The 60,948-nt window shown below is 47.9% G+C and overlaps 1 protein-coding gene and 1 non-coding gene across 6 annotated transcripts; one reads left to right on the plus strand and one right to left on the minus strand.

The window, feature by feature from the left end:
* Window positions 1-13,367: 13,367 nt before the first annotated feature.
* KCNS3 (potassium voltage-gated channel modifier subfamily S member 3) lies at window positions 13,368-44,144 on the minus strand. 5 transcript variants are annotated; one of them, XM_059660496.1, is made up of 4 exons: window positions 43,260-43,733; window positions 22,571-22,757; window positions 18,058-18,302; window positions 13,368-17,818 (listed from the first exon to the last, which is right to left on the minus strand). In XM_059660496.1, the coding sequence occupies exon 4, from the start codon at window positions 17,757-17,759 to the stop codon at window positions 16,284-16,286; it is 1,476 nt and encodes a 491-aa protein (XP_059516479.1). In that variant the 5' UTR covers window positions 17,760-17,818; window positions 18,058-18,302; window positions 22,571-22,757; window positions 43,260-43,733; the 3' UTR covers window positions 13,368-16,283. The 5 variants fall into 5 exon arrangements, with proteins under 5 accessions (XP_059516479.1, XP_059516478.1, XP_059516480.1 ...); XM_059660495.1 differs by having other exon boundaries at window positions 18,058-18,329; XM_059660494.1 differs by lacking the exons at window positions 18,058-18,302; window positions 43,260-43,733 and adding an exon at window positions 43,937-44,144 and having other exon boundaries at window positions 13,369-17,818.
* Window positions 40,336-40,442, plus strand: LOC132214144 (U6 spliceosomal RNA). The gene has a single exon (XR_009448221.1). It is a non-coding gene; the product is annotated as a U6 spliceosomal RNA (small nuclear RNA).
* Window positions 44,145-60,948: the final 16,804 nt, after the last annotated feature.

A 60,948-nucleotide genomic window follows, 5' to 3' on the forward strand; every position in this document is an offset into this window, starting at 1 on the left:
TACTATTGGAGCCTACCTACTAAGACTTTGTGAATTCCAATCCAGGCTCAGCCACCATCTCTCTGATCCTCAGTTTCCTCATCTATAAAATGGGATAATAATCTTGGTCATATCTATTCTTGAGGATTTTTTAGAGAATTACAGGAGATAACAAATATAAAAAATGCTTTGCAAGTTGTAAAGGGCTCCCCATATTTGCGTGTAGTTGCAACAAAAGGCAGAGCAAGGGATTGGGCAGGACACTCAGTTCAACCCCCCTTGGCCCTGACATGCTCCATCCCACCCTCCCCAGTACCACCGGTGGGTGGGCAGGGCTGGTGTTGCCCACTCCAGGATCTAGCTCAGCTGCAGGTCTCGGTGGGCTGGGATAACTCAGGGAGCAGCTGAAACATTTTCAAATGCACATCCAGCTCCAGATCCAATCTGAACCAGCCACCTAATTCTTGTTATCTTCCATTTGGAGCATGCTAGGAATGGCAATTACGAAATTTTAAAAGATTCACTGGCACCATTAGAATGAAATTCATCTTCAGAACAAAGAAGACTTGCTTGCTTTTGCATACAAATAAAACCCACACAAAAGCCTGGGATCCCTTCCATTTCCTCCCTGGCCCATTTTCTGTCCTCTAGAAATACAAGTAATTCTGAGAGGCAGCCTGCTTTGCAACTTCATTCTTCTGTGTTGATAATAGCCTGAGCACTGTGGAGGGAATTAATGAGGGAAATGCTATATTGAGAATTAGTAGGGCTTGTCAAAATAATAACATTTATTCAATGCCTGCTACGTACAAGTGCTTTTTCTGTTATGTCATTAAATGTGGACAATAATTCTGTAGAAAGTAATGGCATCCCCACTTCACAGAAAAGAAGACTGAGGTATGGAGAGGTGAGTTCATTTATCCAGGGAAACACAGTGCTGGGACAGAATGGACATGCTGGGTGACTGAGCCTGTGCTCTTTCCAAAACACAAATGGAACTTTCCCTCGGGGGGGGGGGGGGGGGAAGGGGGGGGCGGGCAGGAGGAAGTCCTCTGCATTTCACAGCAGGTGTGTCAGGGGCATGAGTCCTAAAGGTCAGAGGGGTGAGGCCAAGTTTGTCCTGAGACCTCCTGCCAAGACCAATTGTGGCAGAACCGGCAAACCAGGGTTCCATCCACATGACTTCTGTGCACAGGAAAACATTATGGAGCCTGAGTGAGAACAACAGAGAGACACTGAATTTTAGAACGGAGATGAAGGGCCCACACTAACACAAAGGCACCCCGTTATTTTTACGCATACGCTCCGGCACAGCCAGGCCTCGGCTCGGTGGCAGAGTTGGCCAAGTTGTCCCCTCTGCTGGATAGTGTGCTGAGTGAAAAAAGCTCTAGACTTGGGGTCAGACAGGCTGAAACCCCAGCTCCACTGTTTACTAGCGTTGTGACCTCCAGGAAAGTACTTAACCTCTCTGAGCCTTAGCAGGGTTACTGGGGTGAGTAGATGACATTTTAGCTTCCACATGGTATCAGGCGCATACAGGTGCTCAAGGTAGGAAGCCCTGTGGAGGTGCACCCGGCACAGAAAGGAGGGACGCCATGATGGGCTGGGGCTGGGCCCTCCCTACCTCTGGCAGCATCCTGAACACAAATTAGGCGACATTCCGCACACACACATCAGTTTACTCCATCTCCACAGGAGTGAGGGTTTAATACAGGGGTGGGCAAACTTTCTGACTCGAGGGCCACAATGGGTTCTTAAACTGGACCGGAGGGCCGGAACAAAAGCATGGATGGAGTGTTTGTGTGAACTGATACGTGTTAACACTGCTGCTGGTGAAGGAGCGGAGGGGAGAGCAAGAGAACCCTCCGCTCTTTCCGCTCCGTGGGCCGGATAGAACAGCTGAACAGGCCGGATAGAACAGCCGAACGGACCGTAGTTTGCCCACGGCCGGTTTAATATTTTGATGGGGTATCACTGAAGCCCTAAGCCAAGCTCTGGCAACATAATTCAAAGCAGCAAATAAAAAGCAACTAATCTCTATTTCACTATAAAGCATAAATTAGAAATGATTTAAGAAAAGATTAGGAGACACCCAAGTCATCTTAGGGATGCTGATTCATTTGTCACCTTTCCAATCTTTTAAAAGTAAAAGCGCTGCAATTTTGAGTAAGTCCTTCGGGAGAGAGAACTGAGTGCCCATCTTAAGCACTTCATAGCTTTTTTATTTGTAGCACTGAAAATGCCTCACAGGCAGAGAGTTGCATCTGCTCTTAATAGTTCCAGGTATTTGAATATACAATACAAATAACCAGATGCGGGGAAAGGACAGTAAGTCTCTCACACATATGAGAGGAGGCTTTAAAACAACGGAACTGTTCCCAAGAACATGCTCCACTCACTTCATTTGAACAGTAGACAGCAGCGGTCTGGGCAGGGGTGCTGTCCTCCGTTCTCCTTCCTCGGGACTGTAATTCTCCTCGCAGTCTGTTACTACTTCCAAGACACATGTTTTGGGAAAATTATTTCATCTGTCTGGGTCTTGGTTTTCTCATTTTTAATATGGGAATAAATGAAATCTATCTATTTCATGTGGATGTCACAAATATTAAATGAGTCAAAGAATACAAGGCTGTCCCCAATGGCCAACAAGTGAGGGGCCTTTGGTAAATGCTAGTTGTCCTGCTGATATAAATTGCTATGAATTATGACTAGTATTGCAGAAAAAGCTTTCATTTTGAATGAGCACTTACCTCAGTAGCTATCTGGAGGTAGAGCGTTGAGAAGTTTAAGCATCTGCCACACAGAGACCCCCAAAAGGAGAGCACCCAGTTTTTCCAAGCAGCTGTCCTTTGGCTGCCATGGAAGCTGCTGGGTGAACCAGAAGATACAACGGTGTGGGGTCAGGAAGACAGTTTTGAACATGGTTTAAAATTGAATACTTACTTGATTTGGGGAAAATTCCTCTAATCTCCCTGTACGTGAGTTTGTTCTCTTGAGAGATAAAAATCACCCTGTGCTAAAGGGATTCTGTGAGATTTAGTGTAACATGTCTACCACAATGCCTGGCACAGAAGCGTTCAAAAATTGAACTTAATATTATTGTTATTGTTGCTCGTGCTATTGATGTCACTGTTGTTTTGCAGCCAAGAAGCACGGCCTCTTGTGTCTAAATATTTTATTTAGCAGAAATCTGAGAATGCTTTGCCTGAGTATGTTTGCACAGCATCCTATTAGCAAATTGACAAGTCAGCCAGTGACTTACGGAAACCACCAGCTGTGCTTAAAGAAATCCAAGGCCTGAAACACAGTTAGGAGAAGCAGAAGGCCCCGAGGTCAGGCTCCACCCTGAAGGCAGCCAAGTGGGTGACACAGACGCTTAAGCAAATGAAACAACCAGACAAGGCAGTCAATCAATGTGGATGGGGGCCCCACAGTTAGTGTAGTGTGTCCATTTCTCCCAGACAGCACCTGTTCACATGGGGATCTGGATTCCCACAAACCCAAGATGGGGCAGCCAGGAGCAAAGTACTCAAGGGGTCCTGAGCCAAAGTCCTGTGAGATGCTTTGCTAAAGTCAAGCTGGAGGGACAGGGTCCGGTGCATATGCCTTGGGCAGAGACAGAGCTGCAAAGAGAAATCACTGTGCAGAGTCGGGGCAGGCGCAGAAGAGGAGCTGAGTAGAAGCAAAGCAGGGGAAGACAGAAGATTCCCGAAAGCCAGGCTCAAGGTCTCAAGTTTGCCCTTGTTGGCATTCATGCATGTGAGATAGAGTCCTGACAAATTCCGGGGCTACTCACTGGGCACAGAACCACACATTTCGCATCTCAACTCTATTCAATTTCCCTCCTGCTAACTCATTTTTGTTCTTTATTATTATTATTAACTTTATGGCATTTGTTTGTTTTAAATTTATCAGTTAAAGTCCTTTGGGGATGCAGTTAGAGCATGAATGCATATATTGCCATTAATTTTAATTCTGTCGTGTTGGGTAGATTTATCTTTGTAAACTCTAACACTGATCCAAGCTATACTAAAAATATATATTTTTAAGTGTATAGCTATGTATATTTTCCAATCTATTTTACATTTGCCACCGTTTTCTCATCTAATTATTCTTATCTTCCTGTTTCTCTTAGCTCTCATTCACAGAGTCCTGATCAAAGTTGTTAGCTGGGCTTGGAACATGTTGGTGAAATAACCCCTTTGAACTCTCGGAAAGCTACCCCAATTTTGGGGTGTGGATGAGGTGGCATGCTAGTAAGTAAATAAACAATTAAATAAATGCAGCCTATTTCTATAGTAACAATATAGTATGATTTACTGAGTAGCTGCTATTTGCTAAGTTCTGTGTCAAATGGTCTTCATATTTGTTTAATGTAACCCTCATGATAACCAAAATGGGTGGATTTTGTCATCCCCACTTTACGGTACTGATGGGGAAACTGAAGATGGAGGTAGTTGCACAGGTCACTCAGTTAGTATAAGATCTGAATCCAAGATAACCAAACCCCCCAATTCTGGTCTTTTCTGTAACATACGAACACATACACACAAATGTGCACATGGGCACACACAGACACCTCCCTAAGAACAGAAATAGTGCAAAGGCCTGGAATATGCAACAAGTTATCCTGACTTCTTCAGGGAAGTCCCCAAGGTCAGAGTCTCTCTCCTAGAACTCAGACACGGAGAAATAGCTTTCTGCTCCTCTGTCATCTATCTCAAGGTCATTCCCAACTCAGACCCACCAATTCACTGAATTGCATGTCTCTTGAGAACTCACAGACACGAGTGAGAAATGCCCATAGGGCCTTCATGTGCACAGCATACCTGAGAAAGGGGTGGTGGTCACACCTCACGTTCTCCCTGTCTTCAGATTTGTCAAAACTGGGCCCCAGAGTGCAACTAAGAATGAACTTATCAATAGCCTTCCCTGATGAGACTTGTTTTCTCAAAATTGGTGCTAGGCTTACATGTATGGATTCTTTTCCTTCATTGGAGCCCTAAAAAGCTAGGTGGCAATAAGAGACAGCAGAGGGCCACTTTCATTCCTGTGACCAGACCAGAAGGCGGGTGGAGCTACAATGTGAAGACACTATGTTCTTCTCTGGCCCACTGCCTGGAATTTAGCCTTCAGGGTTCTCTCAGGGGAGGAAGTCTAAAGGCTCTTGGTTCTTTATGAGGCCTCTGGCGGGGGGCGGGGGTGGGAGGGGATGCTCTTAGATAAAGAGACGTTTATATCCAATGAGGATTAGTTCCCCAAACTCCTTCTAATCCTGGTTTTTAGCTTTGACTAAGCCCCTATGAGAAACAGATAAGTGATCAGGATGGGAGGAGTAAGGGATGAGAAGTTAAGGAAGAGCTGGAGAAGATAGGTTGTGCCTGGAACCAGCCCTACCTTTCACCTTCCTATTCAAGTCTCTCTCTTACTATAAAAGCTATAAGGTCATGATTAACTGAACTCACCATGAAGGTGTGGACTTAGAGGTCTGTTTGTTGGTTCCAAAGCATTTATGCATTTGTTCACAAAATCATTCAATTGTTTTCATTTACTTGTTGGAAAAATATCCACTGAGGCCCTATTAGTCACTCTTTAAAATCCCACAATCTAAGAGACAGGTATACATACTTTACAGTGGGAGTAAATACAGCAAAATATAGAAAAGTAACAGATGATACATGGATGGATGAATGGGTGGATGGGTGGATGGGTAAGAAGGAGAGAAATAAAGAGGGAGAGAGAAAGGGAGGGAGAGAGGGAAAGAAATTAATATAGGATAATTATATATAGTTTTTTTTATTTTTAAGGGAGGATGAGATAATTCTAGAGCTGATTCATAAATATTGAATAGGAATGAACTAATGAGAAGTAGGTAAGATAGCTATCCAGAGAGAGGGAGCAGTCTGAGCAAAAGCATGAAAAATCAGGGGGCGGCGGGGAGGGAGAGGAGGTGGTATAGAAAACAACAGCACTTTCGGTATGGCTGGTTGGTAGGGTTTAAGGGGCAGATCTTGGCCAGGTCCGAGAGGCCATGTGAACAGTGTTATAGAGTCAGAACTGCACCCTTGGACAACGGATACAATTGATGGATTGAGAGCAATGGTGATATGATCAGAGAGAGAAAAGTCAGTGTGGGCTAGGGTAAGCAAAGAAAACTTCCTGAAGAAGGGATATTATGCACCTGTGTTTGATGGTAAAGATAGAAGGAATAAAAAATTATTCAAAGAATCTGGGTAAGTTGTCACCATATCACCAACTTTTCTCAATACAAAGAAAATCCAACTAATTTTCTCAACTCTCCATCAATGATGTAGACAAGCAAATGTGTTGCCATTCTTCCCTATGATATTGATGAAAATTCTGATCACTAAATCTTCAGCTAATAAATATTCATACCCTGTAGAAAAAGGAAATAAACCATTTAATAAACAACTAGAAGTTTCAAAGAGGTTGCCAGGGCATATAAGTAATAAACAACTGAACCACAATTGAAACCCAGGTCTGACTCCAAGTCCAGTGTTCTGTATGATTGAGTACCTGGCCTCCGCTGTGACACAACATACAATGTTCCTTTTATTCACTCTCCAGTTTCTTCTGACTTAGTAAACTATCTCCTCATCTAAGAAAATGTCTATACCCACCCTAGCTCGCAATGATGCATCCCTCAAGAGACCCTTTATATTTCAGTCTAAATGATGCAATCCCCATAAATTAGTATGATATTGTCTCATATCTGTTCTTCCTATCCACACACTTAATCTCTAGATTCTTGGGAGTACAGGGACCTCATGGGAGACAATTCATACTCTCAAGATGAGAAGAAATATAAGAGACCCTTAAACTGCCTTCCTTCTGATCAACTTTTTCAAGGATGTTTTTGGAATAAACAGCTTCAGAAGATCGAGTGTCTCCAGATAGTGTCTTCCAAAACAAAGGCAGCTTTGCTTACAGTCCAGTATAGTAATGTCCCCCTCTAGGGCAAAGGACAGACAGACTACCTCCCATTATGCAAGACTTGGGTTCCCTCAGCTCAGATGTGCTCTTCAAGTGCATTTTGCACCACCCTCTGGAAATGAGCGCAGGAAACAAGTGTAAATGCTGATACTCTAGTTACTGCCGTTGCTATGATTAATCAACTTTCCTTTGCCTCTGACCCAGGAATTGTATGTCCTCTGCCAGCATCCATGAATCTATGGCAAACTAAGTTGTTACCATGCAAGTACATTAAAATTTAAGATGCTTCTTAGCTCTCAATGGGGTAATATCTATCAATCCTCCAGTCTTCTCTACCCAAGAAAGTCCCTGTCTCAACAATTATAGCAGTGTCAAGAAATAAAGAGCAACCAATTCTCAGTGTTCAAATTTGGAAGCCCTGCTATTGGTAAATGCTAAAAACTCAGGCCCTTAAGACAATCAACGTATTTTCAATTAAATTTCTAAATAACCACTAGTTATATGACTTAAATTAGTATTAAAGAAGTATATTCATAATAGGCAAGAGCATGAATTCTGAAGTCAAACCAGGTACCTGGGTTCAAATCTTAGCTCGCTAATTACTGCTGTGTGACTTTGGGAAAGTTTTACAACCCCTCTGTTCTTTAGTTTTGTCAATGATAAAATGAGAATGATAGCAGTACTTCACTTCATGGGGCCATTCTAAGGATTGAGTGGATTTATATAAAGCACTAAAACCAATGCCAAGCACTGGTGTAATATTATTATTGTATAGCTGCCACTCCAAATTCAGCAGCACATTTCAAAGGCATCAAAACTACTTTTAAAAATCCACGTTTACTAGAAATGCTAATTGTAGACAATTTCCTGAAATATCTAACCATCGGGAATGAAGGATTCTTGTCCCAGGTGAACCCACGCAGCCCCATTATAGAAGTCTGGTGCTCAGGGAGGGATAGAAACCCTTGCCAACATTTTTATGGACCGTGGTGATGACTGTCAGCACCCATGTACCATGTTTGTGAGGCAGTTATTTTGGGCCCACGTTGTTTTGAGAATTCCTCATTATTTGATGAGGCAATATTGGATTCACAAACATCAGCAAGTCTGTAGCTACTCAAGGAAGCTCCCGAGGTACAGACAGGGGTCTCCTGCCTCACGATGCATATCATCATCAGGGGGAGAGGCAGAGGTCTGTGTCCGCAATCAGTCAAGGGTAGAGGAGGCTGCTCTTGACCTCAGAGCAACACTGGCATTTAATATCATGCAGATGAACCAACATGAGTTTATCAGGCAAAGGATGATGTAAACAGTAAGAAGATTATAAGTTTGAATCATCTTGTTTACTGTCCACACTATACAGATTCATTAAACAGATGTCAGAAATACACACGAGAAGGTGGGCATCTAAAATCTGACTATGAACCACGCCATAGCTTAGGTTTGACTCCAGGCTCCTAGTGTTACTTGATAACTCTTGCTATGAAATCTGGAGGAGTGATGTCTGATCAGGCCTACATCAGCCAGCTGAGGTCATGGACTCCAACAGCCTGACACGTCCAGGTCCTCCCTGCAAGGCTGACAGCAGGTGGGGCTGAACCCCAGCTGGTTAGTGCTTTCCTAAGAGGCTGGCTGGTTGGAATAGGCTCACATTGAAAATGGTGTGAAATGAGAAGACACATTGACTAAAGGTATGAGGGCACACTGTAGTGAGGAAAAGAGAAATCATTTGCCAAGCCCCCAGGGCAGATGGTGAACAAAAGTCAAAGCTGAGGGTCAGGAGCCAGATCACATCCAGATCTATCGAAAGTTGGAAGAGACCAATGAGGGGGGTCTATCGCTGCAGGCTTCCAGCTCACTTCCATGGGCTGGATGGGCAGTCAGGCTCAGCCAGAGGCAAAGGTCATAGCAAACATGTCCCACTCCCACCTCCTGCCCAACAAAGCAAACCAACTCCCTGAGGGCCAGGAAAGGTCTATGCAGAACCCTCTGCAGGTAGAGTGAGATGTCTCTCAGTGGCTCTCAAGGTTTTCTCTCTCTAGGCAGTAGGAGAGATGAAGATGAGGACTGGGAGTGTGTGACCTTCCATGAGTCATCTTCCCTAGGACACCATGCACTGTACACCGGGACTCTTCCCTTGCTTCTGGAATCTGTTGGAGTTGGCCCAGGGAAGGAAGGGCCCAGTGTCTGACCCCAGACCTTACAGTCCTCTATTCAGTCCATGATTAGAACTGCTAGAGTCATCATCATCCAGGGAGAGAATCCCTTGCAGCCACAGATCTGCTGACAAAATTTATGAATCCATCATTAGCTCTGCAGAGACAATGAGGCTATTCTTGCTGGCACTCAGGGATGGATGCATGTGCTGTGCATGCTGACAAACATCCTTTACAGTTTATAAATATCACAGCACGTGCTCCCTCCTCCAGTGGAATAAATCCGGTTTGCCTGCTGCAGACACGGCACAATTTCATCAGATAATTGCTACTGGAAAAAGAGCTCTGTGTGTGCTCATACATCTGGCCGTCGCCACTGTGGAACTTTTCCATAAAATGTATACTCACACTGGAGGCTGGCAGATTCACTTGGCTAGAAAGCTGAGTTCAAATAAAGCTACACAATGCTGCAGGGACCAATGTTCTGTTCATTGATTTTTTTTAATGCAATAAAGTCCCTCTGTACACACACACACATGCAGTTACTTCTTCCCTTTGTCTTCCTTATCAAGAAAGGAAGACCTCATGAAGTGTTTGTAGAATATAATTGAAGCATTTTTATATCCTCACAACCATGACCGTATTGTTTTCTCCTTTTTCAACCTCAAGACATTGAGGCTGAGAGAGGTGAAGTGGCTTCCCCACGTGTATTCAGAGAGAAACAACAGGTCTGGGATGCAAACAGAAGGTATTCTGACTCCAGGTCCACTACTTTTTCCCATCTTCAAATCCATTGCATCTCAGTGATGTTGTCTGTTTTCGCAAAACATTTATAATACACTTAAAAGTTGTTCCAACATTAAATGTGATTCGTCTATTCTAGATTTGTATATTTTGTCACATGATGATATCTCATCAATTACCTTTCTGCTGACACCTTTAAATGTCTTGATGGTCAAATTGTTTTTTTTATTTTATGCATATAGGACAATCAGACAGAAAAATACCTGGTCCTGCATGCTTACCACTGAGATAAGCCAAAAGGAAGTCTTGCATTGTAACACATGGAAGACCATCTGTGGAGTGCACACTATATTCCAGGCTCTGCACCAGATATGTAATATAGATTAGCCAATGTAATCCTTACACTATCCCTATATGAAGGTCAGTATCAACTCATATACAGATAAGAAGACTGAGGCTTAGAGAGTTTAAATGCAGACTTTATCCCAACCAATAAGATGCATTTATATTAACACACTGTTAAAATGAAGATTTCTTGGTAGCTGTGTAACTTTGGTGTAGTAGACTGAATATCAAGCCCCAATTCCTAGAACCTGGGAGTGTTACCTTTTATGACAAAAGGGTCTTTGCAGACGTAACCAAATCGGGGATCTTGATATGGGAAGATCACCCTGGGTTATCCAAGTGGCTCCTAAATATAATCACAAGGTCCTTATAAGAGTGAGGAAGAGAGAAGTGTGACACAGAAGAGAAGAAGGCACATTGGAATGATGCATCCACAAGCTAAGGAATGCAGACAGCCATCAGAACTGAAAGAGGCACCCAATCGATTTTCCCCTCTCTCATCCCACTAGCCTCTTAAAGGAACTAGCCCTGGAACATCTTATTGTTAGCCTCCGAGACTCCGTTCAAACTTCTATCCTCCAGAGCTGTGAGGGGATAAATTTCTGTTATTTTAAGCCACCATGTTTCGGATAACTTGTCACAACAGCCCTAGGAAACTAATACTTGTAGGACGGAACCCACCATCTCATCTAGTGAGAATGAAAATTGACCAGAAGATCCTGAGATGGCAGTGTAGGTAAATGTCTATGCTTGCCACCTCCCACAACCACATCAAAATTACAACTAAAATACAGAATAACCATCATCCAGCACTGCTAGAAAGCTGGCTGAATGGAAGTCCTACCACTAGAGAAGTAAAGAAGAAAGCACACAGAGGCTGGTAGGAGGTGCAGAGGCGCAGCAGAGTAGGCTGGTCCAGCACCCACGTGTGCTGCCTTTTTAATTGAGAGGGAGATCATCTCTGCGAAGGCCACCTGGAGGAGCAAGGGGTCCCAGCCTCACACCAGACCCCCCAGCCCAGGGCCCCAGAGCTGGTAAAAGATGTCCCTACAGGCAGTAAGAACGATGGGCTGTAAAAGCCAGTGCAGATTGGGGCTCAGTGACATGCAGGCTGCTGGGGACTCAGCTGTTCCTCTTAAAAGGCCGGCACCACAAACTGAACTTACAAAGTCCCGCTTCCTCTGAGCACCAGCACCAGGGTGAGACTCTGGGGAACACAGACACATATCCAGGAGGAACTGGATTATCTGGCAGCAGGGCAGGAACTGGGGGCAGCTTTCTCCTAGACAGAAGTGCTTACAGAAATCATTGTTCCTATGCTGGGACCTCCCCAGTCGGTTGCAGGGCTGACTGGCAATCATTTCTGTTTGCTGTGCCCCATTGATTCCCTAATACCCCACCTCATCCAATTTACAACCCCATCCAAGCTGTGTGCAGCAACTTTTGCATATGAATGTCCTGTCCTTGCTCAGGCTGCAGCTGGGTCAGGGAGCCCCAAACCTATCCATAAAAGGCTCAAGACCTGGCACCAGCACCAGCCTGCCTTGCTTCATAGTTGGGCCTCATCTGGGCACTTCCAAACCTGATACAAAGAGGAGGAATCTGCAGATCTCTCTGTAGCTCCTACTGGGTAGCCCAGGCAGTGGCTGACTTTGCACCTCCCTGAAGACCCAAGAGCCAGTGTACCCAGTGATCAATGTCACACCATACCAGATTACAACTCTACACATCCATAAGCAACACACAGACTCAGTGAGCACCAAAGCCCCACTTAAGCAAGTCCTGCTCCATAGAGGTGTCTCCTGCACAGCAGCTCTCCCACTGTAGTCACAGCTCATCCTCACAGTCAATTGGCCTGGAGGTCAATTCCTCCTAGTGATAGCAACAGCAATCAAGTCTCAACCACAACAAGACTATGCTCAGAGACCACAAAGGGGTACACCTAGAATGCCCAGCTCAGGTGACTGGGGAGGCTGAGCCTCTGGGCCATATAGAACACCAAGTACACAAGGCCACTCTACCAACCAAGGTGACATAGCAGCTCTACCCAATACATAGAAACAAACTCAGCCAAAATGCAGACAAAGAAACATGTCACAAATGAAAGAAATAGAAGAAAGTAAACTACTGGATATAGAGTTCAAAACCATGGTTATAAGGTTACTTAAGAATCTTCTTAGAAACCTCCAAAAAAATTGAAAAGGACCAGTAAGAAATTAAGCATACACTGACTGAAATAAAGAATAACATACAGGGATTCAACAGTAGAGTAGAGGATTCTGATAATTAAATCAATGATTTGAAATATGAGGAAGCAATAAAACACCCAACCAGAAGAGCAAACAGAAAAAAAAATATATAAAGATAGCATAAGGAGCCTCTGGGACAGCTTCGAGCATACCAACATTCACATTATGGGGGTGCCAGAAGAAGAGAGAGAGCAAGATATCAAAAACCTATTTGAAGAAATAATGACAGAAAACTTCTCCTACCTGTTGAAAGAAATAGACTTACAAGTCCAGGAAGCACAGAGAGTCCCAAGCAAAAGGAACCCGAAGAGGACCACACCAAGACACATCATCATTAAAATGCCAATGGTCTAAAGATAAAGAGAGAATATTAAAAGCAGCAAGAGAAAAACAATTAGTTACCTACAAGGGAATGCCCATACGACTGTCAGCTGATTTCTCAACAGAAACTATGCAGGCCAGAAGGGAGTGGCCATAAATATTCAAAGTGATGAATAGCAAGGACCTACAACCAAGATTATTTTACCCAGCAAAGCTATCATTTAGAATTGAAGGTCAGATAAAGAGCTTCCCAGACAAGAAAAAGCTAAAGGAGTTCATCACCATCAAACCTGTATTATATGAAATGTTGAAGGGTATTCTTTAAGAAGAGGAAGAAGAAGAAAAAGATCAAAAATATGAACAACAAAATGACAACAAATACATACCTATCAATAACTGAATCTAAAAATAAATGAATAAGAAATATAATGAACAGAATAAACTGGTGAATAAAATAGAATCAGAGGCATGGAAATGGAACAGACTGAGGATTCTCAGAGGGAGGGAGGTGGGGAGCAGGAAAAGATTAACCAAAGATCTTATATGCATATATGCATTACCTATGGACACAGACAATAGGGTGGTGAAGGCCTGGGGCAGGAAGGGAACTAGGTGGAGGGGGGCAATGGGGGGGTAAAAGAGGGACATCTGTAATAATCTTAACAATAAATATTTCTTAAAAAGAAAGAAAATAGGTGAGCTGCATGGATTGCAGGAAAGTAAGAGTGGCATAACACAAGACACTGCAGCTCTTTGTCCCTAGAGCCCTGATGACACTTCCGAGTCTCTGACAGGAGATCACGGTGGGAACTGAGGTGAGAAAGTTCTAGGGAGGGATTGCCAGGTGGCCAAACCCAGAAGGAAGACACTACTCCACACACTGCTGAGTGCTCTGGCAAGCCACCACCAGGAATCAATACCTGATAACACAACTATATGCTCCAACCACAACCGCCCACAGTAGAAGGGTCTAGGTTTGGAAGCTCACCTTCAGAACCCACAAGATTCCTAGATTTGTATAGAACCACAGCTCTCCCACTGCGTCTGCCGCTGGCCAAGGAAGGGTCAGAGCCTATTCCAGTTGTCAAGAACATCCTAGAAAACACTGCTCTAAACAAACAAGTCTGTGTTGTGGATCAGGAGAGCAAAGGTACCTAAGTCAGCATTTTCCCCTTTTGACTCGCTTACTGGAAAAGTCAAAGTCTGATAGTTTGTTGCACTTTGTCTTCAGATGATGTCTGTCCTGAAATGCCCTTAAACCCACTCCGAGCACAGCAGAGCCGGAGGCAGCGCCATGCTGTGGTCAAGGCCTAGGCTCTGGAATCGCTCCAGGTCTCAGCCCAATTCCATCCATCACTGTGTGACCATAAGCAAGCCCCTCTTCCTGTGACCCTCGGTTTCCTCATCTTAAAATGGAGACAGTAATAAACCCTTGGTCCTGGGAATAGTGTAAGGAATAAATAAATGAGATTATATAGGTAAAGCTCTTACATAGTAGCTCACTGTTATTGCTGTTGCTGTTATTACTACTTTATTATTTTTTATATTTTTTTATTGATTTCAGAGAAGATGGGAGAGGCCGAGACAGAAACATCAATAATGAGAAAGAATCATTGATTGCTGCCTCCTGCACATCCCCTACTGGGGATCAAGCCCACATTCTGGGCCTGTGCCCTTGACCAGAATCGAACCCGGGACCCTTCAGTTGCAGGCCGATGCTCTATCCACTGAGCCAAACCAGCTAGGGCACTACTTTATTATTTATTACTACCATTACTGTTATTATTACTACATAAGCAGTCTTCGTTACTTCACTAGTAACTGAAGTCTTTAATAAAAACAGATCCCGATTCTATTGCTATGCTTCAAAACTATATTTCTGCCAACATCAAAGGCATTCGTGGGGAAAGAAATGCTTCTTTTAATGGGCCAAAGGATGACACTCATACAAGTAATAAGCCTCCAGATTCAAAAGTGACAATAAACCCTGTTCAGTTATTTCCACCTCAGAAGTCGCGGAAACATTAAGAGGAGTGATGAGTCAGGTACCTTCATCAGATAACCTACAGACAACGTCCTTTCAATGAGATCCATCTGCAAACATAAAAAGGTGGATAAGAAATCCATGTGGCTCTTCCGTTCTAAAGATCTCAGGCAAAGAACCCAGCCGGACAGGGTCACCGGACAGCTCCGAAATGGAGGCTTCAGCTGAATTCTCTCCGCATGGGATGGAATTGCTATCACTGCCCTGGAAATGAGTCTGTATGTCTTCTTCTGTAATGAGGAGTTTCTACATAAGATGCAGACATTACTGTCTCTAGAGCTATTTTTAAATGTTGGCTCATTCTGTAGGTACTGGTATAGCCTTTTCCAGTGATTTAAGTTTCACTCCTCTGGGCGTAGTGAATCACATGTGTGTGTTTGTACATTTCTTTCTTCCAGTAACTGAATGCATCTCTGCCTGTGAGTGTGGAGGTTTACTCTGCTCTGCACAATTTTCAGGTGACGAGATTTTATCTTAGCAGTCGAATATACTGGAAACATATCTGTAGGGGCCCATGTTTCATTCATAGACGCTAATTTGACTATGTCCTAAACATGGTCATGTTTAGCCAGTTTACACTGGACAGTGTGCTTTATCACAGACACTGTCTTCTACCTACTGACCACCATCAAGCAGAGCCTCTTGAACCAAAACATAACTAGCCCACCTAACTGGCATGACTAAGTGGTTGAGCGTCGACCTATGAACCAGGAGGTCAAGGTTTGATTCCTGGTCAGGGCACATGCCTGGGTTGTGGAATCGATCCCCAGTGTAGGGTATACAGGAGGCAGCCGATCAATGATTCTCTCTCATCATTGATGTTTCTATCTCTCTCTCTCCCTCCCTCCCTCTCTGAAATAAAATTTTAAAAAAAACACTGGCCCATTGTTGATGTATATCCAAAACTCAAAAACAAACAGAAAGGACTCTCGGGGCTCCAAACAGATCATTTCCCCCCAAGCCAGTTTTGAGCATATTGAAATGTACTCATTTGACATACAAACATACAACCAAGACATTCTCCGTACTGAATTAGGCAGTTTATTAGGCTCCTAATTTCCATGTCTAGAATGTGAACATGGATTTACATGCATTGTCTCATGTTGTGGATCTTACATGCATGTAGCCTTCAGTCAGCTGGGCCTTTGATTCTACTGTCAGTAATTGATAGCTCAATGTGAGTAGATGACAAACACAGCATGATACATAAGCCGTAGCAACAAATCCCACCCAATCCCACTTATCTTTTTTTTTTTTCCAAAAGCATATCACAACTCCTTCTTGTAAAAATAAATTTCAGAACAAGGCATTTAATTCACTTCACTGAGAAAAATAAAGACGATTCTATCATTTCGGAGCAATGAATGTCCAACTATGGCTGAAAGGTACGCCCTGAGAAGTAAATGATTTTAACGAACCCATTGAGGTTTATAAAGCTGTGTTAACCTATCGCCGCGAAGGGACACAAGATACAGGCACAAACGTCCCTGCTCATTTGGCTGTGCAATTCTCCAAGGACGCCATGTTATAAACGTCCTCCTCATCTTCAATGCTTGAGGCGTCTGTGGAGTCAGGATCGCCCACCACAATTCCCACAGGAGAGAGACTGCTAATGAAGGCGTGCATCCGCTGGGCATACATGTCCCTAATGTTGAAGTAAGGGAGCTCATGACCCTTCTCTGCCGGGTCCTCACTGCACGGGTCCACGTCAATGTCCTTTTGCTTCTGGTAGTACTTGGAGAATTTGTTGAAGATGATGGTGATGGGCAGGGCCACCACCAAGATGCCGCAGATGATGCACGTGCTGGCGATAAGCTTCCCAGGCACGGTGACGGGGTGGGTGTCTCCATAGCCCACAGTCGTCATGCTGATGGTGGCCCACCACCAGCAGATGGGGATGCTGGTGAGGCTCGACGTGTCGTCATCCTTCTCCACAGAGTAGATGAGCACAGAAAAGATGGAAATGCCCACTGAGAGGAAGAGGAGCAGCAGCCCGACTTCATGGTAGCTGTGCCTCAGCGTGGCACCGAGAGACCGAAGCCCTACTGAGTGCCGGGCAAGCTTGAGGATTCGGAAAATCCTCATCAGCCTGAGGATCTGGATCGCCTTGCCCATGTTCTCGATGTCCTCGCTCTCTTCCTCCTTGGTGTCTACAGCCAACGTGGCGTAGAAGGGAATGATGGACACAAAGTCGATTATGTTCAGAGGGTGTTTCCAGAATTTCTTTTGACAGGGAGCAGCCATGAGCCGGATGGCAAGCTCGCTGGTGAACCAAGCGATGCACGCGATCTCCACCCCTTCCAGCACCGGGTCATCCACCTCGCCATCCTCGTTCTGGAACTCGGACATGCTGTGGATACACATGGCCACAATGGAGGCCAGCACCACGCTCAGGGAAGAGATAGCGATGAGCTTGGCTGACAGGCAGGAGGCTGGGTTTTCCATGCGAATCCAGATCTTCTTGCGGAGCCGGCCAAATCGCAGCTTGTCAAACTTCTCCAGCTCCTTCTCGAACAGAGACGACTCTTCAAAGGAGGAGTCGGTGCTCACATCGTTGCTTTTCTGGTCCCAGTCCTTCTCGTGGGTCTCCTCCTTGCGCTCCTGGTAGCGGTTGCTGCAGCAGGAGTCGATGAAGAGCTCGTTGATGCCCCAGTACTCGATCTCCTGGCAGAAGGAGAACACGCACAGCTCCTCCATGACGTGCAGCTTCCCCGTGTAATAAAAATTCAACACATATTGGAACAAGGAGGGGTTCCGATCGAAATAGTACTCTTTGTCGGCCACGCTGTAGTCATCACACAGCTCCAGGATGGCCTCTTCCGAGTGGCAGGTGAGCAGCTTCCCAAGTCTGGTGTGTGGAAAGCGCAGGAGGGTGCTCTGGTCCACGGACTGCTTAAAGCCCCCCACATTCAAGTTGACAAGTTCCTCGTCTGGTCCAGGGCGATGGAAGAACTCACCAAAAACCATGGTGGATACGGGAGGCAGAGAGCTGGCTGGGCAGGGAGACGAGGCAGGTCACGCTGCACCTGGAAGGAGCACAAGACGGCATTAGCGCTGCTCCTCAGGCCTGGCCTCGCCTATTTATAACCTGCCCTTTCCAGGATGGGCCACATTAAAGGCCCAAAGACTATGGTTCATAAGTCCATATTTTAGGAAAAAGAAAAGATGGCCATATCCTTTTTATGAACACCAATTCTTATTTCTCTACTAAAAAAGTGTACCTTCCACCCTCCCCCATAAAAGCAATGCATTTTGGATCACTTACACGATACAAGCATATCCAGTCTCGATCAGGAGGCGCCGCGTTTGGGAATGCTCAGTGCTGATGGGATAGGCTAGTGCCGTCCAGCTTGTAGCTCATCGCTCCTGGTCCCCGGGGCTCTGTCATGCACCCTCAGAAACAGCTCCCTCCTCCGCTCGGAACCTTGCCCCCAACCCACACCTCACTGGGGGCTCAGCTCAGCTCTCAGCAAAGAGGTAGGCTTCCCCTTCTGTTCCAATGGCTCACTCCTTGAAGAGAAAGCCCTGTTCCCTATGCTTGGAGTGGACAATCAAGAGGATATCATTATCTCCCTGTCCTTAAGTACCCTATATCTTAAAGGTATCGTTACACTTCATGGGATGGTGTTTCAGGTGTACCCACCGGGGAAGAAACCTTTTTAAGTTAATTGCACTATCAGTTTCCTGACACAAACACTCTCCTACCTCCTCCGTCCCCTCACAGACCGTCTCCCACACACTCCCAGTCTATGGCACCCAAGTCTGTACTGGCCCAGTACATACAGCCTGTTTTTAGTCCTGACACTAACCAGGATGGACCGGACCCATTTCTCGGAGAGAAAATCATAGATTTTGATAATCATCCAATACAATGATGCTTCCTCAGAACAGATGATGCAGACAAAACAGACAGGAGATTGTCATATAAGCTGAGCAACAGGGGAAAAGGGAATTCTTGACAAGAGGCACCAAAGTGTATGCAAAAGCCACTTTGTACATAGGTAAGTCCTCACTTAATGTTGTTGACAGGTTCTGTAACATTAAGTGAAATAACATATAACAAAACCAATTTTACCACAGGCTAAATTGATAGAAGCGAGAGTTAAGTTCCCATGGCATCTGATCAAAGCAGTAACAAAATGACATTGAACGAAATGATGCTATACAATCATCTAAAGATCTGTAGGCAAGACCACCAAACAATCTTAATCAGTGAGTGGACCTGGTTGTATTTGTGACTGTGACGTAGAAAGACCCTGCTGTCTCAGGGTGGAAGATTGGGGGAGACAGGCTGGAGCCAAGGAACCAGGACTGAAAGAGAACAGGAACGAGGTGAGAGGACCCTAACTCAGACAGCAGTGGTGTGTAAAAGAGGAAGTGACAAATTAAAGCGAAGTTTATAGAACTGACAGTTCTTGGTGATTGACTGGAAAGAAGGGACAAGGAAGCTGAAAGGCTAAAGGAGGGTGTGCCTTCTACATGACATAAGTGAGCGTATGGTGACACCATCAGAGGAGGAAACTGTTACAAAGGAATTTCTTTAAATAATTTTTTATTGATTTCAGAGAGGAAGGGTGAGGGAGAGAGAGATAGAAACATCAATGATGAGAATCATTGATCGGCTGCCTCCTGCATGCCCCACACTGAGGATCGAGCCCAAAACCTGGGCATATGGCCTGACTGGGAATCGAACCGTGACCTCCTGGTCCATAGGTCGATGCTCAACCACTGAGCGATGATAGCCGGCCCAGAAAAGAATTTGTTTACCCCCTATGTTTATAGAAAGCCAAGGCTGTTGGGGAGACAAGTGATTTCCCCTCAGAAATGTACACACCAGAGGACACGGCCTTCTGTCCTCCACTCCCGCAGGAAGCCTACAGTCATCAGGAAGACACGAGCATTTTCTCCTGGGATACCATCTACGTGCTCCCATGAAACCAGAGACCACAGCATGGCCTGACACACCGTTGACTAGATTTGCTGACCTCTTCAAAAGACATGATATTTTCCCCACCGCTGTTTTCTATTTTTAGTTAGATATCTTCTTTGAAGAACCTAAATCAGAGCTCATGGCTTGGTCCAGATATTTATGGAACTTCATCTCTCTGAAAGCAGGCTTAAGCGCATGGCAAGTGTAGGAGTGACGCTCCAAGAAGCTAGCTTTAGCTAAGCCGGCACTAAGACTTTAATGGATGTTATCTTCTGGTGGATTGCTTTTCATCTCTTTGGCTCCCCTGAAAAGCCCCAGCGATAGAAAGCCAGAGTCTGCCTTCATGGTACTATCTGCATAAGTCGGTCTCATAATCCTTGGGTATGCAACCCATCTCCCAATCGTCCTGCTCCTCTAAAGAACACTGTTATCACCCGTAAAATCTCTTCGTGCCTGTCCTCCTTGCTTTTTATTCACTCCAGGCCAGTGTAGAAGCTCATTAGGAGGTCCCTTCATTCCACAAACTCTAATCATAAGAGCCACACACATCCTAACAGCAAAGGTTTCTTTTTGTGGGGCTTGCCACAGACAGAAAAAGGAACGCCTCTCTGGGTCAGATCAAACGCTTCAGCTCAGAGGGAAGCTGAGCCCTCCAAGTCACAGCGGCCGGAGTGCAGTGTGGGTTTCCTTGGCTGTGCGTCCCACAGCGCCCACAGCAGGTGACAGGGTGGGGAAGGAGTTCCCACTTTTCCACACTGTAGGAAGGTTCCCTTACATGCCCACAGCCCCTCACAAAGGCAAACCTTCCTGTCATCATTTGCTCCTCACAACTACCCTAGAATTTTAAAGAGATGAGCAGGCATCATGCAGCGACTAAGGGTTAGAGCAGAAGCTTCAAGCCAGAGATGCTTATGCCCACCCTCATGCTCTCGACAGCACGCTGGCTCACATGTTCAAAGTGTCATCAAGAAAAGCATGAACATCATGATTTCTGAGATTCCTATATTCCGGCCAGCATTTATTTAACAGCCAATCATTTAACTTCTACTTAGAAAACATTTTCTAGCCCTAGCTGGTTTGGCTCAGTGGATAGAGTGTCAGCCTGCGGACTGAAGGGTCCCAGGTTCGATTCCAGTCAAGGGCATGTACCTTGGTTGCAGGCACATCCCCAGTAGGGGGTGTGCAGGAGGCAGCTGATCAATGTTTCTCTCTCATCGATGTTTCTAACTCTCTATCTCTCTCCCTTCCTCTCTGTAAAAAATCAATAAAATATTTAAAAAAAAAATTTTCTAGCTCAAAGATAATCTATAGCTGTTTATGTATTATTTATGTATTTTATATATTTGTATACATATTATTTATATATTATTATTTATATATGTATAAATAGTAATTATAGGTTTATATAGGAAGGTAAATACATAAAGATATATACATGTGTGTGTATACAGTAAACTATACACATACTAAGTAAAAATAAGTCAATTCTCTGTAAGTGTATAAAACTGTCCTAATTCTGACTCAAAATATAGAAAAAAAATAACAAAATAAATAAAATTTATTACATAATAGTAAAAAATTGTATGGAAAAACATACAAATGTTGCCATGAGCAACATTAAAAAGATAATATGGAGGAAGATATCTGTCACTTACAGCACAGACAAGAGGTTAGCATACCTTTATAAAAAGCATAATGACAGAGGGAGAGAGAGAAACATCAATGTAGAGAGAGAATCATTGATCAGCTGCCTCCTGCACACCCCACACTGGGGATCGAGCCTACAAAACCCGGGAATGTGGCCTTGACCAGAATGGAACCTGGGACCCTTCAGTCCGAAGGCTGACACTCTATCCACTGACCCAAACCAGCTAGGGCAGGCACACTTTTATTTTAGTACCCCCACAAGATACTAGAATGTGTTTTACAGTTCTTACCACCACCACCCCCCACAAGTCTGCTCATTGCTGTCACTAGACTCTAAGCTCTTCCATGGAAGAAATTATGTTATGTCATCTCCACAGCCACAGCCCCTGGTGCTAATTGCTGCCCCTAGTCTAGTGAAAGATGCTCCCTTTTACCTGGAATAACTGAAAAAGGCTATGGTGCTTTCGTCAGTGAGTTAACAGAACGGTCAAACCAAGCATGGTGAAATGAAAAGCCTCCAGCGGCCAAACAAGTCAGTTACACAAACGAAATGGGTCAGTTAGCGAGTGCGGAGAGCTGTCCACACTCTTTGAAGAGGCAGAGGCTACCCAGTGCCTGAGCTCTTTGTGGGAGGAGAGGGCCAGTGCAGGGCATCTCTGGTGTTCTGGGAGAACCTGGAGGTCCTGTTTTCCCTGTGGGATAGCTCAAATCTAATTAGAACTGATCCACCATGTTTGCAACATTACGGGGCTCAAATGAAAATGTGTCCCTGGCCGGGGACTTCCTATAGGTCCCCAACCTGTGACCTGTGCCAGACTCTTACCCACCCCAGCTCCCCAGCACCCATGTTAAGCTAGACCGACTCAAATGGACACAAACGGAATCTTGTCACAAAAACAGTAGTGTTACTCCCTTAAGTCTGAACTACAAATGTCAAAAGTGGGGGGAGAGGGGCAATGTGAACATGGAATCTTCCCGCGTTGGCCTACGCATCCCCCAGTACAACGTCAACCTAATCCTTCCTGGCTGGTGCTCTCCCTTCCTCCTTAGTCACCTGCCCCACTGCCCAGTGACTTCATAATCTAAATGGTCCGCCTGGTGTGCAACCTCCATTTGTGTCATGTACTGTAAGGTTCGTTCTCCCCTTCCTTTGACCAATAACGGTGCCAGAGAAAATACCATTCCAGAGAGGAGCTCTTACCCTTGTGGTGTTGATGTCACACACTCTGCCCTCATCCTGGCCAGTGGGATGTCCATTGTCATCCAAGAAGCTCCTCCCTTCTTCCCCCGCTGGAAGGTGTGGTGCACAGAGGCATTGAGTGGCCACAAAGAAGAGAAGAATCCTGCTCTCCGGGTGTGCCAAGCAGCCGCCAGGAAACCACTCTCACCTGCAGAAGAAACCATCCATCAAGTTGTAACTCCAAGGGGGAAACACAGCCAAGACAAGACATTCTGGCTCACACTCAGCACAAGGGTGGCTAGCGCACATCTCAGACCCCACTTAACTCTCAGGAAGGGGCAGTCTTTTCCCTCCGTGGAACCATCACTCCCACTGGACTCATGGATCAAGAGGCATCAGCTCAAGCCTCAGGATTGACAACCACTCTCAGGCTGAAGGACTCTCAGATCTTGATGACAGTGGACACTTGGGGCATCTCCAGGGACCCCAAGGCCAACAAAATAAGGCACTGGACTCAGGACTGCAGTCACTCATCTCCCACACAGTTTCTTCGAGGAGTGCTGTTTTCCTAGCTGATTCATCAACGATATCCTTGCAAATCTCTAATGAATATATTTTAATTCATTTCCAAGACCGGCTTCTGAGTGTGACTGCCCTAACAGAATTAACACTCCTGCTCTAATTTAAAATCAATAGGTTTCGGAGGCTGGCCAAATTCGATTTTGCTTTATTTTTTCACTGTTAGATTTCACAGATTAGAAATGACTATACGTGCCGGGTCAGAGTCCTCTGGTTAATGCATGGGTGTATGCATACGGGTCTGCATACTTGTGTGTGTGTGTCTGTGCATGTGGAGGGTGTATATGGAGGGAGAATTAAGTTTGTATCAAAACAAATAAAAGCACAAATTTCCATTCTCTCTGAAAAAAAATAAGCAAGCTAAAAAATTGCAGTTTCCAAAAAGGTAAGCCTTGCCTCATGTGGACGCATTCCCATAGCTTCATATTAGTATCTAAGCATCCAGCCATTGATTTCCATGTTTTCCAATCAATGCCAGGTCCAAAGGTGTGGGTTTGGGGAGGAAGAAGGAAAGATTGATTCTGGGCTTCAGAAAGAGACTGAAAGAAGCGCCTCTGGCAATGTCCGTCATTGAGCGGGCATTCCTTATCATTTGAGATCTGCAGGGCACCCAGCCAGGCACTGGGATTACAAAGATTCAGAGCCCGCCCTCTCCACCCCCAGGAGCCCACAGGCCCCAAACCACACATTAAACAATAAAGATGTCCTGACAACATCACGGAGGCAACGGAGAGGAAGCAGAACGGTTTCCAGGTTGGTCCCAACAAGCAATGGGCAGGCAACCCTTCAATGATTCCCACCTCTAAGAGAGCTGCTCAGGGAGGCGATCCCAGAAAAATGCAGTTCCTCCCAAACTGAACTTCTGAGATAGGCTTCTTGACAGCAGAGGTAGAGAAATCTCAGCAGGGATAAATAAAATCAACTCAGGAGCTAAAATAGTCCTCCTCCTCTTTTTGCTTCTCCCTCTCCTCCTCCCCCTTCCCCTCCTCCTCCTCCTCCTCCTCCTCCTCCTCCTCCTCCTCCTTCCCCTCCCCCTCCTCCTCTTCCTCCTCCTCCTTCCCCTCCCCCTGCTCCTCCTCCTCCTCCTCCCCCTCCCCCTGCTCCTCCTCCTCCTCCTCTTCCTTCCCCTTCCCCTTCTCCTCCTCCTCCTCCTCCTCCTCCCCCTCCTCCTCCTCCCCCTCCTCCTCCTCCTCCTCCTCCTCCTCCTCCTCCTCCTCCTCCTCCTCCTCCTCGGCCTCCCAGCAGCTTGTCATTGAGTCAGCCTCAGCTACTTGCATTCACATAAAATGAAGAAATGCTGCTGTGCCTTCTAAGACAGTCAGTCACCCTGCCCCTATCAGACTTCTTTCCAAATGCAGCACATGTTAAGGGAAAGTGAAATGAGCTGAAATAAAGAATTAACAAAGTGCTTAGGCTGTTGAGCGCTTCTAAGAAACCCCAAGCACTGTTGGGCACCAGCTCATCACAGAGGGACAGGGCTGGCCCAGGGACAGACAGACTGTGAGGTGAGCCAAGTTTATCTTTTCTACAGAAATGGGTACCTAGTGGACCCTCTGCCAATGCCTGGTGAATAAGTGGCATCCCCAGGCTGTCCCTTTCTCTCCCCCTCCTCCCAAATCTCAGAACGCTTTCTTGTTGTTAATCCTCACCTGAGGATATTTTTTCCACTGCTTTTCAGAGAGATAGTGGAAGGGAGGGAAGGAGGAAGAGAGAGAGAGAGGGAGAGAAAGAGATAGAGAGAGAGAAACATCAATGTGAGAGAGACACATCGATTGATTGCATGTGCCCCAATCCAGTGCGGGGAGTGAACCCACAACTGAGGTAACTGCCCTTGACCAGGAATTGAACCCACGGCCCTTCGGTGCATAAGCCGATGCTCCAACCAGTGAACCAGGCAAAACTCAGAATTCTTATGCCTTGCCTCATTTTCCATCACTATGATTCCTATAAAAAAAAAAATAACAACAAAAAACACCTGGATTTTGGGGGGAAGTGTACCTTATGTGTGAATGTATGTCATTCACACCCCTCTTAGGGCATTCACATTCTAAGTGCAGCCTCCTCACAGGAAATGATAACCAGCACTTTCTGAGTCCCCACAGCATGCCAGGAACCTTCCCAGGGGTTTCACACAGGTCACCTCTGTCCTCAGCCACTGCAATTGGTAAATGCTGTTATTCCCAACGTGACAGGTGGGACATGAAGGCTCAGAGAAGCTGTTCGCCCAGAGCCCACACCTAATGAGGGCCAGAGCCAGGATGCAGGCGGGCAGGTCTGCCCGGTTTCAATTAGTGTAGAAAATCCAGACCCACATTTAGCTGTTGGGGTGGGATCAGGAAGGATTGGGGTTCAGGAAGGACTGAGAGGAGTGGGCAGAACAAGCCCCCAAACAGCAGGCTCTGGGGCAGAAAAATGTGCACATCCAATCCATTCTCCCCTTCTGCTTAACAAGCCACCACGGGCTCCTATCCCGCTGTGTCCCGCCCCTGCCTCTCCGTGTGCAGCTGATCAAAAGAAGAGAGGATCTTGTGACCGAGCACATAGGCAGGTGTTGACTTTGCTGAGCGATTCAGCAGGATCCTGGCAAAACTCATCAGCTTCACGTAGTGTTGCTAGTCTCCCCAGAATCCCCCGCTGCACCCTGTGAGGGGGAACCCTGCCTCCTCTGTGCACAGCCCTCCAGCGCGGCTCTGTTTCCTGGTGGGCTGACGGCAGCCTTCAAAATGGACCAAACGACCGCCTCGGTTATTGAGAGGGGAGAGGTGAAGAGAAGGCGGCCTGCAGCACTCTTTCATCACCCAGAGACCTGACATCCGATCTTGGAACAGAACGAGGAACATCAAGCGGACCAGCAGACAGGACACAGGAGGGTAATGACCCCCAAGAGGTCTCAGAATCACAGCAATAAGGTTGCCCGTCAAAGCTTCAACTAACATCAGTGCCTGAGAGATGAAGGCAGACACTGCAAGTGACGTGACATGTGTCCTCTGAACCTGCACAGAATCCTGAGTGGCCCTGTCCCTGCCCTGCTCACATTCTTCTAAAATGTTGCCACCTCGGTGCCACCCAATAGGCTGAGAAAGCCTCCAGTTAGGGACCGTGTCCTAATATCGATCTTCATATGAATGATCCCTAGTACACCATGGTGCCTGACACGTGTTTATTGAACCGATTCCTTTCCCCCAAGCTGGCCAGACTAGAGTAGATTAATTAAAAGAATCAATATGGACCCTGGCCAGTTTGGCTCAGTGGATAGAGTGTCCACCTGCAGACTAAAGGGTCCCTGGTTCGATTCCAGTCAAGGGCACATGCCCCAGTTGCAGGCTCGTTCCCCAGAAGGCAGCATGCAGGGGGCAGTTGATCAATGATTCTCTGTCATCATTGCTGTTTCTCTCTCTCTCTCCCTCTCCCTTCCTCTCTGAAATCAATAAAAATACATTTAAAAAAAAAAAAGAATCAATAAGAGTCAGGAAAGGCAGCTGGTTAGAATGGAAGCAAAGGAGGAAAGTGCCAGAGATCAAGGCCGATTGCCAAGACGCATTCCGGCACTTTCAAAAGAAGAGTATTATCGCGATGAGTTCATCTTGAGTGGAGTTTTAAGTTCCAAACCTCAGGGTTTCAGGTATGATTACCTCGCCCCAAATCTCCCTCGTCTGATTCCAGGATCCCGAAGGTACCTCCTGACAATTTCAGTTCCCTGGCACTTGCCACCGGGAGTATATGAGCTATGCAGCCAACACAAGTGTTCACTCTGTCCACCAGTTCTGTTGACCAGTGGAACCTCGTAAGGTGGGGAAAGTTTTAGTGCTCATTTTCCTGTGGGTTTCTATGCAAGTCCATTTCTGAGAGTCTGATGGCTCTGGGACACTGGTGAGTGAGTTTCCAGAGTTGCAAGGCTGAGAGAGAGCCCAACCCTGACCTGTGCCAGGTTTCCAAGTAAATGGCACCTTGGAGCCCCCTCCTGGCAGCCAGCCGGCTTCCCTGGAGACGTCCTGGTCTGGCACACGTCCACAGTGAGGTTTCTCCACCTCGGCACTGTGGGCATTTTGAAGGGAGATGATTCTTTCTTGGAGGGGCTGCCCCATGCCCTATAGGATGGTTAGCAGCTTCCCTGGTCTCTACACAAGGTACCACATCTCCTCCCCATCCCCAAGGGTTGTGACATTGTCCAAGGTCCCCCTGAAGGACAAAATCATCCCCCATTTCGAACCACTGCTCTAGAGTAAGAAGACTACAGACACGTGTTCGGAAGCTGTAAGCTCAGAAAGCTCTGAACCACAGATTGTCCTAATACTTTGGCTGCTGACAGGAGCTGGGGATCTCCCTCCCCCACTCCCGACATGCTTGTCCTTTCAGAGTTCAGTTGTGGCATGTCTGGTGTCAGACAAGCAGAAGTTGGCAAACGAGGAAAGAGGAAAACAAGGTTAACCTTTTGTTGCAACTCAAAGCATGTTCCATGCGATCTGAGTCTAGAACAGTGACGGCGAACCTATGACACACATGTCAGAGGTGACACGCGAACTCATTTTTTGGTTGATTTTTCTTTGTTAAATGGCATTTAAATATATAAAATAAATATCAAAAATATAAATCTTTTTTTATACTATGGTTGCAAATATCAAAAAATTTCTATATGTGACACGGCACCAGAGTTAAGTTAGGGTTTTTCAAAATGCTGACACGCCGAGCTCCAAAGGTTCGCCATCACTGGTCTAGAGTAAAGGTTAGTGGTTTTCTCTGAGAGTCTGTCTTGTATTTGCTAACAGTGTCTTTGCCAGGAAGACACACTCGCACTAAGACAGTTTCAAAGGCGTGGCCAGCCCCAGCTGCCTGCAGAGGGTCGGCTCTGGCGGAGCACACTGCTCCCCAAAGCTTAGGGACACTCACCGAGGTCCCAGGAAAAATGCAAACACGTATCTGTTTTGTAGTCTTGCCACTATTCTTCCACCACAGACCAATTCCCAATAAATCGGAAATGAAGTAATAGCCATAAGAATGAAGGGGAATTTCAACCCTACCCGTATCTTGCTTAACTAATGAGAATTGTGGGAATTGTGATCCAGGGTTTTGCTTAAATAAAAGGAAAATATCATGTGCAGACCACCATAATTGGAGTTAGTGTGCCAGAAAAATTACACTTATATTTATTTGTTTATTTTGTTAATCCTACCTGAGGATATTTTTTCCATTGCTTTCAGAGAGAGCAGGAGGGATGGAGGGGAAGAAAGAGAGAGAGAGAAAGAAAGAGAGAAAAACATCCACTGGTTGCCTCCCACACACGCTCCGACTGGGGTCAGGGAGTGAACCCGCAACTGAGGTACATGCCCTTGATCGGGAATTGAACTCGAGACCCTTCAGTCCAAGGGCTGACACTCTAACCACTGAGCCACCGGCCAGGGCAAATTGTACTTATATTGAAATCCTATAACGCAAGGCAATCAGAATAATACGACACCTTCAGGGTGATTCAGACAGATTACTCAGAATATCCCCACACTGCTTACTATTTCCAAACTATCAAATTTTAAGGAGTACATTAAAATATGAGAAATCCTTGAATTTGTAATAATTTTTTTTAATTTTTGATCTATCATAAGAAGAAAATAAAAACTCCTTGGGTCTAATATATTCAAGGATTAAAGATGAATTTCTGAAAGTTCCAGTCTTCAGAGAGAAAACCCAGAGAATGCTTTCCCACGTCCCATGCAAAAGGTTAATATCCCTTCTATTGCTCTCGGCCACCCAGAACGAGTGAATTCCAGAACTCCCTCAGGCTGGAGGCCTGGCCATCACCACAGCCCTTTCCTCTCCTCCGGTCTGTGTTCCTAGACAACCTTGGGGCGGGGGGGGGGGGGGGGGGGGGGCAGTGGGGAGGGCAGAGGGAGCCAGCCAGTAGGCTGCTGCTGAGCCACCGCTCAGCTCCAAAGACAAGCTACAGAAAGAAAGTCCTGTGCAAGGGCGAGCACCTCCCAGGAGGAAGCCAAACCACACAGCCTCTGACCCAGCCTAGGCACCCCCACGTGTCCACAGGGCCCCGGGCCACTCTGAGTGGCCCAGGTGACCACCGCCATTCCACTGGCCCCGGGAAGGAATGCCCCGCCCTGGCTCCCTCCACTCTGGGGGAGTCCCCAGCGGCAGGGCTGGCCAGAGGCAGGGGCTCTGGCCTCAGCCAGGAAACTGTCAGCAAAGCAGCCCCCCCCCCCACCCCCCGAGGGCTGCGGACCCTGTGCTCAGCCTCATCTGTTTTCAGTGGCTGATGCATCGAACGTCTGCACGACCCTGATAAAAAGAGGAGCGGAAAGCAAGCCGCCCGGAAGGGGACAGGGGAAAACATATCACGCCAGGATAATGGGGGTGTAAGCCGGTTAAGGAAAGCCTTCCGGAGAACGCTGTGTAGCTGAGTGAAGCACACAGTCCCACAGTTCACACTGGGAATGTATCCTGGGGAAATAAATCAGACCGTGTGCAAGGACGTGTGACAGGGATGTTTACTGCCTCATTAATTATTCATAAGTGCAAAAGTCAAAGGCTGCCGAAATGTCCATCGGTACGGGAATGATTACACGGACTAGGAGGTGGCCACGCAATAGAAGGCTGTGGCCTTGAAAACAGTGAAATAATAACACAGGCGCTCCTGTATACGGAGCCAGCCTGTCCAAGTGTCTGCATGTCTGAGCCCACTTAATCCTCAGAATCCTCCTACAAGTAGTGTTTTATTGCATTCCTTTTGCAGATGGGGAGACTGGTAAATAGAGATGTTAACTAGCTCTCCAGGGCCAACAGCGAGTCGGTGACAGCTTCATGGTTTGAATTCAAAGAACAATGCTCTAAAGCCATTCTCTCAACCACCAAGCTCCCTGCTTGCACGTGCATGAAAAGACAGTCACGACATGCTAAGTAAACAAAGAGAGGAATTAATACAATGTATGGCAGGATGTGATCCTTATAAAATAGGTCTGATTTTTATACAATGAAAAAAAATCGATGAGAATATACACCAAAATGGAAAATGCATTCTGTCTGGTAATGGAATTGGGGTGACTGTGGCTTTCTCTGTACCTCCCAGCATTGTGTGAAAATGTTTGCAAGTCTTGCAAAACACTTAAGAAAACAGTTATTGTCCGGCCATCATGGATCAGTGGTTGAATGTTGACCAATGAACCAGGAGGTCACCATTCGATTCCCAGCCAGGGCACATGCCCGGGTTGTGGGCTTAATCCCCAGCAGGGGACATGCAGGAGGCAGCCAATCAATGATTCTCTCTCATCATTGATGTTTCCCTCTCCCTTCCTCTCCAAAATCAATAAAAATATATTATTTAAAAAAGAAAGAAAACAGTTATTTCTACTTGGGAAAAGAAAAGGTGCTAAGCAGCGTTGGTCAGGATTTGGGGAGTGGGCATGGTCTAGACATTGAGGGAACTTACAGCTGTGGGTGACTTTTCAGCCATGTGCTCCTGTGTCGTTTGCAGGAATCACAGGCGTTGCTGTTCATTCACACCTGCTTTATGGCAGGCACTGATCTGAGACGACGGAGAACAAGAGGCAGTGTGGGCAAGTGCCGGGAGCCGGTCCATCCTTGCTGTTTCAAGGGACCTGGCATATATGGCATACTGTTAATATGTTTGCTCACCTTCTTGGCACTATGTGTTTTAACCAAGGTCACCTCTCTGAGAAAGGTTGTTTCCCCAGGTAGGGATTTTCCCCTGAAGTTAGGGAGGGAATAAAACCCCTTAACTAAATGCCAGACGGGTAGTTAATCACTTTAACTACGAACAATCATGCTTAAGCTACATAATCTTTACTCCCTGGAATGGAGATAAGAAACGCCCTAACCTTTGGAATAGAGATTGATAGGATTGGAATCAACTGGTATAAATACAGATGTAACAAGACAACAGAACCTACATAGAACCTAGACACAGAACCTACACAGAACCTAGAGACAGAAGAACTTTGCTGGAGAGAACATGGCAAAAGATCCTGGACAGGACCTGGCTACAGAACTTGGCTGGAGATCCTAGACAGAACTTGGGTGGCGATCCTAACCAGAACTTGGCTAGAGATCCTGGCTAGGCTGCTGATCAACTGAACGCTGTCTCCGTGTCATTCCCTCTTCGCCGACTCTGTCCACACCTTTGGGGACCCCTGGACCTGCTGGGGTTGGACCCCAGCAGGCAAGAGTCTGCAGGAACTTAGAAGAGCTCATAGGAAGGTAAGCAGGTAAATAAATGATAGCCCTCACAAGGCTGAATACGTCGGGTACCATGAAGAAAGGTACCCAGAGGTGCTGCAGAAGTCCAGAGGAGGCAAAGGGTCCCTCCAGGACAGGGACGTAAGGACAACCACATGAGCAGGTGACATTTGAGCTGAGCCCTGAGGGTCCGTTCAGATATGAACAAGTAAAGGAGACAGGTAAGAGTCAGAGGCTCTTCTCCAAGGAGTAAAAGGACCATGTGCAGATGGAGGGTGGGAGGGTCAATTGGGGGGGGGGGGGATACAGGGAGGCATCTGTAATACTGTCAACAATAAAGACTTCTTTAAATGATCATGTGCAGAGACACGGGGACTAGACAGCTTGGAGGATGGCCAGGGTGGAGCCCTGAGATATTTATACAGATCATTTCTTCTTAGAATGTCAAGAATTCTGTCCGTCCCATCCACACCTTGTCAACCAGCAATAACCGAGGTGACCAAGGTCCCAAGAAACGTGTGAATCTGCTGAAACTCCTATCCCCCTCCCTCACTTTATTTTCTCCCCTTCGCGTTTATCAATTCCTAAAATACACTTAGCGACATATACTTGATTTCTTTCTCTTGGGTACGGCGTGTTCCCCACTCAGCTATGAGCTCCACGTAGGCAGGAATGTTTGTTCATCTGACGCAATACCATATCCTCAATGCCTGGCACCTTATCTGACACATAGTATGTTCTGAAAATTATTTGGTGACTTCATTAATGAATTGATTAGTTGGCTGACAATAGTCAGGATTAGGGTTAGGGACAGCTACTGGCTGCTTCCAGTTCATGTTGAATTTTAATCTCTCTCTTGTCCACTGTTTGTTTTACTGGGAGAGAAAAAAATCATAGCAAATGTGCTTGTGAAATTGCAGTCACCACAGAAGAACAGTAGCTTCTTTATCAGCCACTGCAGAAGGGCGATACAGATTTCCCTTCCTAAAAACAGCCTGCATCAAAGACAAGATAGATATGTTCTAACGCACGCACACATGCGCGCGCACACACAGACACACACACACACATGCACATTCACACATAGTAAGTTACTGGATCAAGCTATATCATAAAACAAATACAAAAAATAAATGGAAAAATTGGCATGTGGCATAAAGCTAATAAAAGCACTAACCCAGACTGCAAGAGCCGATGCTGGTTGATACGCTCACCCCACAGATCCCACCTGGCCAGTGATAAAAGGCAATGGACAGTATCCAAATGCATGAGGAAACGCGGATAACAAATCCCCACATGGGCTCTGCTCAACTTATCCTGCTTCTGTAAGAAAGGTAGAGTTATCCACCCGAAGGCACTGCTGCTTGCATATTAAAATAGCAAACATGCATTGAACACAGGTAAGATCTGTAGTTGGCCCCTCACTCTGTTCTATACCCTGGCGCTGCTCTGTTTTAATAAAAACAGCCAAGGCTAAGACTGGACTCCTTGGAGTTATAAACTGTCAGTCAAGGACAACGAGAGAAAGTGCTACTTTCTATCACATGCATCCTTATAGAGATATGCTCAAGTCAGTCACAGATTTAAAATTAGCGAAATCAGCCCTGGCCAGGCTGCTCAGGGGTTAGAGGGTCGCCCACAGACCAAAGGGTCACAGGTTCAATTCCAGGTCAAGGGCATGTACCTCGGTTGCAGGTTCCCTAGTCCCAGTAGGGGAGCGTGCAAGAGGCAACCAATCAATGTGTCTCCCTCACGTTGATCTCTCTCTCTCTCTCTCTCTCTCTCTCTCTCTCTCTTTCTCTCTCTCTCTGTCTCTCTCTCTCTCTCCTCTCACCCTCCCTTCCACTCTCTCTAGAAATCAAAGGGAAACATATCAAGTGAAGATTAAAAAAAAATCAAAGATCCCCAAATTCCTCTTTGCAACACAGCTTCTTGAAATCACTTTTTACACTCATTCTTCCTTCTCCTCCTACAATTCTTGCCCTAATACCCCACTAAGTGTTTGAGCTAAGGTGGTGCTCTCCACTTGTTCACCTCCAGGTGACCCAACCTGAAGGACACTCCTCATGTGCACGGGACTCCCCTGTCCCACACACTCTCACTGCCCACCTGCTGGCCCCTGCGCTTCACTGAGGTCTCTTGTCTCATGACCCAGCCTTTGGTTTCCTGTGAAAGTCGGCTTCCTCTTCCCAAACCTCAAATCTGGCCATAAAATAAAATACTCGCAGGGGCCAGGCAGGGGCCCAAAATGAAAAGGAGGACACCTGGCCACTGAGGCAAGTGGAGCGCACCAGCCCGGCTAAGGGCTGCTGGCCCTTCCTGTGGGCTCCGGTGGTCGGGTCTCCCAATTTGTAAAACCATTCACACTTCTTCGTTTTATGGGAACTTGCCCTATGTTTTTACATGTTGTCAACCATTGCTTTTAATGTTTTGACCAGGGGTCCTCCAACTTTTTAAACAGGGGACCAGTTCACTGTCCCTCAGACCGTTGGAGGGCCAGACCATAGTTTAAAAAAAAAGCTATGAACAAATTCCTATGCACACTGCACATATCTTATTTTGAATTAAAAGAACAAAACAATATTTGTATTTGCAGGTGGCCCGCGGGCCATAGTTTGAGGACCCCTGGTTTTGACACTGAAAGCCGAATCAAACCTGTCTGCAGCCTGAATACAATCTGCTGGCTGCAAATGCGTGTGCTCTCCCCAGCCAAACAGATGTGTGGCCAAAACGTCCCTGCAACTTTCCCAGAGCGTTCATTGTTGACCTTAACATATAATCTAGAGAATGTGGAAGATGAAGGAATTTCAGGAATCAAGGAACAGACCAAAATAACTACCTGAGTAAGAGATACCTCTCTCTCCAGGACCTCCAAGCCACATTAGTGGCCAAGTCAGTGACGTCATTTGCCCTACTTCTCACTAACACCCTTGTGTCAATACTCTGCATAACCCTTCAGTGGCTCCCTCCTGTCTGAACTCCTCAGGTTTCAAGCGAGAACTTCCCTGCCTGCCTCTCGGGCCTCAGTGCCCACCAGCCAACTTCAGACCCCTCTGCCTCAGCCCCATCCAATTGTTTCTCACCCCTAACCCTATGGTGCCCGCTCATTTCCAAACCTCATCAGAGCCGTTCCCTCGGTTCCCTTTGTTTTTATTGAATTCCAGTTTTGTCCTCCAACAAATCAGCTCCAGTTCACCTCGTCCTTTGATGTGCCACAGGCTCGTGCACACACATCTAATGCTAACAGGCACCCCTGCTTTGTGCTGCAGAACCCGGATGCTCAGAATGTCACAGCTCCACAGTGATTTCAGTGTCTGGTCCCCAGCAGACAGGAGGGAGATGTGTGGTGGAAATAGGACTAAATGAACGTTCTGCTTACGTGTGAAAGACGGGTTTTCTGGCTCAAAATAGAGGGGCGAAGGCTGCTTGGGAGTGTCTTCTGGTCATCCAGCCTTTCCTGGGGGCTCCAGGACACTGGGGTGCGATTGCGGGACCACACTATTGGTCTCTGCTCCCAGACCAAGCACCTGACACGTTATGCACCTCCAAAGGATTGGAGAAAAGCGTTTCTTGCTGCTGGAAGACAGAGTGCTGTTGCCAAACCATAAATCCTCAGCATATTTCCAACAAAACTCTCGGAGAGCCAAGTGCCTTTTGCTCTAGTAAGTTGCCACAGTGACTATTTCTTGGGGTAAAAAATAAAGGGGGAGGGGGTTCTACTAAACTTTTAAAAAGCTATAAAAAAATAAATATGATGGTTTATATGGCTTCTGATCCATTATTTGGAAAGTAGAAAATAATGTTAGGCTTCACAAACATCCCCTCCTGCTCAAGGATGTCACGCTAGAAGGAATTTTTTAATGCTCTGCCCAGAACTACGCACTATGACTAATTCCACACGTCATCAACATGAACAAATTATAAAAGAATGAGATCCCCAGGCAATGCAAATGAAAACGATTTCAGCTTGACTTATGGGAATTAATTCTCGCACCTCTGCTTTCTCCAGTCCATTTTCTAAGTGCACCCACCTTTCCCTAACTCTCCAAGTTCTCCATACAGGGAAGATGGAGGTGGGGCAGAGCTGGAAGGAAGCGAGGACACCTTCCTTCGGAGGAGCAGGCACGTCCAGCAGCGAGCACAGCAGTGACAGCTGACAGCTCAGGACGGAGCTCAGGAGACAGCTTTAGGCACGGTTCCTGGACCGGTCAGCCTCCCCCCACCCTAGATACTGGAAGTCCTCACTCCACAGGAAATAGGAGTGCATGCTGCGGGGAGGAGGGGGGAGGGTAAACTTTGCATAGCCTGGGGGGAACATGGTTTTCTTTCCCTGATTTTCACAAAGTTTCCATGTCTGTGAGTGTCCCATTCAAGTCAGCTGAGTAGGAAAATTCAAAATAGTTCCACACCTAACTATTTTGGTAGCTTCTGAAGATGTTCCCAATAGAACGGTGCAGAGTTTGGGGGAGATGGCTGTTGTTTGTCTGCTATATAAACTTAGGGAAAAATATGGTACTTTTTTCTGAAGGGGTCATCTTGTTCTTTAATGTGAAGTCACAGAAGTTATACAGTGAATTGCTAAAGTTCAAACTCGGATGATATTAGATGAACAGAGGCTAAGACATACAACATAACAAAAAATTAACTTGGCTGTGGATTTATTCTAGACCAGTGGTTCTCAAAATGTGGTCGAGGGGACCCCTGGGGTTCCCAGGACTCTTTAAATGGTCCATGACTATTCTGATCAAAATTTTTTATAATAAACTAAGATTTTATTTTCTTGTTTCATTCTCATTCTCTCACAAGTATCCAAAGGAGTTTTCCAGACGGTATATGATGTGTGCAAATGTAGACTAAATGGAGCAGAAAATTTAAGAATCTCACTGTCTTATATTAAAACAGACAATAAATACATTTATAAAAATGTAAAATAATGCTACTCTTACATTACTTTTGCTTTGAAAAAATATAATTATTTTTATAAAACTGTGCTAGTTATATTAACATTTAATGATATTATTTATTAAATGAATTATTTTAAAATGTATCTATTTTCTTTTTTTAATCTTTATTGTTGAAAGTATTACATATGTCCCCCTTACTTCCCCATTGTCCTTTTCTTAAAATGTATCTATTTTAATTTACTATAAATACTGACAGATAGAAACCACATTAACAAAAGCTTTTAAGACATTCTCAATAATTTTTAAGCATATAAAGGTCCTGAAACCAAAACATTTGAGAATGTTATTTCATAGCATTGGAATATAAATTTTTTTCAATTTTTTAAATTGTGGTGAAATACACGACATAAAATGGACCATCTTAACCATTTTTTAAATATTTTTATTGATTTCAGAGAGGAAGGGAGATGGAGAGAGAGATAGAAACATTAATGATGAGAGAGAATCATTGATTGGCTGCCTCCTGCACGCCCCCAACTGGGGATCGAGGTAGCAACATAGATCAACACTCAACCACTGAGCCACATCAGCAGGGCCATCTTAACAGTTTTTTAGAGTCCGGTCAGTGGTATTAAATGCGTTTATAATGCTGTGCAACCATCGCTGGCATCCATCTCCAGAACGCTTTTCATTTTGTAAAACTGAAACGCTACACTCAATATGGTACTTCTGTGTGGTTTGTCTACTTCTGTCCGATCAGCCAAGCAGCCCACACTAATGAGCACTCTGCCTGCCCCCGAGTGTGTATCTGTGCTGATGCGCGTGTGGTGTGGGGCCCTGGTTCTGGGAGGGAGAACTCCATACCCTGCACAATCCTGGCGTTCCACTTATTCCAAACCATCTCACCTCCCGCTCCTTAGGACTTAACTACATTTGTGGGGTAGTCGGAAACCGAACCCCCATACCTAACCATGCTTACATGGGAGTATTTTCAAGTTGCTGAGACTCACTTACAAAGGAAGGTTGTAAAACGGGGCTTGCTAGGGTGCTCCTAACTGTTGATGTGTGATGGAAGTGACCGGTAAAAAGAAACTTACAGCAAACCCATTAGAGTTTAGGGCCACGTCACGTAGCTGTGGCCCCTGTAATCCACTTCAAAGCCCTTGTCGAAGAGAGTAGATGTGCAGCTTCCACATGTTAAGCTTGGAGCAGCTGAGCGACAAAAGCTCAGTCCTTATCACCAGAGAGGTGCACCATGCCGACATTCCATTTCTAATTAGATCAAGAAGTTTGGGGAAACTGCTTAAAAGGAAACGTTTTCAAGGCATCTTATAAGCTTTCATGAGATCCTCTTCTGGCATATTCAGAGAGCCTACATGGTAGGATTTGTGATTTAAGGAAATGATGAGAAGGTATGGGGATAGTGATACCTTTTTTCACTTTGGCAAAGATAGATAGATGATGATAGATGATAGATAGATAGATAGATAGATAGATAGATAGATAGATAGATAGATGCAGACAGGGCACTGCCACATAATGGCATTTTAATTTATACTTTCAGCAGAGAGGAGGCAAGCTTCCCAAGAAGGCTCAACCGTGAAACACCTTGTGGCTAAATCTTGGCCAGGCAATGCCTTATCACCAAGGGGAGGAAAGCAGGTGGCAGTCTTATGACAGTGGCTTCGTGAGGGCACAACAGTTAGAAAGCTGGGATCTTAAAAAAAATTTTTTTAAACTTAAAAAAAATACACAAGACAAACACTACTCTGAAGGTATGATTTATTGAGCTCAAAGACAAAAATGCTGAAATAACTCTGCCAGAACCCACACCTCAATCCACACCTATAAACCACAGTCTTTAACCACGGAGTTCTCCCATCTCTTTGATCAACTAAATACTTTACCTTAAGTAAATCACAGGAAATGCTTTCAGGTTTCCCTACACATGCCAATCAGGGAGTAAGAAAGCCATCCCAGTCGGTGGAAGAATGAGAGTAAGCATGTTCAAGTCCAAAATTTCAGTCTTCTGGCATTCCTTTACCTCAACACACAAATTATTTGCCAGGATACAAGTCAGCATTCCTGGAAGAAGTCTTCAAGAGGCAGCAAATGTCTTAGCTGATCTTTGGAGTAACTTTCCATTCTGTCCTCCTATGTAAACTCTCATTCCCTAAGCGTAAATTGATCATTGGGTATCCTATTGCTTCTTCAAAGCCCCATCAGACTATCTGTTATGTTTACGATTAATCTTTAGGCCAGCAAATTCTTCTAAACATGAGTTCCCAGAGGACATAACAAATGCACTTCTTTTGTATCTTTTTACTAGTATAAGATATCCATGGGTACAATGGAAGTGTCTCATGTAATGAGGAAGACCAGGTAAGGAAGTGTTCCCCTGAGAGACGGAAGTTGGCTTCTAGCCAAGGCCAAGGCTCTCCACCTGGCCTCACCCCACATATCTTGGAGAGGCTTAGCATCTCCTCACCACCAGCCTTTTCACTGGTGTCTCTCTATTTAAGTCAGTTTGAAAGCAGCTTATTGGTGATCATCAAAGAGCAAATGATTAGAATCTCACCACAAATGTTCCCACACATCCACTCAAAGTTCTCCTAATTCAATTTATGAAAAGGATCCAAATTACCACAAATAAATGAATGACTCCATTGAAGAAGAATATTTGTAGAAAGGTAACTATTTTTTTTTATCATAAAATCACCAAGCTGAGTGGTGGGGGGGTGGGGGAGAGGGAGGAAGCAGAACAAGGAAGGACAAATGATAAGCTCAAATTTACCCAGCAATTGGAGACAAAGCCAGGTTTCAAATTTCTAATCTTCTAGCAGTGCTAGCACCATTTAACTCACACACAGAGATGTGTATCTGCTGATTTATTAAGGAGTTGGACTCAACTCCCTAACCTCAGCCAAAGCCACCTTCCACAAAGACACAGGCATATACACAAACTCTGTCTCTCTGTTCCCTTTCATAACCAACCTCCCATTCTTTTTCACTCAGTCCCACCTGGCTGTAGGTCCCATCTCTCCACCACACCTCTTAATAAGAGAGCCGAGTGCCATTCTTGAATCTCTCTCATCTATTCTTCACAGCATTCACTGACGATCTAAAAATACAAATTGGCTCCTGAACCTCCATTAATTCCCTCCCGGAGCCCTCAGAATAAACTCTTAAGATCCTGAACTTGGCCTAAAGAGCCCAGGAGGATCTGGCCCACCCTTCTCTCTGACCTCCTCCCAGCCACCCAGCCGCCCAGTTCTCTTGGAGCTCCCCCAACAATGCTTAATGCTCTCCTTGCCTTAGAGTCCTCATACTCTGGCTCAGCCTGGAAATCTCTTCCTCAGAAAGGACTTCCCAGCTTCCCATCTGAACTAGCCCTCCCTACCCTTGCTATCCTCCCCCGGGAAGTTCTTTAGAAAACTTGCCACTACTAAGATGTTTGCACTGATCTGTTTACTATCTCACTCCTTACCCATCTTGCAACCATCCCCCATGTCTGTTTCCTTTAACACTGCATACATACCCAGCCCCTAGCATAATACATAACACTGGGTAAGTCCTCAAATACGAGTTGAATGAATGAGCGTACATATTTGCATATGCAAAGTGTATATATATATATATATATATATATATATATATATATATATATATGGCTACACAAGTCAATCATGAAGTCAAAGTTGGTAAGAATTTGCTGGGTGCTCAGTTGAGGATGAGCTGCAGGAGGCTTCATTCATTGGGGATTTCAGCAAGCACACTAAAGCCACTGCTGTCAACATTAACTGCTTCTCTGTAACATGATTGGCCAAAAAGCAGATCTTGGCCTTTTATCACTCAACATGTGTGCAATTAAAGACAGTTTTATATAGTATCTACTCCAAGCAAACCATGGTGCAAGGCTCTGCAGGATTCCAAAGAGAGTGAGAGACCCGTTGCCCACAAAGAAAAATACTACAACCTAGTCCAGTAACTATAGCTCAACAACAAGACTTCCTTTTTATAGGGAAAGGGCAGGTGTGGGTGTGCTGCAAAGTTGCAAAAGGTGACCTAGAGAAAGACTAAAGGATGAAAATTCTTCTAAATCAGCTCCTAGTGCTTGCTGCAGCCGCACAGAAACTAAAATTGAAACGATACAGAGAAGATTAGCATAGCCCCTGCACAAGGATGGCACACAAATTCGTGAAGCGTTGCATATTTTTTTTAAAAATCAGCTTCTATATTTTATTGCACATTCAGAGGTCAATAAAGGTCAGTTGTTAACCATATGCCACCTCTACCTATCCCCATCCTACAGGGCACAGTGTTAAGGCTGTAGGGATATGCAAGGAAGAAGGAATCTCACATTGGTTCTGCAGCCAGGTGGCCAGGGGTTCGAATCCTGACTTCACACTGTCCTAGGTGTGTGGCTTTGCACAAGCTACTCGGTGTGTCTCTTTTTGCTCATCTCCAATGGGGTCAGAATAGAGCCCACCTCCTAGGTTGTCATCCAGATGAAATGAGTTAATACACGGAGAGCTTTTAGTTTAGTGCCTAGAACAGGGCAACAACAAATGTGAGACACTTCCTCACGGGGTTGTTCTGAGGATTAAATGAGATAATGCCTGGAAAAGTGCTGAGCAGAGTAGCGGCCATATGTTACGCAGTCAGTAAATGGTACCCATTAAAAACAGGAGGAGGAGCCCTGACCAATTTGGCTCAGTGGAAGGAGCGTCGGCCTGTGGACTGAAGGGTCCCAGGTTCAATTCCGGTCAAGGGTATGTACCTTGGTTGTGAGCACATCCCCAGTAGGAGGTGTGCAGGAGGCGGCTGATCGATGTTTCTCTCTCATCAATGTTTCTAACTCTCTATCCCTCTCCCTTCCTCTCTGTAAAAAATCAATAAAATATATTTTTAAAAAATAAAAATAAATTGTAAAAAGGAGGAGGAAAGCCCTGTGGTTCCTGCTCTCTCAAAGCCGACACAGGTTCCAACCCTACTAGTAAATGCCAACCCCAGAGCCCACCGAGGGCTCTGGTAGAACAGGGGGAAGCAGAGTCTGAGGAGGATGACAGTGAGGGAGAAAATCACTGGAGACAGGGAGGTGTCTTATCTGGAGGCCCCACTCTTCCCCTCCTTCCTTAAAATAGTAATATTAATAATGATGATGATGAAGGGGGGGAAGAAGGGGGGAGGAGGAGAGGGGGAGGAGGAGGAGGAGGGGAAGAGAAGGAGAAGAAATACTAAGCTGGTGCTTTGCTGGCACACCCAAGCTTCAGAGCACTGGGTTTTTAATATTTTAGTATTTCTAAACAGAACGACAATTGCTTCCAACTTCCCAGTTTGCTCTCATACACTTGACTAGCAAAAGTTTAGCGTTGCTGCCCTCGTGAATGGGTTTATTCAGGCCAATTTTCCAGAAAATCATGGCTCAGACATAGGACTGGATTAAAACAGATCCTACCACCGTCCCCTTAATATTCAAGGCATGCTGTGGATTCAGAGTTCTTAAGCACTTTGCTATGACTCTCTACCCCCTACCCCAATATTGATTAATTCCTAGTTCTAAAAAGACAAACTTAATATTAGAACAGGGGAAGGAACACGTCTGGTGAAAACTAAAAATAAGCAAACAAACACATACACACACACACACACACAGGACTGGACTGAGAGCAGAAACTTCATCTGACAAGGGCGCATCCCCAGAGCAGAGCCCAGAGCCTGGCCCGGCGTGTGCCGCATTCAATGAATCGACGTCCTCAAGAAGTTTACCACCCAGGTAAGGAACGAGACCTACACAAAACTCCAAGTTCAACCACCGAACCAATGCCACCCACCAGCCTGAAACAAACAGGGGAGGAGAAGCAGCAGGCATCCGCCTGTAGCAAGGGGCAGGTGCTCAGGAAAATGCTTGCTTCCTGTTTACCTGGGCAGGTATTTGCAAGTGGTATGAAAGGGGGGCCACTAGAGGTAGCTTAACAGTTCTACGCCCATGGTTATGCAAACCACTTAAGCAAATGTGTGGGAGGGCCTGAGCTGGTGGGGGGGGGGGGGGTGGAGGGGTGGGAAGGGAAGGAGTGTCCTTGAGGTCCTGGACTGCCTGAGTTAGAATACCGGCCCAGTCTCCCCAGCCAAGGTGAGGGAGAAACCAAGGGTGCAAAAGGTGCTCCTTTCCCAACAGAGACCAGAAAGGACAACGGAGGTGGGGGGTCCGGGGGCGGGGGGGGGGGGCCTGTACACTGAAGAGCCCTGCAATGCGAAAGGCGCCAGCCTGGCTCACCAAAGGGTCTGGCTCACTCGCCTGCCCATTCACCTCAAGAGGCCGGGCAGCCACCCGAGCGGCATGGGAAAAAGGAGTCCCGACCCACCCCGAGCACCCACTCCCATCACAGCCACTCAGCCCAGCACCAAGCCTGTGGGCCACTCCACGCGGGTCCTGCGAGCCCCAAGCGGCTCCCGCCCCGCGCGCGCCGGCCGCCCCAGGGCGCGCAGCGCTGCACCAGGACGCGGCCCGCTCCCCCGCAGCTGTGGCCTGTGGCGGGCGCCCGGCACCTCTGCGGGGCCAGCGGAGGGGACGAAAGACGGGGCGCAGGCGGAGCGGCGGCCGGGGTGCACTTTCTTGCGCCGGGAAGCCCCTCCTCTCGGAGAAGAGGCTACAGGACGCCGGGGGCTGCTCTAAGCCAGCGCCGCCTCTCCCCGGCTCAGCGACTCTCCGCCTCCCGTCCCCGCTCCTCCCCACGCCACCCACCCCACCCCACCCGGTGCCCCAGCGCCGATCCCAGAGACCCTCCCCGCCGCCCGCGGAGGGACCCGGCACCACCTGGGCGGCCCGCCGCTCGCGCAACAGGCGGCTCGGAGGGGAGCGCCCAGCTGCAGGCAAAGTCCCCTGAGGACGTAGACCTCCCGGGTCCTGCACGGGCGACAGGGGCCACCTGGCGGGGGGGCGGGAGTGGGGGGGGGGGTGCTGGGGCAGCCAAAGTTGCAGGGTCGCAGAGACGAGTCTCCGGGGCGCACGGGGAGGGGGCCCGCGTAGGTACCTCCGGGAGTCGGTGCCTCTGACTCTGCAGCGCCGCCCGCCGTGCTGCGCCGCAGGGATCAGGCCTCGCCGCGCGGCCCCACGGCCGCTGCCGCAGCGGCGAGGAGAGCCGGGTGGCCCGCCACTGTCCGTCTGTCCTTCCCGCCCCGCAGGACCCGGCGCTGGAGCCACGGGCGGGGCGGGGCGGAGCGGGCGGGGCTGGCCGGCTGGCCCCGGCCCCGTGGGTCTCAGCCCCGCCCACCCCTGGCCTTGGCCGGGGGCCGGGATCGCGGCTGCCGGCGGCGGGGTCTGGCGGTGCCACCAGGTGGCCGGGCTGAGAGAGGCGGCCCTGCGGCCGGAGCGCGTCCCCGCCGGACCCAAATGCACAGTCACCCCCGGGGCGACGTGCCTGTCCTGGAAGGAGCAGGAGCGCGCGCACCCCACCCGCCGGCGCGCCCTCCAGGTCTGGGAGCATCGCGACCCCGCGGGAGGCAGCCCGCCCGCCACCCCGTGGCCCCCAGTCCCGGCGCGGGCGGCACTGCAGACCTGCCGGGCTTTCCCCGGGAAGTCACGAGGCCCCAACTTGTTTCAAAACAAAGTGCGAGGCAGGAGACGGCCCTCTTCCCACCGGCCCGCTGCCTGGAGCCCCGAGCATAGGGCAGATCCAGGCTGTTCTCCACGCTCCGTTCCTCCACTTACCGGGTCGGAAGCGGGGTTGGACCGACGCCCCGAGCGGAAGAGGTTCGAGCTGGGTCCGCTTCCCACCAAAGGAAGAGGGGCCGGTCCGAGGGCGATCGGTGCCCGATGCCGAGGTGGAGGCGCTCACCCGGACCTCGGCCAGGGCAGCGTGTGGTCCAGAGGCATTGCTGGCCCCGCTGCAGTGAGCAGGGAGGCTTCGCGAACCGCCCGCCCGAGGAGGAGAAATGGGACGCTCGGGACCCACCCCCGCACTCCCCCCTCCCGCCCCCAAACTGCCAAACTGCAGCTTTTTAAGTTGTGCAGACTTGCAATAACTCCTCGGAGCCAGCTGCTCCGCGCTGGAGGCGCCCAGCGTCCCCTGGGTTCCCGCCCCGCATCACGAAATGGACCAGCTGCCCCGAGCCAGCAGCCGATGACCGCTAGCCTCAGGCCAGCACCTGGCCAGACCGCAGGCCGTTCAGTTCCAGGCTCACGGGAGGGGGTGGGGCAAAAGGATGGATGAAGAAGGTGCAAGTCACTTTCTCTGACCTCGTGGAAGTACCCGGTGGGGTCTGTGTTTTCTCCTTGTTTTCGTTTGTTCAAAAGTGGGAGTCAGAGAGTGATGTTTACAGAACCTGGGGGGTTTCTAAAAGGAGGCAAAGCCTGCTCCCTGCACGGAGGTTTGGCCGGAGGAGAGAGGATGGTGGCAAGCAGAAATGGGCCGGGAGAAGCGAAAGCCCCAGACGTGGTCCCTCAGACTCCAGCGTTTTCTTTTGCCTCATGGAAGTCAAGGTCCCCAGGCAGGTGGCTGAGGAGCAGGCGTGTGGGGGCCCTCTGTCCCTACGCCCAGGGTTCTGTGGCTCCCCCAAGCCCGACCCGCTCTCTTGTGGAAGAGGATCCAAAGCACTCGTCTACCCTGCTGTTTGCAAGCAGCTGAAGAAGGTAATTTTCATACCCAATTCATCATTTTTAGCACAAGCTTATTCTAAAAATACGTTTATGTTTTATCAGCACCTGAGACGAATGCTCTCCTCTCTCTCCCAGAAGTTAGCTATTTAATCATTTACAATCGCTGAGGTCCAGCATTGTTTACGTGAGGATGAAATATGTTGGGAGTTGCTGAGCACTGCAGAGAGGTATCTGCAATGCAGAGCCGCGCAGGCAGAGGTCCTGCTCCCGGGGTCTGGGCAGCACACGGGACCTGGAGGGCAGGCACACACACTGGGGGCCACGAAGGGCCCTCACGTGGCGCCTGTGAAAGCTGGGGACAGATTTGAGAGTCAGGCTGGGGTTCTCATCCTACTGGACTCTGCAGGGAGCCCTGTGAAGTCACTTCACCTTTCCGTCCTGGTTTCTTCATCTACAAGGAAAGTTCTCTTCTCACAGAGTGATCATGCAAAGCAAAAGCAGTGACAAACAGGAAAGCATTGTATGGACCCTGAAAAGCATATCTGTTCCCCAAAAGTTCACCCCTAAAACTTACCAAAGTTGATGCAAGCAAAGTGGTGAATGCATCACACACACACACACACACACACACACACACACACACACACACCCCACGCTCTCAACCTCTGTGTCTCCAGTCTTTTCCTCCAACTTCAGTCTCCATCACCACAGGGCCTGCTCTGATCTGTCTCCCTCATTCCTCCCCCATGCCCAGGAGGTCACAGTTTGATTCCCAGTCAGGGCACATGCCCAGGTTTTGGGCTTGATCCCCAGTGTGGGGGGCAGGGGGGTGCAGAAGGCAGCCAATCAATGATTCTCTCTCATCATTGATGTTTCTATCTCTCCCTTCCTCTCTGAAATCCAAATATATTTTTTTAAAGGAGGATGAGTGGAGTGCACTCGAGGGAGGGACCCGGCATTGCTGCCAGGGGAGAGCAGGACACTTTCCACCTTGCTCCTCTGGAAAGCTCTGGCTGCTTCTCACCACCATATCTTTGTATGATAGAATCTCCTCCTTGTCATTACAGAAAGAAGTTGTGATTTTTTTCCCCAAAAATAAATTTTAATAGATAGTTTCTTCTGTTCCAGAGATTGAACAGGCCATTTCCACCAACAATCCATTGGAAGTCACTCAGTCATATGCTCTCTCCTAGCAGCAGTGTCCCTAGTGGGGTGGCCAACTGTCCTGGTTTCCTCTGGACGGAGGAGGTTCCTGGGACACTGACCTTCAGTTTTGAAACTGAGACAATACCAGGAAAACCAGGAAGAGTTGGTTATCCTATAACAATGCTGAGGAAGCAGGAGAAAAAATGATCATGGGATTGTGCCTCATGGTCTCTGCCATGGGGATACCTTTCATTCTTCTCAATGGAAATAAAGGCTGGACCCCCAGTTTCACCACACAAATGAAGGATTATTCAAATAGACACAGAATGCCCTGACCACGCACAGCTGGTCTTTGGCGCCTCTGAGTTTGCCTTTTTGCACCTTCCCTGCAGTCTGACGGCCTTAGTTTATCCACCTATTACCCACTTGTCCATCCATCCACCCATCCATCCATCCATCGTTTGTCCATTCATCCACTTTTTTATTATTAAACTAGAGGCCCAGTGCACAAATTCATGCATGGGTAGAGTCCCTCGGGGTGGCCTGCATAGATCAGGCCCCAGCTCCCGCCCCCAGCCTCGCAGCCCAACAGCCCTGCCTGGCATCCCGCCTTGGCCTGGCGCCACCCCCTCAACCCGCTCCACCATCCCGTCTGCGGGGCAATCGATCGGTGCCGGTCCCCTCTCCCAGCTCCCTCAACGCCTGGGACCCAAGCAGCAGCCACGCCCCTCACCGCCACCACTGGTCGCTGTCTGCGGGGCAATCAGTGGGGCAACTGGGCCCCCGCTCGCATCCACCTTGGCCTGGTGCTGCCCTCTTACCTGCTCCACCACCCCACCGCAGTCCTGCTCTCATCGGGGCCCACCGGGGCCAGCAGCACCTCCACTGCCACCCGCTGCCAGCCCCACGTTGCCAACACCCCACCATGTTCTATGCCACCCCTTGGTGTCGGCACACATCATAGCGAGTGGTCGAACTTCCAGTGTCCCAGCCGAACAACCACCCGAGGGGACAATTTGCATATTAGGCTTTTATTATATAGGATCAGTCACTGAGCATCTGTCATGGGCCAGTCCCTGAAGATACCGAGATGAATAATACCACACAGTGCCTGCCCTCAAGGAGCTCCAGGTTTACTGCAGAAGACTCAATCCCAGCAGGTGCCAGGAGTACAGGAGTATCACTGTACTGGAGGTTGGGACCCAGTTGAAGGAGCAACTTGGGTCCAAAGATTCAGACAATGGATGGTAATGATTTTGGAGGTTACGTTTTGACATTGGCCAGGTAGAGAAGGGGGCCTTATGGAAACAGGGTACAGGCTCAGGGAGCTTCCCACCATCCAGACACTGAAGGGTTAATACTTAGCAGCTAGAACTGACTGTCTTTCCAACAATATTTATTCAATATTTTGAGTATCATCCCTGGATATGCACATACTTAATTTGATTTTCCTAGTCCTTTCTCCACAGAGCAACACGGAAAGGTGGAGAGGATGTTTCCGGCTGGAATGTAAGAGTGAAGAGAGCGTGAGTGTCAGGGTTGGAGTAAGATGTGTGGGAACGAGTAAGGCAGAGAGAAAGGTGTGAAGAGCTCGGCTAGGAAGGAAAGGCGCCAGATTGGAGCGCTCTGGACACCCATTCCTTGGACTGTTTTTGTGACCTGGTTTCTCAGACAGAGCTTTACTCTGCTGAAGTGCAATGTGAGTACAGACAAGTGGGATGTATGCACTTGCCCAAAGCCTTTTGACCATGGCCCAAGGGTCCTCATGGCACAGGGAACTACCCTTGGGAAATGCTCATGGGTTCTCAGAGGACACGCCCAAGTACCTCTCCACCAAGAGCATCCTTTTGTGCCTGGGGACAAGCCGAATTCTGCCACATTTCTTGCTTTAATGATTGCTAAGCTGTGTCCTTCTGTCTGTAGAACTGTAGAGTTTGTAGAGCTGGCAGGGACTTTGGAGATATCTAGTCCAAGCCCAGCCAGAGAGCCAGAGAGGAGATATCACTGAACTGATCAGAGGCAGAGGTGGATTAGACTTCAAATCTTTGGATTTGAAGACCATAAATATTTAAGATACTTTCCATATAAAAATAATATAACAGGCCATTTAAAGTAAGCCTAGGAATAATTTCGTAAAGAAGAGTGATCATGCCCTAGCTGTTTGGCTCAATGGATAGAGCATCGGCCTGCAGACTGAAGGGTCCTGAGTTCGATTCCCGTCAAGGGCACATGCCTGGGTTGTGGGCTCGATCTTAAGTAGGGGCATGCAAGAGGCAACTGATCAATGATTCTTATCATTGATGTTTCTATCTCTCTCTCCCTCTCCCTTCCTCTCTGAAATCAATAAAAATCTATTTTTTTTTAAAGATAAGAGTGATCATTGTATCAACAATCTGAAATAAATCATTCTAGCTAATTCGCTAGATTTAGTCTTGAGCTGCATCCAAGCACCAGGACCGCCGGGACTTCCCACCATCCAGACACTGAAGGGTTAATACTTAGCAGCTAGAACTGACTGTCTTTCCAACAATATTTATTCAGTATTTTGAGTATCATCCCTGGATATGCACATACTTAATTTGATTTTCCTAGTCCTTTCTCCACAGAGCAACAACAACAACAAAACAAGCAAACAGAGAAACCCAAGAGTTGGGCCTCTTGTCTTTAAGGAATTCTCAGAGCCACAGAAACACTGCTGATGCTCCCATCTGATCACCAAGGGCGTGTCTAACTCATCCTCCACGGAGATGCAGGAGCCAGCCGGCTGTGACCACTCTCCTGACAGCAGGGCCAATGCCGCGTGCAGCTGAGCCAGCAGGTCAACAGTCTTGGACACAACACGCTGCCTTTGGGCTGTGTGGCCTGGACCACTTCATCTCTCTCTCTCTGCACCTCGGTCTCCTCGGCAAGATGCTCCACAACAGGGCTGGAATGGTGTTCAGATAAGATAATGGTGACATACAGAGTAATGTAGAGGAAAGCAAAGGCCTTTGTGTTCAACTCAGCAGCAAACTGACTGTGTCATGTTGCCCGCCTCCTCCATCCCCTGTCCCAGTCCCTCCATGTAAAATGGGGATAATTATACTGGATTGTCTCCCCCAATTATTATGAGATTCCATGTGTTATCTTGACATCTTTGAGCCTCCCAGAGGCTCAGCCAGGAGTGCCCCTACCTGGCTAGTTTGCCTACCAGCCGGACCAGCTGCACCCCACCTGGTTCCCAACCTAATGGGTCTCACTTCCCCGCCAGACCTGTTCACACAAGCCAATCACATAGTTCTGTGGGACCCAAGAGTCACCTCTCCTCATCACTACAAAGCCTGCCTCCCGCAGCCCCTGCTGGTTCCCTCCGCTCCCGAGTGCAGCCCCCGTGGCCCTGCCTGACAGGTGGTGTCCTCCTCCCAGGGTTGTGAGTGCAGGAAAAGAGGGTTTTAACAAGTTACAACCCCGGAATGCACGCCACACACAGAGAAACATATGAGTTCCAGTGCTGCGTCCGGGCTTCACCACTTAGCACCTGTAGAGCCTTGAGCATGTGACTCAATTTTCATTCATTCATTCAACCCACAACTGAAGTTTTATGGAGTGCCCAGTGTACTAACCACAGCTACAACTTAACCATTATAAAATGAGGGTAATAATAATAGCAGTGGGAAAATTAGTCTTGAAACTTTGGTGCTTCTAGCACAAAGTGGGAATAAGTAGGAGTTATCTTCCACTTTTCTTTCTGGCCCTCAGTACCCATGCTCCTTTCTGTACATAAAGAGGGATGTCTTGTAAACAAAATAAATCCTGGTTGGATGAGGAGCATCCCTTTAAATCCCACTTTAAAGCACACCCTTTGGTTCTCACAGGAGCTGCTTGAACCGCATTCTCATTACACGGAAAGCATCCCAGGGCGGCATCCTTGGTCCTGACAAAGGGTGACCGGCAGGCCTTAGGCAGGCGGGCTGGCAGCCTGGCTTCCACACATGCTCTCTGACCATCGGAAGAGCTACGCTTCATTCATTCATTCCCTCATCATTCATTCTCTTCGTCATCAGGGGGTTTCTGAACATTAACATTATACTAGGCTTAGTACAATGAACTGGGTTCTTGAATGTGAATTCTGAGGGCTCAGAGGTGCAAATTTTTCACTTTCTATTTCTCTATCCCTGTCTTAGTTCTTGACCCACTTCTGCATGGCAGCAGAAAAAAGTAATCCTGGTCATTCCAGGTGAGTCTGGTGTCAATTCAGGCTCCTCCCCTGTCCCCTTCCTTCCCTTGCCCTCTGAAGTGTCTATGGTCTGGGGAGGGCTGGGTGCTACCACAACTGGGGGTTAATGGGGTAACATCTCCTCAGTGGCCTCCATTGAGACGGTCTGCCCACTGTTTGCTCTTCCCACACCATCCTAAGTAGAAAGAGCACATGCTAATATAATGATGAAAGGTATAGTATAGCAAATACATAACCCTGCCAGACAGTTGTCTATTATCATTATCAAGTAGCATGTACTTTACATAATTGAATTGGTATCAGAAGGGTTGTGAGAGTGAAAAAATGGTTCATGGAGAGTTGGGGTAGGGGGCAGGGGCTGGATTTCCTAGTCCTGTGGTTTGTTGTGTCAGGGATGTGTGGTTTCCCGGTCAGTCAAGCAGACATGATAGAACGGAGCTCAGCATGGGCCCTCTTGCAGGTACCCCACATGGGAGGGCTGCCCACCTGGGCCAGAGGCCCGGGCTGGGCATGCATGGGAGCTGAGCAGGAGTGGAGCAGTTAGGTCTCCCAGGGACTGAGCAGTGGGGGCCTGGGGACTCACAGCGGGCACCACAGCCCATCAGAATGAGCCAGAGCAGCAGTGGCAGCCAGCAAGAGGACTGTACCTGTGCCCACTCGGTTGGAAACTGGCCCCCACCTTGCATCCAGGGGTCCGCTCACTCCTGCTCACTTCAGCTCCTGCACATCTCCTCCCAACTCCACGTCCAGTGACAGCCCATCACAGTGGGATCAGCCATGGTGGGACATTCACCCCACAGAAATCTGCAAACACTGCCAATTCGGGCATCTTTCCCAGCGAGCGGGTTGGTGGGCATTTCCCAGCACAGCACTGCCCCCTGTCCACCTCCCTGCCAACACTCCACGGGATTACAGACGAGAGGAGGCAGGAGGAGCAGAGGGAAGGGAATGAGGAGGAAGAAAAGGAGGCCATGCCCCACTCCCCACGCCACGCCCTCGGAGCATGACAATGGCCTAAAATGGACAAGGCGCACAACTTGGAATCACATATGCGGTTAGTTAGCATCAGAAACTGGACAGGACTCGTTTAAATAAGAGAAAGTAGTCGGAGTCTTTGAGATCCGCCAGGAAGCGGGACAGGTAGGTAAGGTGACTGTGTTCCAACTGGGGACAGTGACGGTAAGGAAAAGCACCAATAGAGGGCCCTCAGGAACCCTGTCTGTCTTCCCAGCACACCCGGGGGGGGGGGGGGGGGGGGTCGCCGAGCCAGGAACAGCTCCCACAAGCATGCACGTTCCGGAATTGCTTCCTAGTCCTCGCCTGGCCACTGGGCTGCTGTGTAGTCCCGGGTTAGACACGTCCCTCTCGGGCTCCTGTGTAAGGAGGTGATTGGAGGAGCTGCTCTCTCCCCCCTGACATGGGATGGTGAGATGGCTCTGTGAACTTCTCACTCTCTCCCCCCCCCCCCCCCCCCTCTCTCTGCAGGACACTGAGTTAGTCAGCCCTCAGGCTGACAGCCACATCCTCCAGGAATTTCACAACCAGGAGAAGAGAGAAGCACTGAAGCTGCGGGGCGGGCAGCAGGCTCCTTGCGCTGGGAGCCTGGGAGGTTTGGAATAAGTGTTTGCGGGGAACTGTAATGTCCTCACCTTCTGCTCTCCCACTTGGGTGGTTGTTACGAGAAACCTGCAGGGAACGCCTCGGGCTCTCTGAATGTATTGACCCACATAATCCTAAAGGGACCAGCAAGGGCAGGGCCCTGTAAACCTCAGCCGCAAGTGAAACATGGTTTACAAATGTCAAAAGAACGGCATTTCAGAGCACATGAGAATGATAGGAAATCCCAGTGCTATTGCCCATAAACAAAGCTCTCACTGGAGCCCAGCCACACCCTTTCATCTGTGTGTTATCTGTGTCTTTCAAAGCACACGTGAAAACTGAACATCAGTGTGTGACCCAGCAGAGCCAAAACCAGTGATAGCGAACCTTTTGAGCTCGGTGTGTCAGCATTTTGAAAAACCCTAACTTAACTCTGGTGCTGTGTCACATAGAGAAATTTTTTGATCTTTGCAACCATAGTAAAACAAAGATTTATATTTTTGATGTTTATTTTATATATTTAAATGCCATTTAACAAAGAAAAATCAACCAAAGAAATGAGTTCACGTGTCACCTCTGACACACGTGTCATAGGTTCGCCATCCATGGCCTAAACATTTCCCGGCTGGCTTTGACAGAAGTTTGCTGACTCCTGCTCTGAGAGCCTTTCTCTTCCCCGATTGTGATTTCAATCCCTTTTCTTCTGGAAGATTCTGCAGAACTGCATCTGTAGACCCTACAGAGCCATGTCCTCAGACCATAATGAGCCACACGAGGCGCTACCCAGGTGTTTTGGATAAAAGTGCTTGGGCTCGAGGAGGGGCGAGGAAGAGCAGGAGCAGAAGAGAAGCGGATTGTGTCTCACAGGGGACTGCTCTTGACTTGGGCCCTCGTCTCCTCCCTCCACGGCCCAGGCCACGGTGGGAAGAGCACTGGCCGGCCCTGCTCCCGCGCTAGAGAAAGTTAAGGACCAGAGGCTTGTTGAGCAGCCTTAACTCGAAAATAAGCCTGAAAAGGATTCCTTTTCCCATCACTGATCTCCACGTCCTGCCACAGACTCTATTTTGCACTCAGTGATGCCTGGGCAGATGCCGTAACCGGCCAGGTGGTTTTGTTTGTTAAAAGTCCAGGAGAGCGCGGCCTGTGTGGATCAGTGGTTGAGCATCGGCCTCTGAACCCGGAGATCCAGGTTAAATTCCTGGTTGGGGCACATGCCTGGGCTTGATCCCCGGTGTGGGGGTGTGCAGGAGGCAGTCGACCAATGATTCTCTCTCATCATTGATGTTTCTCTCTCACTCTCTCTGAAATCAATAAAAACACTTTTTTTTAAAGCCCAGGATGGTTTGAGAGAAAGTTTCCTACAGCCAGCTGCAGCCAATCACTCCCCCCACCCCTACCCACCTCCACTAGCTGTCGGTCTGTGGCTGAAGGGACCTGGAGTGAGACACACTTTGAGATGGAAAGGGGTGACTTGTTCTTTTCCAATGGCCCCCTTTCCCTCTCTAGGATCAAGATATCCAGTGTATTGGGACATGAAGGAGAAAAAGGGCCAAAACAAGCATTTTGTGGTGTGTGTGTGTGTGTGCGCACGCCTGTGTTACATGGATCTTTTCCTTCGTTTTCACTGAATTGGCTACTGCTGGGGTGCCCTGTCATGGCCGGTCCCCACCGACGGCCATCATTGCTCTGCGTGACAGGTGTCCCATGCGGGGTCCTTGTTGGTGGGGATGAAGAGTGTGCACAACTCTGAGGACTGATGTGGAAGGTTCTAGTGCAGGTGCCGCCTCTTCCCTCCCCACCTCCCATCCCTTTATGATTGGGGTCCCTGCTGAACGTTCTCAGAGGGGGAGCTGTATGCCTCAGGGCCCCCAGTGGGGTCCTGTAGGCCCAAGGAACACATCGCTCTCCCCAGCCAAAGTGGGAACACAGACTGCTCCCCTCTGCCACCAGCCCCCCTCGCCCCTGCTCTCCGAGCTGCTCAGGTCGGCTCAGGGGCAGGTCCCCCTGCTGGGGCAGGTGCCCGTCTCACCTCCCCATAATCTCCTACCTGAACGTCCTGGGGCCTCCGGCTTCTGAGCTTGTCCTGGGTACTGTCTACTGTGGGACTTGGCCCTTTCACCCGGGTACCTAGTGGCCCAGAGCAGCCTGGGGAAAGGCCGCACACACCTGAGGAAGCGTGGGGAGGCCTGCGTCCGGGCCTGCAGACCAGGGTGGCTTCCTCAACGCCGGCCTCCCGTGGGCACTCCGCCTCCCTAGCCGGGGCGGGCTGTGTTAGGAAGCGGGGCTGGCGCAGGCTTCACTTGGGAGGGTGCCTCTCAGGGGCTAGGACTGTCCAAGGCTCCCTGGCTTCCAGGACTCAGGTTCTTCAGCAGCTGCGCCTCCTAAATCCATTAGACGGGCACCGGCTCCCCCGTGTGGCGGGTTCCTGCCGTGGCACCGGCGCAAGATTGCAGCAACCGAACGTTTAAATAACTCACAGGTGTTACTTCTGCTTCCAGTAGGCTTTCCATGAGCACAGAAAGAATGCAGATCTATATCCTTCTTTTTTCACTTAACAACCCTAGACAATTTAATGTTGCTACTCTTGGGGATTTTTAATATTAAAAAATATTGCACAGAACGATGAATCGCACAAAACTGAAAATAATGTAGGTTACACTCAGTAGTTCCCTCCCTCCCCTCCTCCTTCCTTTCTTCTTTCTTTCCCTTCCTCCCCTTTACCTCCCCCTCCCCCTCACTTCCCCTCTCTCTTACACACACACACACACACATTTTTAGGGGTTCTTTATTCTTCCAGGAGTTGGGGTCCACATGGAAGGAGAAGGGAGTTGCTTACCTGCTTCCTGAGTGTGTGTCCATAATTCACCAGGGCTTTTTAGATGGGAACCTTGAGACACAGCAAATCCCTACTGCACAGATAAAGACCCTCAGTTCAGAAGAGGTAAGTAACTTTCCCAGGTCGCATAGCTGGTTTCAAGGCCAGGAACCAGTACACTCTGTTAACCCCCCACAGCCCTATTATCTTCTGAGATACTAGAGCTGCCAAACTAGAGCTTCCTCCAGCCCGGGCAGTGGTGCATCCATTGACATCTGTTAGGACAGCTTCTAAAGTTGTTGGGGGGTTTTTTAGTTAATTTTACACATTCATCCAGAATGGCCCCAGCTCCCCCACAGTCCCCACTCCCGCTCCAGATGGCATTCACGTTGCCCTCCAGGCTTCATTCCTGGGTCTGCTTTCTCCTGCTCCCAGGCTCCTTGGCTGATATAGGGATGTTCCGGACCCCCACAGTCGTACTTTAGCTTCTGTCCCAGCAGATGTGACCAGCAGCAGTTCCTAAACTGAATGAGGAAATGCTCACAGCAGTCACCCACCCAGAGAGCCCCCTGTTCTGCTGGCAGCCAGACTACTCTCCACACCCCTCCTCCCCCCAACCCCGAATCCCAGCCCAGCCCAGCTCCAAAGCCACAGTTCAGTGACCATGGCCTCATAGGGGCAAAATTCCTTTAATAAGAAATCAGGGAGCGCCCCAGCTGGCACTGCCCTCAGAGATCACCTGGCCCAACTCCCTGATTCGACTTAAAAGTACATGGAAGCCCAGAGAGGAAAGGGAGGCCTTCAGCAGGTTAGGGCCAGAGCAAGCTCTTAGCTAATTGTGGATCCCAGGAAAGTCTCTCTCTTGCTCATCCTAAAGATTCCCTTTTCTGCTCAGCAAAACTTTGGAGTAGGGGTTGCCAAATCTAGCAAATGAAAATTCAGGATGCCTGTTAAATTGGGATTTCAGATAAACAATGAATATTTTTTTACTATAAGTATGTCTCAAATATTGATTGCAGCTATGTCCAACATGGCAACATTCCAAGTATGAGCTAAAATTAGAATTTTACAAGGGGTCCTATATTTCATCCAGCTGCCCTGCATCGGGGCCTCTCTTGGAGTGTTTGTAGAACATTCCTGAGTGCGCTGGAAAGGGAAGCTGTAGGAAGGAAGCAGGGGATGTTGGGGGGAGGGCTCCTTGCAGGGCAGCTGTCTTGGATCCTGCCTCCTTGCCTGAGGGAGGAAGGGCAGCTGGTAGGGCTTCTCCCGGTGATTGCCAAGCCCCTCCGAGGACCGAGGACCGGTCCATGCTGACAGGCCAAGCAGAGAGCAGAGCCCATCTGCAAAAGTAAAAGGCCAGAGGGCTGCTGGGCTTCCAGCTGGTCACGGCTCTGCATCTTGCTGTGAGGTGAGGGATACTGCCCAGCTCTTACCATAGGTCTAAACGAGGCCACGGGGCCTCAGGGTTCAGGGGAGGGGGGGTGTCTTTTTCTGTGTCTGTGTGTGTTTGTTTTTGTGCCTGTGTGTCTGTCTGTCTCTATGTGTATCTGTACAGAGGTGGACAAAAGTAGGTTTACAGTTGTGAGTACACAAAGCACAGAGTTTATTCTTGTATTATTATTTATCGATTATTGAATTATTTATTTGTATTGCAACTGTGAGCCTACTTTGCCCACTCCTGTGTGTGTGTGTGTGTGTGTGTGTGTGTGTGTGTGTCCATGTGTCTGTCTGTCTCTCCCTGCTACCCCACCCCTCTTCTCAGGCTGTTGGGTAAACTTCTCTCAATACCTCTCAAAGCGGGGCAGGGAAAGGCATTCCTGTGCAGACTCAATGGTGGAGTTGGTTCTTTCTCTTGCTGAAGGTTCATTCTTCTAGGAGCTTTGGTTTTCAGACACGGAGCCCCTCCTGCAGTAGGTGACAAGGATTTCTTGTCCACCTGGGCCTGGAGGGGCTGCAGTGGCATTCAGTGGCTCATTACACCCCTTCTCTCTGCTTACACACACACACACACACACACACACACACACACACACACACACACACACATCTTCAGATGGACATCATGACCCTGGAGTGTGGGAAGTCCCATGCAAATGACCCTGGCGGCCACCCACAGGAGAGACAGGTATCTCGACAGTCGGTGAGAGCCGTCTAATTTGGGAGCACAGCTCTGACTGCTCTCCATTCTCATGGGGTGTGGAGGGTCATTTATCTCTCCTTGGCTTAAACCATGTCAAAGGATTGCATATTTTGCAACTAGAGCTCACGAAGGCCACATGTTCCCCATAAATTCCTGGTACCTTCTGGCTTTCTTAGCATTAACACACCCATTTGCCATCTGTCGGTATTACTTCACTGGGACCTAGACTTTTCTGGCCATGGCATAACTGGTAGATTTCACAGACCGGTAAATGCATGTAGGTACATAGCTGACTATTCCCCATAAGAAACAGCTGCTTAGGGGTGGCTGCTTCAGAACGTAGCCATGTGTCTTATAGAAACCACGGAGGATTATGGGGAGAGCTTGGACTTGAACTGAAGTTTACCTCTGCTCTTCACTAGCAGTGTGACCTTGAAGGGTGCTTGCCCTTTTGACCATCAGTTTCCACATAATTTGGGAACAATGCCATGTGTTTTTGTAGAGGGGGTGGGATGAATGAATGAAAGGATATTTATCAAGTGCCCAGCGTGGCCCCTGCCATACGTAGAAACTTACTCTTTAACGGTCATCATTTAACACCTACAGTGTACCAGGCACTTCTTGGAGGCCGAGGGATGTGGAGTCACTCAGACAAACTACCAACATTTCTACTTTTGTTTTTAAAATATAATAAAACATTTTAAAGCCCGCGAATGCAGGCCCTGGGCCAATTACCTGGATTCAAATCATGGCTCCAGCTCTTCTCAGCTATGTGACCTTCAGCAAAACTTTTTTATCTGTAAAGTGGGGGCTGGTGGACAGACACCTGGAGCTGAGTGGGGAGGAGGGCATTTGGTAAAACACTGTCTGGGGCTCTGCACAGACCAGTGGGGCTCAGGAAGAAAGGTGGATGAGGCCCTGACTCTGCGGGTGGCTGCGCCATCCTCTTGAACCACTGGGGGGATGTGGAACTGTAGGCCTCTTTTCTTGGCTGCTACACCTGTATGCAGGTGCATGCCCCTGGCCTCTGGGATGGCTGGTTCAGAGGGTGCATCAGCCTCAGAAGTGACTCGGAGCATGGAGTTTGGGATCTGCCCTGGGCTATTGATATATTGAGATTCTCACCCTTAACTTCTCGAATCCCTTCTTGTGGAATAGACATCCCCTGAGAACGACAGAGGCACCTTCAACAAGTCAGGTCCAGGCCTCAGCTGCAGTGTCCCCAAGGCCTCTGACATTGCATCTCAGCCATGAGCACACCCACTGCACAGGCTGTGGAGTTCATGGAGAAGTGGCCATGTGGGAGATGACGGTGGTTTAGCTTTGTTTGGTTGAATGGAATTAGTTTGGCCGCAGTGAAACTAATATTTGGCATCTACCCAAAGAGGTCAAGATCCATTGCACTGATTTTTCTGAGACATTCAGGCCCCTCCAGCCATCCCAGAGGCCCCATCAGAGTTTTAAGTCATAGAAGATAAGTTATTCTTGGAGTGCACCCAAGTGTGGGTTTATGAGGGGTACCTGGGAAGATGGTGTCTTGTGCTTATATGTAAGTGGGTTGAGGACACATGGTTAGGTTTCTTTGTGCCTATTAAGCATCAAAGTGTTTGCTTTGTGCCTATTAAGCATCGGGCACTGTTGTGGGCACTTAGATTCGGGCTTTCTCTGCTAGAGCTATTTCCACCCACTTGCTTCACTATGCAAAGTAGTCATCCAGTTTCACACATTCATAAACTAGTTGTATTGCCACATCAATGTCCTTATCAACTTTGTAGCTACTCTCCCCCTCATCTACTTCAGTGAAAGAGGACTTTTAAATGTTCCAACAAATATAAGATGTATTAGACCCAGGATGAAGTGCGCTGGGAGGCTGTGAAGGTCAATTCCAAGTGCCTTCAAGGATCTTGGTCTAGTGGGAGAAGTTCACGTTTGTATTCACCTGGAACTTCTTGTGGTTTGGGGCAGTTTTTCTAGATACAATGAGGCAAATGGCCTGTCGTCCCCTTGAGCTCTTCATTCCCTGTTGGAATTCTACAGTGTTGTCTCTCATGTGGCTGCCGCGTGACTCAGTCCCAACAACTAGCGTGATCAGTTAGAGCTGCCATTTATTGAGCCTGTAACACATGTCTGTACTTTAAGAACATCACATGCATCAGCTCACTGAACCTCTCAGCAGCCCTGTGAGCTGTTATCCCCATCCCCACTGTACAAATGAGGAAACGGAGCTTAAAAGCCAAGAAAATAAATCTTATAAAGAAAGCAGTAGAATCAGAGTTTAAAGCAAGAGTTCCAAAGCTACTAGGTCCTTCCCCTTCAGCCTACTCATCTGCAAGAGCCAGAGATAGGCATGGACATGTGACATGGCTACTTCCAATTCTCACAAGTGAGAATTACTCTTATATTTTACCAGAAAAAAAAAATCTTTCTGGAAGCAAAAAGTCAGGTCACAATCCACAAAGTTGAGGTAAAAGCACTGTGGTTTCATGTTTTTGCTCAATTCTGCACAAAACTAACTAAAATTCTGTTAAACTGGTTACTAAGCAGAAGCTATATCTGGGTAAATATAAGCACTGAAACCTATGTAGACTGTGCAATATGGCAATTGTTTCTGACTGAGTCAGTTCTTTCTACTCTGACCTGGCTTAACTCAGGCTTCTGCTGTATTAACATGGCTATCAACATCGGTCAATACTGTGGGGCAGCTCTCTGCGGCGTGTCTTCCACAGTCTCTCCTCTTACACACACACAACATACTCTGGAATTACCCTGGGCCTCCGTCGTAGGCATTCTGATGTTCATAATACGAAGCTCCATTACCTGTTAGAACTAGATGGAAGCTTTTGAATGCTGGAGGAGGTAGATTAATGGGATAATCGTCGCATTGACCTGAGGACAAGAGGAGAGCTCATCTTCCACGATGAGGGGGCCTAAAGTGTGTGCACATTAACAGCCTTCTTCTCAACCTGAATCCTAATGGGCCTGCCCCAGGATGAGCCAGCGGATGGGGCCCAGCCCTCCTTGGCATCAGGGTGTCATGGGAAAACTCGTGAGATCCTTCCACAGAGTTTCTGGATCTCACCCCCAGCTGGGATGGGAGACTGGGGCGCCACAAAAGAGCATGGTCCGATGGGGTTTGGGAGTCTCACAAGGGATGTTCCAAGTGTCCTCACGCGTATGATCTTGAGTTGGGCAACTTCTGGGATGGCCTCCAGCGGGCAGATTGTGAGGCTGGTGAGGGTTTTGGTGCTCCAGGTAGACAACAGGAGTAGGGCTTTGAACAAAACAAAGTTCCCACCCCCAGAGCCTATATTCATTAGAGGAAGACACCACAGTGGTCATCTAATGCTCTGAAGAGCATGAAGCGGAGGAAAGGGTGGCAGGAACTGGGGGACCCTTTGTTGGATGGGATAGTTACACTCTCTGAGGAGGTGACATTTGGGCAGAGACCTGACAATGAGGCTAATCACAAAGAATCGGGGCTGACCATTTCAAACACCCAGGGGATTAATCGATGAAGATGTGTCCGCCTAGAAATCAGAGATTTGGCCAACTGAACTCATTCCCTAGAGCAGTAGTTCTCCCCGAGAGCAAATGACATCATGTTTTTGGCTCATTTGGAGAATCAATGTAAAACCATCACATCTTTTCATCTTCTAGGAAAGTAGTTTTGAAGATGGAGCAGTAAAATGGACCGGCCCTTGTAAGGCCTGTTCTTCCTTTTAGCACTTAATGCCATGAACCCTTTTGTCTTCAGACAGTGATTCCATGACGCTGTTTCTCTTCCTGCCCAGGTTGTTAGGCAGGCTCAGAAGTGAACATTTTATCTACTGGGACTTAAACTACTCCCCTGACACCCCCCCTCCCTCAATACCTTTCACATTTCTTTTGTGACTTCAACAGCCTTTTTATTTAGCTTGTCTTGTCAATATTTGGCATAGGCAAAATTTTAAATTCAGCATAAAGACAGTGCATAAAGTTGACCCTCCAAATTCACTTCCACAGAAGAACTAAGATGTCGATAGCATCCTATTCCTGAAGCATCCACAGATCCAATATCTGGGTGGTTGATGAGGAAAATAAGACATTTGGGGGTGGGGAGGTGCTAGCAGCCTGACTATGTATCCCTAATGCACATTCCTATTAGCCTATAGTCTAGTCACTGCCCCTTCCTTAATTATCTGGTCTTGCAAGACCTGTTTACCTAAATA

This window comes from Myotis daubentonii, chromosome 12 (assembly GCF_963259705.1).
Source record: "Myotis daubentonii chromosome 12, mMyoDau2.1, whole genome shotgun sequence".
NCBI lineage: Eukaryota > Metazoa > Chordata > Mammalia > Chiroptera > Vespertilionidae > Myotis > Myotis daubentonii.

Excerpts from the sequence above, each read along its gene's own strand:
- KCNS3 (XM_059660497.1), bottom strand. The coding sequence starts at position 17,759 with ATGGTTTTTGGTGAGTTCTTCCATCGCCCTGGACCAGACGAGGAACTT.